The following is a 72,089-nucleotide window of genomic DNA, read 5'->3' as shown; positions in this document are numbered from 1 at the left end:
CTTGTCACGTGGCCACTTTCTTGCTCAGATCCTAGGGAGGGAAGACAAGGCACTTGTTCTGGGAATACAGCTGTTCCCACCTGCATTTGATAAGCTCCAAATTTTCTTTTCTCAGGTGGGGTCATTACAGTTTTTAGAAGTGGCAAGAACTGACTCCCAGTCCTGTTTAATCAGGCCAAAGATCGTCAGAATTGGGGCTGCTAAAGAAATGGCACATTTATCTGTATAGAAAGGCAGTAATTGCCAATTTATCACCAACCGTGACAGGGCGGTGAGCAATTAATTCTGGGGGATTCCCAGTCTGCTGGTATGTGCTTGGCTGTCTCTTTCAAGGCAGCTTTCATCCAGCACACCCCTCCTTTTGGTGAGTAGTAGGCCCCCCATACCTTTTCTTCCAAGACAGCTGATTAAACAGTAGATTTGGTCCCAGTAGATTAGTTAACCACTGGTGGAAATCCAAGTTCTCCTTGCTAGTAGGGCTAGAGGTGCATCAGATGAGAGAACAGAAGTAAAGGACCGTTATGGTTTCTTCCAGATCTGAGATACTATAAATTGATATTTGTGTCCTTCCCTTGCTGTATTTCATTTTATTCTTTCATTTATTCAGTCTAGTATTTCTTGAAAGCCTACTGTGTATAACGCAAGAACAATAATTTTGCTATTCAATTGTGTCTGACCCTTCATGACCCCATCTGAGGTTTGCTTGGCAAAGATACTGGAAAGGCTTGTCATTTCCATCTCCAGTTTATTTTACAGATGAGGAAACTGAGACAACTGAGGTTAAGTGACTTGCCCAGGGTTACCCAGCTAGTAAGTGTCTAGGACCAGATTTAAACTGAATCACCTAGCTGCCTCAAGAAGAACTTTGGCTAGAATTTATATAGCAATTTAAAATCAGAAAAGTTATTTTTAAATAGTATCTTATTGGAGTCTCATGCCAACATTGGCAGATAGGTGCTATTATTATCTCCATTTTACAGATGAGTCAATTGAGACAAACAGAGGTGATTTGCCCATGGTCACTTTCAGCCAGTAATTGAACTCAGGATTTGAACTCAGGTCTTCCTAACTACAGGTGTTGTGTTCTAGATATTGTAAAGCCTTGGGCTTTATCTAACTCTACTCCTTGCCTTCACCACCTGTAGAATGAGTATACTGAAGGTAGTGTAGTATGTTGGAAAATTCACTAGACTGAGTGAGAATGCAGGAGAGTAGGTTTTAGGCATGGTTCTGCTATCCATCACCATACAAGAAAAAAATATTCAGACCTGGAGAAGAGCTGAGTGATCACCCAGAGACTAGATTCTAGTCTTTCCAAAAGCACTTATTCAACAAACATTTAGACCTTCATTTACTGGAAAGGAAACTGAGGCACAGAAGATTATAGTGACTCAAACAAGGTCATAAAGAAGATAAGTGGCAGAGCTGGTATTAAACCTCTTCTGATTCCAAATTCAGTGTTTTCTCCATGATGGCATGGGATTCATTTTGTTTAATATATCAAATGAGGGAATTGGATCAAAGCACAGGATCTCAGAGCTGAGATCCCAAAAGCTGTTAATTTGTTCTGCATATATATCTAAGAATCCATTCTACAATATCTCCATACCCCCAACAAGTGGTCATCCAACCTTGTCTGAAGACCTCTGGATAGGGTAGGGGGACCACCAGATAGATCTTCATCTACTACCTCCTGAGTTAGCTCCTACTTTTGGATATCATTAATTGCTAGGAAATTTTTCCTAAAATCAAGTTAAATCTACAATTCTGTAATGCCTACCTACTCTTCTGAGTTCTAACCATGGAGATCAAATAGAATAAACCTAATTCCTTTTGAATCCATGAAAATTGTGAAGAGATTATTTAGTTCCATGTCAGGAAGAACCTATTAGAGCTGTCCAAGTGGTCCATAAGCAATTAAGTGTCTTTTATATTCTAGGGGGATTGGGGTGGGAGGGTGAGGGAGATACAAAGAAAAATACAAACAATCCCAGAACTGGTGAGTTTTCCTTTGTTGGAGGTCTTCCAGAAGAATCAGAATTCTTTTGATGTATGGGTTCCAATAGATGACCATAGATGCCCCTCCTTACTCTTAAATTCTGTCATTCTATGACTTTTTCTAATATCATCTTTAGACTGATCCTTGTTGGGTCTTCAGTCTTCTTGCCATCTTGAACACTTTTCTCTGAAGGCATTTTAACTTGCCAATATCCTTCCTAAAAGGTGGCACTTAGAAATAAACTTAGTTTTCTATATATGGTCAGAGTAGAATGGGGGGGGAAGGGAATAGCATTTATTAAGTATCTACTACATGCCAACCACTCTGTTAAGCATTTTTCAAACATTATCTCATTTGATTCTCTCTCATATCTCCTCTTGTTTGGATACCCTCCCTCTCCAAGAAGTCTGGGACAGTATTATTAGTTTTTTGAACTGATATGGCAGATTGTTGATTCAGCTGGTTTCTGAAGACCCTTCCAGTTTTCATATTTGGGTTCTCTGATTATCTAAATCTCAGATTCTATTGATAGTATGAGACAAGGAGAAGAAAAGGGAGAAGTTGATGGTCCCAGGACTTGGGTACTGGGTAATCTGAATGACTCTATTTGATTTAGTCTCGAAGTCTCAGCAGGCAAGGCCTGCAGCTGCCTCTCTGCCTCATGTCACGCCTGGTGCAGTAAAGAATAGCAATTATTATCCTCATGTCCCATTCAGTAACTGTTGTCGAGTAAATTGTTGTTAAGATTCATGCTGGTTTCCGGGCCTGGGAGACTGGATTTAGAACCGGAAACCTCAGCAGTTTTGAACCAAGATTTATTATTCCATTATTAGCAATGGCTCTGATCATCACAACAGCCGAGGTGGCCACATTTACTGAACACCAGTTATCCCCTGCATGGGTTTCTTGCTCCCACCTTGTATGTGTTTGAAAACTTATTTATTCCTGTGACACCTGCGTTTCTTGAGGAGGAGGGAAGGGGTAGGGGCTCCAGGAAATGTGGTCCACTCTCCATTATCTGCAGCTATTCAGGAGAGAGTAGAGCATAGATATGGATAATTGGAGGCAGCAGATCAAGAGAGACTCACTGCAGTGCAGTGCTGGAATGCATTATGTTTGAGAAGATTTACCTTTCTAATTAGATCTTTCTTAAGCTTATATTATAATGTTTCCCTGAACATATGATTCTACATGGTTGAAGAAGCAAGCTAGACCTTAAGATGAGACTAGTAAAGGATTTAAAGTTCATCAAGAGTGACCTACAAAGTGGTTAAGACACATAGAAGAGCTGAAAGTGTGCTTAGGTGGTCCAGATGCCTGTGACAGTTCTGCCAATAATAATTTAATCTGCAAAGTGTTTTTCATCTATTTTTTCATTTGAGCTCACAACATCCCTTTGAAGTGGGGACTACAGGTATTATTGACCCCATTTTAAAGATGAAGAAAGCAAGGTTCAGTAGAGAAATGATTTACTCAATGTTACAGAGCTAGCAAGTGTCAGAAATAGTATTTGAAATCTCATCTTTCTGCTTCTAGGGTCAGGGCTACAATGCATTGCTTTACTATCGGTGTAACTTTGGTTACTTTATGTCGATGGGTCTCAGTTTTCTTACTTGTAAAATGAAAGAACTGGACTAAATGATTGCTAAGCAACATTAAAGCTCCTCCTATTGCTATCATTCTGTGATCCTGTGATCAAAAGTAAGAGTTCCAGTATAAAGGGAACAAATACACCATACTCTGCTCTTCCCAGGGTCCCTTTCCAGTTCTTGGACTGGAAAATGTGGATTTTTTTAAGAAGAATCAGTATACTCTAATTTGTAAATTTTGGAAACTTGGAAAAAAGGTTTGAATTTTTCCTCTATTATTTGCTACAAACGACTGAAGTGGTGAAGTCATTCTCTATGAGGCTCAGGTTCCTAAACTGTACAAGGAAACTAATGACTTGCTATGGACCTTTGAGGCTCAGTATAAGGAAAAGGCCTTTTAAACCTTAAAACACCTTATATATGTCAGCCGTTATCATCTATGACTTTCTTTTTATCTAGGTGATAAAAGGTGGAAGACAGTACAATGTCATGCATTTTTGCTAGCTATGATTTCTAGAGCTTTTTGCACTTTTTTGTGGGCTCCATCTTTCTCTCTAATCATATATTGCTTGAACATTAAAGTTAGAAGAAACCTTAGAGATAATTTATTTATAAATCTCAAACCCTTAACTCATCAGCTCCTGGACTGGCTGCTTTGACCCATTCCAAGTGATTGTGCAACCATTTTCTCCATTGTTCACAAGAATGTGTAACTTGATAAACAAGTCTTTGAAAAGAGAAACAAAGATTTGCGTAATAGTACTCCAAATAAAATAGTTATGGAATACCAAAACAAATATGGGATATGTTTTGGAGACCCAGTATGAGTCAATCCCTTCACTTGACAGATGGAGAAACTTATAATCTATGTCTATCATCCATCTCTATATGGTTTTCATCAATCATTTATCTTTACCTATCTCTATATCTCTATACTTATCTCTATACCTAGCCATCTGTTTCTGATCTAAATCATCATTTATTTTTATTTCTATAAAATGGAAACTGTTGGACTAGATAATATCTCAGATCCCTTCCAACTCTAAGATTCTATGAGGTATCCCTCTCCCTTTCCCTCTCTCTATTATCTATCTATTGTCCATTTGCAGATTTGCCTGAGTACTGTTGTTTTCAGATGGGCTCATCAGTCATTCACAAATGATGAAAAAGAAGCAGTCCATTTCAAATCAACTTCAATGTCAATACATATGGAATGAAATCTAATTATTTGTGTAGATGTTATGATAAGCATAATAAACCAATAATCAAAGTCATCTAGTGTCTACTGTTGGAAATGTGATCATATAAGATTAGAATTAGAAGGAAATTTAGAGCAACACTTCAACCAACAAGACCTGCTCAATGCATGGATCCCTTCTGTCACTTCCCCAACAAGGCATTATCTGATCTCTCCTCGAAAACATCTAGTGATGGGGAATTCACAGTCTTACATAGAAGCCCATTCTGTCTTGGACTGATACAATTGTTAGTGTGTCATAATTTTTTTTTTAGGTTTTTTTTTTTTGCAAGGCAAATGGGGTTAAGTGGCTTGCCCAAGGCCACACAGCTAGGTAATTATTAAGTGTCTGAGACCGGATTTGAACCCAGGTGCTCCTGACTCCAAGCCCGGTGCTCTATCCACTAAGCCACCTAGCCACCCCAGTGTGTCATAATTAATGGAGAGCTGATCTCTCTATTTTTCTCTAAAGGTAGACTTGGGTTCAAGACCCTTACATTGTATTTTTAATTTTAATTTTTAAAATTTATGGAATAAAATGAACATTTTTATAACCCAGTATAATAAAAAAATGATTGCACATGAAACTCCAAATGTATTATGTACAACTTACTATTCCTTTTAAATATATATTTTTGACACATATGGCTACATGACTCTGGACAAATCATAATCTCCTAGTGCCCTGCGCCTCTATGATTATAATTACATAGCAGGTCATGAGCTACGTCCTCCTACCCTAACCCTCCTGTTGCCTTTGTTTTCAGTCATTCATCACCAAATGGTCCCTTGACAATGAAAACATTGATCTGAATTTTTAATAAACTGTAAATATACATGCAATTATAATTTTTAAAGAAATTCTTCTATTAATTTAAAAATCTAGCTCCCTGAAACTTCTACCTATTTACTCTAGTTAGGGCCTCCAAGGCTAAGAAAAATGGATATACACACTCTTCTGCATGACAGCCTTTCAAATGTATGAAGATAGCTATCCTGTCTCTTTCCCTTTTCCAGGCTAAAAATCTCAAGTTCCTTCAACAAATACTCATATGTTCAGCTTTAATGAGGTAGAAAGACAAGCTAGGCATAGTATTTCAGAACTGAAAGGGACTGTACAGATCATTAAATCCAAAGTTCTCATTTTCAAATAAGGAAACTGAGGTTTAGAGAGATTAAATACATTAGAGATTTCTTTCTCTCTCTCCAAGGCATGGCATGGGTTTTCAGAGTTGTCATATAGGAGCAAAATTTGTAGGATTTTCTTAAGGTTTTGCCCTTTTTTGAAAATAAACACAGTCATATGATTATTTAGTATTAGGGCAGAACCTGAATCCAAGAACCTGAATCCACCTAGTCCAGCAATGTTTGACTCATGGACAATGAAGTTTATTGATGCTTCTTCAATGGAACACAAGACCTGAGTTCTGGGCAAGGGTCTACTGCTAATTAGTTATGGGACATTGGTAGACTTTTGGGTAACTGTGGGTGCTGTGGATAGAGCACCAGTCTTGGAGTTAGAGGAGAACCCGAGTTCAAATGTGACTCCAGATACTGGACACTTATTATCTGTATAACCTTGGGGAAGTCACTTAACCCTGATTGTCTTACATCTAGAGTTGTCTGTTGATTCATATCTGGCCCCTGGTCCCAGATGACTCCAGGGGAGAGAGTGAGGAGGTGGCAGCATAGCACTTCTTCACTCAAATCCAGTTCACTTGCTTGTCATGGCATCACCTCCCTGATGTCTTGGACTACTTTGAGAACAAAGGACAAACCTCATTGAGATTTTGGACATGTTCACTCTCCTCTCTATTCTTCAATTTCTGTCTCTGCAAAAATAAAAGAGATTGCATTAGGTGGTCTCTAAACTCCTTGCCAGGTTTGCCACCCTTTGATTCTAAGTTAGAGGTAGTAGACCAAATGCTTATCTTTGGTCCTGAAACCTTCTCTCTGTTTGGGTGTGAATCTGCCAGTAGGTAAATGGCCCCATTTCTGCATATGGTCTCTCACATATATTTCCCTATCTCTTTAATTCTAACTGCTCTATTTGTGTGGGAGCCCAATTGAGAACCACAAACACAGAGCATGGTTATTTTCTGTCTGGGAAGTACAGAACTGTGAACACACATAACTAATGGTCTTCTCCTTTGACAAGTAATGTTCTTGTCGTTGGTTCCTCAAGGTTGTGTTGGGACTGCCTGCAGGGCGCTGTATCATTTTTATCGTGGTGCTTTCTCATTTCATACTTGCCTTTTCTCTCTCTTTTTAAAAAAGATTTCCATCCACATTTTTTCCCCAGACCTGATTTATGATCCTGCCCTTTCCTGATTTGTTCGCCTGGTGATAATCCTTCTCTTTTCTGGGTTAGCTGGATGTGCTTTGCTTTTTGTTTCTATAGTCTCACTCTTCTGGAAAAGGAAGTATAAGGAGCAGGGTTTTTAATCCCCCTCTCCCACAACATTCATACCCTTATCTCTACCTAGTGCCTTTTTTTCTCTCTTTGGATCAACTCCTTCTGAACCCTCTCCCTCTGCTGCCTTTTAGTTTTCTATTTAATTTACTTTACATTGCTGTTTATTCCCAGAACCCTGCTATCTTTTCCTATCTGTCTAAGTTGCTGACTTGGTTCAGCTCTTATCCACCTCCTTCAGCATTTATATCCACTGTGCTATTCCTCCCTGACCTCAATGGGTCACAGAGTAAGGGAAGATGTTCAACAAGAAAGTCTTCCACAAGACTAGAAAAATAAAGAAAAGAAATAAAAAAATAAAAAAAGGAAGGAGAGAATGGGAAAGGCAAAGGAAGGGAAAAGGAAAGAGAAAAGAGGGAGAGAAAGAGAGAATGAATAGGAAGAGCAAGAGGAGAGGAAAGAAGGGAGAGACCATAGATTTAGAATTTGAAGGGTCCTTGGAGACCATTAAATTCACCCCTCTCACTTTACAGACAATTTCTGGGGTACATTTAAGTTGAGTAACTTACCCGGTTTCATGCAGCCATTAAGTTATCAGAAAGTATTTGAACCCAGACCTTCCTAACTTCAAGTTTTTGTCACTATGTCATGAAGCCTTCAACACATCTCTTCTAAATAAAAGTTTTAATTGACATCCATAGTAGATATCCTAGATTATCATGTAGTTGGTGAAGAAGACAGGTGGTATCTGTCTTCAGAATCTTCTTTCAGAAATTCATTTGTAGCAACTCCAGAGATATGCACAGACACTCACTACCTGACCACAGTAAATAGGTTTATGTCCTTCTTTTATAGATGTTACAGCATTTACTGATATATAAAAAGAATATAGCCAAGAGAAGCAGGCATCAATCTTAGACAAACAGATGACGATGAAGGGAATTTGGGATAATGGGAATGGATTTGAGTGTAGGAGTAAGGAAGAGGTCACTATGGGAAGGGCTGAAACTCTGCAGCATCATTTGTGTGTTTTCTTTCACATGCATGCATAACATGTGCACAAACATTTATTACAATGGATATTCATATAAATATATGAATACCATTATATGCCTGCAGCTGAGTCTGTTCATGTATGGTCAGGTCTATAGCTCATGTTATCCCTGGAACATATGTATGGTGTTAACACAGGATCCCTAGGAATGTTCTATGTAGCAAAATGATTCTAAAATGCCTTTTAGCTATCTCCAGGATTCCACTTTACAGCCATATAAACTGAGTATATACCTACACAAACAAACATGCACAAAACTACACTGGGGGAGCAGGGAGTTTATATGACTGAAAGAATCTTTATATCTTTATCTATACACATACAGACTTCTCATAGTCAGAGAATAGAAATTCTTTATGTCTCTGAACATGTCGGGGGAGGGGGAGGAAAATGAACTCAGATGCAGAACTCTCACTTTCCACCTTTCTTTCCCCTTTAATGACTCAGAATGGCCTTCCCAGCAGCATCTCACTTTTCCCATCTGTTTTTCTTTTTCTGACTCCAGGATTGGAGTTCAATCCACCACACCTCTTGCTGTCACACTTTTCCCATCTTTAGAAAAGACTAGTATCATATTCAAATAGGAAGTACCAGCATATTGACTTAGAAAACCACAAATCAAGACTATTTGTATTATATAGTGTTTTAAAATTTTTTTGTTAGATATTTCCCAATTACATTTTAGTCTGGTTCAGCCCCACTGGAGGCTGACAGGGTATTTGACACCTCTGACCTAGAGGACCTTACCATCTATAAGGAATCCTCTTTTCTACATAGACTTAGAAAAATATGCTCCATGACAATGGGATAACTAGTTATGGATGTTAAATAATTTTTTAAAAATGAACAAAAATCCATCTTTCTCTTTCTTTCTTTCTTTCCACTTCCCCCTCCCCTCCTGGTAAAAGAAGAGAAACATGGGACCCTTGTAATATGCAAGGAAGGAAGAGCAAAACCAATGGGAATCCCAATGCCAGAATATTCATCATATTCCCAAAATTCATGGTTCAGTTCTCACCCTGAATCCATAATCTTTCTGTTAGAAGATAGGCAGCAAGTTTCCTCATGAATCATCTGGGATAATGTTTGATTGTTGTATTGAATTCCATAGAATTACTGAATATTTTAAAATGAGTCTTTACAACATTGTTGTTAATGAATACATTGTTCTCCTGATTTTGGCCTGATTCAACTCACTTTGCCTTATTACATGTAGGTTTTCCTAAGTTTCTCTGGAATTGTTCCATACATCACTTATTATAGTATTCAATTATATTCATAAACTAGAATTTGTTTAGTCAAACCCTCTCTCTCTACTTCTTTGCCCCCACAAAAGAGCTAAATATATATATATATATATATGTATACATATATATATATATATAACCTATTTTCTCATCAGTTTATATTTTATTGTAGTCATTGAATAACATTATATTTATGGTTGTATTTAACAAGGAATATTTGCATACACATGATAAACTTCTTATTTAAAAAAATATTAGATTTTTTGTGAAAAATCTTAAGCCTATGTTTTGCTCTACTGAGTCAAATGCTTTTTGTAATCAACAATTAACATCTGAATCTTATATTCTCTTTAACTTTTCAGTCAACTGTGTGGCAGATCAATGATGTGTCCCTACTATAGAAAAATGTTTATAAAAATGTACCTGTTTCTATCTCACATCAGGACACTGTGAATGATATTGTGCTTTTTTACATCCAGCCCCAGAACATTATAGGTTTTTTTTTTTTCTCAGAGATTCAGAATTATTTTTTAAAATCAACTTAGAGAATTTGGAACTCAAAGTTTTAAACATGAATGTTAAATGAATGTTTTTACATTTAACAGGGGAAAATGAAATAAATCAACTTAATGAAAATGATAATAACTTTCATTTCTAAAGTTATTTATATTGTCTCATTTGATCCTCACAACATCAATGAAAGGTAAGTACTTCTATTATCCTCATTTTACCAAAGAGGAAACCAAAGCAAACAGAGGTTAAGTGACTTGTCAAGGGTCACACAGTTAGTAAGTATTTGAGGCAGGATTTAAAATCAGATCTTTGTGATTCCAAGCCCAGGACTCCACTCAAAGTACCATTGTCCATTGACTTCTAATACATAAAGGGAAAAACTGAATGGAAAATCACTGTTGTCCAAATATGATGTGTAGTTGACTGTGCCATCTATTGTGTTAATAAATCAGTATATGTATTTGGGGTAATACTACAGCTGAGTAGTGACCTCAGAGTCAGGAAGACTGGGGTCAAATTCTGTCTCTGACAAAATGTCTGCGTGATCCTGACAAGTTACTTGATCTCTCAGTGTTCTAGTGTTTAAGACTGTGAGTTCCTGGGAAGAGGTTTTCCTTTATTGGTAGAGGAGTTCCCTTATTCTAGTGAAATGGGAGGTCCTGTCCCTATCCCTGCAGAATTTTTATTTTCCCCTCCTGAGATTGTCCCTCCCTCTCTTTCCCAGGCTGGAAGTGCAATAGTCACTCATGAGCCAGATCCCACTCACTATGGATCTCATGGGAGCTTTGACCTCTTCCATTTCTGACCTGGTGTGTCAACCTTCTTTAGTCAGCCTCGTAACTTAGCCTACTGAAATTCAGAACTCTATCTACCAGTTTTAGTCTCCCTGGTAGCCTATGTGGGGCCTGAATTGAATAATCAGTCATTCAATATTTATTAAACTTTATTGTGACAATGTGATAAGCACTGTATATAACAATAAGACCACACACACACACACACACACACACACACACACACATGTATGCATGCGCATGCACAGATACATACAAAATTATGTAATATGTATATGAGTGTGGGGATAAAACATATACAAATGTATGTATGTATGTATATATGTACACATACACACACACGCAAATAATATTTGTCCTTCACTTTTTAAGAAGACCACAACATCACGGAAGTAATGCCATGACAAGCAGATGAATTGGATTTGAGTGAGAGGGGGCTGTATTAAATCACCAATTTCACTTTCTTATCCAAAGTCATCTGGGTCCAGTGGCCAGACATGGATCAAGACAACTGGAAATAGCCCTGGATGTGAGACAATAAGGATTAAGTAACCTGCCCAAGGTCACACAGCTAGAAAGAGTCAAGTATCTGAGACTGGATTTGAACTCCTGTCCTTCTAACTCCAAAGTCAATGCTCTAGTGACTGAATTACCTTTCTGGAATAAGACAAGAGATTGGGTTGTATTCCACTGAGAAGTGTCATAATGTTTTTGATGCTCTGATGCTACTTTGAAGCACAAAACCCCTTATTTTCAGTATAAATACTTTATTGTCAATGCTATTTGCTTGTGAATCTTGGATTATTAAATTTTCTGGGATAACCAAAATAAGGATGTCTATCAGTGTTTGACATATAGTAGGCACATAATAAATGCTTGCTGATTGATTAGTGATCATGGGGTAACCAATAGACATGTGTTGGGTGAATCACATGGGAAGAATGACAATTAGAACACTCCACTAGTTCCCATAAATATAAGAGGACATAGGGAAGAGATACCTCTAGTCTGTTGGATGGGATGAATCCTTTGTAAGGGCTCTGTGGAAGAAAGTGACTAAGGATTGCATGGAGAAGGCACAGATGGATTGTGATCCTTCCCAGTGAAGGGAGCACCCACATGGATATCACTTATCTGGTGAAATAAATATTGAAATAATACCACACAACTTTTCCTCTTGGAATGAATGGCAAGGGAATAGACCTTCTTCTGACAATATTCTCTTTTGAAAGATGAGGTATGATAGGTTCCTTCTATGAGGTGCTTCAATCTTTCAGTTAGAGGAGTTGAATAATGATCATAGAATATTGTGTCTTCAGTAGAAAAGAGCCAAGCTCTGCCAGCTTCTTACCCAGATAGTTTTCATTAGCAAGAACTCAGGCAAGACCAGTGACTGATGAGGGAAATCACGACTCTTACTTTTGCAAGTCACTAAGGAACAAAGAGAATCACAGACAGAACTGAGAACATCCTTAGAAGTTATGTGGTCTAACAGTTTCATTTGATTTATTTTTAATGAAAAATTTTTATTGATTGACTTTTGTATCACCTACATTTCATTTCAAAAGAGTTTTAAATGTACATTTAGATTTAATCTATCTTTAAGTATCCTGGAAGGTTTTTTTAAACTTTATTGATAGTTTTTTTAACATTACAAACATTTTCAGATTTAAGAAAACTAACAATAGATTGACTTCATGTGCTAGTGTATACAATAGTTCATATTCATAGCATCCCACCCCCTCTTCTCTTCATAAAAAAGAAATAAATCTATTTTCTCTCCCTCCCACAGCCCATTGTGGGGGAAAAAACAAAACAAAACAAATTTCTTGTAACAAATATGCAGAGTCAAGCAAAAAAATTCCCTTAGAGGCAGAATATAACAATATACATCTCATCCTGTACCGTAAATCTATCAGCTCTCTGTGTGGATGATTTGTTTCATCATTGGTGCCCTAGAATTCTAAGTGGTCATTGTATAGCTCATAGTTGTTATAGTTTTTGAAGGTGTTTGTTTTTAGTTTTGCTACTATGGAATAAATTGTTCTTATGGTTTTTGCTCTCTTTTCATTCTTCCTTAGTCGACCAACTCAATAAGCTCTAGTGGCTCCCTAATATCTCCAGGATCAAATAAAACATGTTTTATTTGACATTCAAAGCCTTCAAAATTCAGCTTTCTTCTGCCTTTCCTGTCTTTTTAGTCCTCCTGCCCTCCTCCTCCCCAACACATTGGTCTGCTGGCTGTTCCAAGAACAAGACAATCCATCTCCCAGCTCCAGGCATTTTCTTTCACTGTTCCCCCAGCATCTCTCTCCTCTTCTTCGACTATTAACCTCCTTGACTTCCTTTGAATACCAGTGAAAATCCCATCCTTTACAGCAATTGGGAAGACATTCAATTGTGTCCAACTCTTCATAACCTCATTTGGGGTTTTCTTGGCAGATATCCTGAAAGTGGTTTGCCATTTCCTTCTCCAACTCATTTTACAGATGAGAGACTGAGGCAAAGAGAAGAGTTAAGTGACTTGCCCAGGGTCACTTAGCTAGTAAGTATCTGAGACCAAATTTAAACTCAAGAAGTTGAGACTTCCTGACTTCTAGTCCAACACTCTATCCACTATACCACCTAACTACCCCCTTCTACAGAAAACCTTCTTTAATGTTTCAATTCCAGTGTTTTCCCCCTCTTTTATTTATTTACTGTTTAGCCTACATATAATTTTGTATATTTTTTGTTTGCATGTTATCACCTTATTAATAACCTTCTTGAGGGCAGGGACTGTCTTTAGCCTCTTTTTTTTTTTTTTTAGTATCCACAGTGCTTAGCACAGTTGATACACTTAATAAATATCGATGTATGAGAGAACTGAGGCCAGAGGGGTGAAGAGACTTATTCCAGGTCACATAGGTAAATAAGGTCCAGAGTCAAGATTTGAACTACTTTGACTCTATATTTAATACTTATTCCATTGCATTATGCTGGAAGAAGCACTCTGAAAGGAGCTGCAAAATTGTAAGTTCTGAGATCATTTTCTTTTGTCTGTTTTCCTTGGATGAAACATTTATTAATGAATTAGTTTTTCTTGTGCTTTCCCTGACTTGAAAAAAAATGAAAAAAAATTATTGTAGACTGCTCCCCCAATTTCTTTCATCCTGATATTTCAACCACCCTATAGCAACATATTATGGGAATAATGCTCCTAGGATGGACAAGACTCTATGACTCCAACAGAACTGTAACTTTGACTCAGCATGTTGGGATCTAGGAAATGGATAGCACTAGAACAAGCAGTACAAAAGAGATCTGTGAGTTCTTTCTTCCTTGGCAGCCACTGTTAAGATGTATACCTCCCCATCTAGGTCTAGGCACCTGTGTCATCTTCTTCACATCTGCTTCCCACCAACCACCATCTCCAGTGTCTTCCTCCTCAATAATTTGTTGATGTTTTATCCAACTACAAAAACTGCTATTAATAGCTCTAGAATGACAGGCTGTTGAAGCTGGAAGGATCCTTAGGGATCATCTACTTTCACTTCCACATTAAGGAAGTGATTTGCTTTGTCACTTAAGTTGAATAATAATAGCATTTAAATATCACTTTAAGATATATAAAGCAATTATCTCATTTCACAATTATTATCCCTATTTATAATTAAAACTGAGGCAAGCAGTATTAAGTGACTTGCCCAAGGTAATACAGCTGGTAAGTATTTAAGATCAAATTTGAACTAGACATTACTGATGCCAGATCAAGTTTTCTACTCATTGTACCACCTGACTTCCTCTTCTCAGTGGAGAGCTACAATTTGAAGAAGTTTTCTAATTCTAAGTGATATACTTCTTCCCTAGGGCTTAGGTGATCACTGGTCACTCATTAACCATTCCCCACCCTTACTCAATGATCTTACAAGACCATTTAACTTCTGTGGGTTTTTTTGGTTCCAGGCAATAATTACAATCAAATGGATGACCATATCCCACTGTAGAAAACTCTTTTGGAAGCTTGGGCAGGACAGGATTTCTTTCCTAAAGAAAGGCTTCATCCCTGTACTGACATCTAGCATTCAGACTTCATTATTACAAGTGGCAGAGGGGTACTTACAACATAGAGCCATGAGTCTGTAGCCTTCAACAGGTGTCCAGGTAAAAGAGAAATGGGGGGAATCTGTTCCTTCAGGAGACCAGATCCAGACCAAAGCATGGTGAGTCTAGGCTCCATTTAGGTCTATGATTCCCCTTTTTTCAGTCAACCTTAGAACTAATAATCTTATTGAAAGATAGTTTTCTTCTGCCTTGGCTTTTGACTTACTATTTTTATTGTTATCTCCTTCATTGTGTGTCTATTTTCATCCTTCATTTTGTGTGTCTATTGGGTGGTCCCAATTCCCTCTAAATCATATGTTGGAAGACTGGTAGATTGGTCTACAGTTACAGAAGGGCTGAAAAACTCAACCTTAATTTTTACCTTTATGTTACTTCTGTAACATGTAACTGTAATTCTTCTGTAATTCATCTAACTCTTTAAAATTTGGGTATAAAAGTTGTGGGCATGGATGATCAATCTCTGAATTGTGTGGGACAGGATTTAATATTGAATCCCATACTTAGCTTTTGGCTTGTTCCCCTGCCCAGGGTTGTGACTTGGAACTTCAGAATTTGACCCCAACCAGGATATTTCCTATGAATGTAATAATATATCTCTTCTCTATCTATAGCCATTTGTTGTTGTTCATTTGTTTCAGTCATGCCCAACTCTTTTTGGCCTCATCTGGGATTTTCTTGGCAGAGCTACTGGAGCAATTTGCCATTTTCGTCTCCAGATTATTTAAAAGATGAGGAAACTGAGGCAAATGGGGTTAAATAAATTGCCCAGGATCATGTAAATGTCTGAACCTGGATTTGAATTCAGGTACTCCTTACTCCAGGTGCAACATTGTATGCATTGTATCACTTAAATGCCCCTCATTATCTATATCTATGCTTATTTACAGATAAGGATGAGAGGAACCTTCAGTTCCCATGCAAACAAGAGCTACTGGCTATAGGACAACTTTTAATTCATCCCAAAGAGAAATGCAAAGAAACATAGCTCACAGGAGGTTTTTTTTGACATCAACTCTCCATTTCCCCCTAATAGGGACCTCTTATCCCTATATGGTCCGTATATATGAGGACCTATCTAGTCTTCCAAGCTCATACTGACAGCCCATGATTGAAACTCTCCCAGAATGTTTTTGATGAATAAGAGACATCATTATTTGATGTGTCTTACTCTCACCAGCAACCTATATTGGTATAATCCCCTAGATTTATAGCATTTTAATAAGATTTGGGGCTCCCTCAAAGGAATTTTGTGTCTTCCCTTTAGTCCTGATAGTCCTCTTCATTCATGGTAATAATGGAGGGCAAGATCCAGGTTTGCTCCTCTACATTGTGGCTCACTTTTTTTATTCCTCCAGTTCCATTGTTTTCCTGGTTCTCTCTAGAAGACTGGATCCAGAAAATAAATCCTTCCTTCTCTTTTCTCGTGCCCCCTCTACACTTACCTTTTTTAATTTTCACAACTGCCCTGTGAGGCTTAAAGGATTCCTATCAACATGATTCCCATTTTATAGATGAGGAAATTGATGCTTAAAGAGAATAAGTTATTAGGATTTAAACTAAAGGATGCCCTGAATCCAAGTTGAGTGATATTTCTGTTATACCACATTTAAATTCATACCCAGATGTTTACTCAGGACCTCAGGCTCCCTGACAGTGACCTAGAGGCTTCTTTTTACATTTTAGCCTCCTGGAGACAGGAACCTAAGGAGAGTAATCTTCAACTACAGTAGATGAAACAGAAACCAGGATCCAGACACAATGGAACAGTCCTGGAAGGTTGACAATTGATCCAACTGGGAGAATTAAAAACCATGAGAGATGGAACCATATTTTCCTTTCTCTTCACCCAGGGTTCCTCCAAACTCTTCACCCTGCACATTCCCTATTGAATTGGGCTTTTAGAGGGCCTGAGGAGATCAGGCAGTACACAAGTGGGATAGTGAGACTGTAAATCTTTGCGGGGGTATTGGCCTTTAGTGGGGTCCCTCAGGACAATTGAATCACATCTCTACAGTTTTATCAGTATGGAAGAAGGCAGTAGTATCTTCCCTTTTCTGGGTTTACATTGGCAAAGATGCTGGGGAGTGGTTTGCCATTTCCTTCCTCGGGTCATTTTATAGATGAGTAACTGAGGCAAGCAGGATTAAGTGACTTTCTCAGAGTCATCAGTAAGAGTCTGAGAATGAATTTAAATTCAGGAAGAAGAGTCTTATACATTGCACCACCTCCTATAAACCTTAAAGTTTATTAATACTAGCTATAATAATAATCATGATTGTTAATTACCCTAGATAATATATTTAGTCCTAAAGAGGCTAGTTCTCATCTTCAGCTATATACTTACTTTTAGACTATTCTGCCCCACCCCTTCCTCCTGCCTCATGTATGACAATGCTCAAAAAATACAGGCAATGTTTTATTTCTGTCTCTACCAAACACAACCAGAATAAATCTGAAACAACAGCTACAAAACAACTCCAGATGCTTTGGGGCTTACTCGCTGGTTCACATAATCAATACCAAAGTTCCCATCTCCACTGGCATGGAAAATTGAGAATGCTCCTTCTATCTCCTCCCCACCCCCATCCATGACACTAAGCACAACTTACTTAGTCTCAAAGTAACAGGTGAGCTGTGAAGGATGAGACAGTTCATCCATCTGTCCTCTGTCTTTCCCTCAGTTTGTGGAAATTTTCCTCCCCTGTGACCTTGAGCCTATTGAGCAGGAAGGCTTAAGAAGGTGGCTGGTATTGCCACCCCCTCTGTGTGAATGATGGATGAAGTTAGGTAGGAAATGAGATTGGTTTCCAGTTCTGATGGATAAAGTCTCTCATGCCACTTGAAATAGTTAGAAAGAAAGAGAAAAAATATTGCCAAGAGCTGCAAGTTTTTTTTCAATCATAAGATTTTATATGGAGCAGGGATAGCCTAGAACATGCCTTGTTTATTCGTGAATGAATAAAAGACAAAATTTTCTAGCATTTCCTTTCCTGGGTCCCTCAGGACAATTGGATACTCTGAGTGCATGTGGATTGGATTCTTGGGGTATATGGAATGAGTAAAATATGGAGATTCAGTAGACTTGTCATGACTCTTCTTGGCTTTCAAGACTGTCTGTAATTTGGGCCTTATCTGTGCCTTCAATCCCTTCCCATACATATGTGTAACTAGAAAAATCCAGATTCAAATATTCTTTGGGTCAAAACCCACAACAACCATAGCACTTGTTACTTTTACCAGCCAGTTGACTCACCCACTTCAAAGCAAAAGACATTCGATAAAATATCTTAAAGAAATAAGAAATGTTCCCCTTAGGCACACATGCTATATGACATTCCCACAAGTTAACATAAGGGAGGGCTCTCATGTTGAAAATATGTGTGACCAGGGAGCATTCATGGAGGTATACACATAAAGAACACATAAGACTGAGCAACTTATTTCTATAGTTGTTCTTCAGTTGTTTCAGTCAAGTCCAATTCTCCATAACCCCATTTGGGGTTTCTGTGGCTAAGATACTAGAGTGGTTTGTCATTTTCTTCACCAGATCATTTTACAGATGAGTAAACTGAGGCAAACAGGGTCTCCCAAGGTCACCCAGCTAATAAATATCTGAAGTTGGTTTTGAACTCGGGCTCAGCACTCAATCTACTATTCTACCTAGCTACCCATATGATGCTGTAGACCTGTTCATATGTCATTTGATAAGACCATATTTTTACTTTCTTCTAGATTTTCTTTGACTCTCTTTGTTTTGCCATCTCTTCTTGACATTTCCCTGGTTTTTAGTATTACTGATTTGTTCTCTGCTACAATCTTTCGGGATTCTACTACCCAGTCTCTTTAAGGATATTAGAGTATAAGTCCTTCGAGAGTGTGATTCTCTTTCACTTTTATCCTCAGTACTTAGCACAGTGTCGGATTCATAATAGTTTTATTAACTGACTGATTGACATCTACTCCTCTCTGTCTTCATGCATTAGGCATTCTGGGTCAACCACAGTCTTGACTTTTGTTTTTCCTTGACCCTAAAGGATAGTGAGACTGACAACTTTGCCCAGCTCTGCCCCACTCATATCCATCACCCTTGTGAGGTCACTGGTCCTCTTCAAAAACAAAGAATGAGCAATAATGAAACAATAAGGTACAGTAGGGTTAGGTATTTACTCTTGTTTTTAAAGGAAAGCTAGTTTTAGTTTTTGAAAGTGAATTGTCTTAAAATGTAGGGGTCTTCTATCACTGGACATTTTCAGTTAGAGGTTGAATGTCCACTTGTTGGGAACATAGCAGATCTAAACTGGTTCTATTTTGCAAGCTACTATCTCTATGCCTTTGCTCATAAAAATTCCCTTACCAAGAATGTTCTTCCTTTTCTTTTCTACTTATAGAACTCCTTCTTATCCTTTAGGATCCCCCTCAAGTCTTGTCTTCATAAGAATCTGATTAATAAATGCTTGTTGATTGATTGGTTCCCTGACTGCTTTCCCATACTGATGCCTCTCTTCTTCAAACCATTACACAACATTTAGCATTAAATTGTTTCTAAATTTTAAGTGTGACACATCAAATGAATATATATTTATTGAAGGCTGACCATGATTAAGGTGCCCTTATGGTGCCAGTTACCTCCTTAGCTAGATGACAAACTCCTTGAGGGGAATAACCTACAACATATTCTGTACTCACTCCACTTCCCCTCATTGCCTAACATAAAGTAAGCGCTTAATATTTACTTATTGTTTGCTGTTTTCTAGTTGGAAAGGAGTAAAAGCAGGATCTCAGCAATCATTAGTCAACTGAATGGCCATTGGGTATGTATCCTAGGAGCAATGAACAGATCAAAGAAAAGGGAGATAACAATCCTGCCCAAATGATGCTTGCAATCTGGCTGAGTACACTGAACACACAAACACACACACACACACACACACACACACACACACACACACACACATAGAGAGTAGTGAAAATATTGAGGACTCTGGAAAACTTCAGAAAAACATAAATGTGCAAACCACCAAGGGCAGATAAATATAGTCCAAATAGGATGTGAACACTGAGGGTATATGGAGCAGAAGTGAGATCAAATGGAGAAAGCTGTATTTTAGTTGGATTTTGAAGCAAGAAAAGGACATGTATCAGCAGAGAGCATTAGAAGAAGTTTATTTAAAAGCAGAGAGTCTTTGTATTGAGTATGATTAAATACATGTGTATTTATGTAAAACCTTGCCTGGTATATTTGTAGGATTTAAACTCTTTAGAAGTAAAAGAAGCCATCATAAAATAGAGGAACTTTTCATCAAGAAGGAGGATCTCAAAGTCACTGAATCAGGAAACCAAATGCCTCCCTTTTGAGAAGGGGAGTCAAGACCCAAGAGAGAATAGAGAGAAGTGTAGATCATTAGGTTGGCAGGCCAAGCATGGTCTTGGCAGAGGGAAATTAGGAGCATCTGGTCCTCACAGAGTTATAGGGTAGTGTTAAGTAGATAATTAACACCTTTCCTCTGAAGAGAAGCCAGAACAGCCTGCAATAGATGGGACCTGAAAAGATTCTGGGACAGTTTCTGAGGTCGGAAAGGTAAGGTCTTCTTAGAGTAGAGTAAAATAAAAAAAATCAAGGAGATCATATAATAGTTAAGTATTGACAAGAATGCATAATTTGTACTTAGAAGTTCGTATTCATTTTAAATTTTACTTTAGTAGGAAATTTGATTGTTTTAAAGAAAAAAGTAATTAATATGTTGCTTACTTAAATGATTTTGAAAGAAAAAAGCATAATAGAGTGGCTCCTAACTTATATGCCTGTTTTGTTGTCTCAAAGACATTTGTATTGCATCTGTGCTGAGGGTTACATAGCATTCTAGAAGTCATGATGACAGATAACAGAAAGTTAATTATGAAGCCTGGACAGGGGCAAAAAAAAAGCATCACTCTGGGTCTTGGGTCATAGTCAAAAAATTTGTAGGTCAATATCAGGAGCTGGGGCCAAAGGATTAATGCAGCATAATTCTCTAGAATAAAAAGAGATGTGCAGCAGTAATTGCTCTGATAGCTGCTTAGAGGTCTTTTGTTTACTCTTTCTGTTTTTTGTTTTTTTTTTTTTTGCAAGGCAAATGGGGTTAAGTGGCTTGCCCAAGGCCACACAGCTAGGTAATTATTAAGTGTGGAAGATAGGATTTGAAACCAGGTACTCCTGACTCCAAGGGCAGTACTTTATCCACTACACCACCTAGCCGCCCCTTGTTTACTCTTTAAAGAAGATCAGCTCCTCTGCCTATGAAGACCCTCTCTAAAATATATCCACCTGAATTTAAAGACTTTTTTTGGTAGTATCTCCAGGTTAAACTCTCACAGTCTCCTTTTACTGGAAGAACTCTGGCCAAATGAATGGAGGAAATTAATGAGTATCAGAGACACTGGGATTGGACCACCCTCCTTTTTAGCATAGACCCTAGGCTCTTCTAGAAACATCATCATTCTCTTAGCATTAGTTTTTTGAAGTACAGGCATAGCACCCAGGAGCAATTAATATTACTTTTTTGGTGGCCCTTGAACTACTTACAAATCAATTTATCTAAAAACAAACATTTAAGTATTAAGCATATACTATGTGCCAGCCATTTTGCTAAGTTATGTGAATAAAAAGAAAAAGCCAAAACAGTCCCTGACCTCAAGAAGCTCACATTCTTTTTTTTTTTGGCAAGGCAATAGGGTTAAGTGACTTGCCCAAGGTAATTATTAAGTGTGTGAGGACACATTTGAACTCATGTCCTCCTGACTACAGGGCCAGGGCTGTATCCACCTAGCTGCCCTGAAGTTTACTTTCTTTAGGGGAGAAAATATGTATAGAAACAGGTATATCCAAGCTTCAAAATAGATTTAAGGAATCCTTTGAAAGGCACTTGAGATTGAGGTCAGAAAAGGTTGCCTGCAGAAGGTAGCATCTGAGCTATGTCTGAAGGAATTTAGGGGTTCTAATAGGTAGAGAAGAGGAAAGAGAGCATTCTAGGCAGGTGAGATAGTCAGTGTAAAGAAACAGAGATGGGAGATACAACTTGTTCAAGGAACAGTGAGTATATCTGCAGAGTTAGTAGAGGGCTTAATTTGTAAGAAGACTGGAAAGATAGGAGAGGATCAAGTTGTGAAGAGTTTTAAGTGCCAAATAAAGAAATTTAAATTTCATCCTGGAGGTATTACAGAGAAACTGGAGATTATTGAGTGAAAGGGTCACATGGTCATTCCTGCACTTGAAGAAAATCACTTTGGTAATATGGTGGAAAATGGATCAGGGTTGGGAGAGACCAAAGGGAAATCAAATACGCTATTGTGGTAGTCTAACTGAGGGGAGAAGAGAATCTGAACTAATGTGATGGTTGTGTAAGTGGAGAGAAGGGCATGTGCATGAGAGATGTAAATTAGAAAAGGCAAAATTTGACAGTTGATTGCAAATATGGGATGAAGGAGAATAAAGAGCTGAGGATGATGCCAAAGTTGTGAACTTTTGTGACTGGGATAGGGTAGAATTCTTGTCAGTAAAAGGGCACTTTGGTATTGAGATGTGTTTAAGGAGAAAGAAAATTGTTTTGTTTGGGGTATATTAAGTTTGAGATACCCATGGGGTATCCAATTTTAAATAGGTAGTGATTTTGGTCTGGAACTCAAGTGAAAGAATAGAGTTAGATACAATGATCTGATAATTATCAGCATACAATGATAATTGATCATGATAATCAACATACAGATGATCATGGAAGTATCTATCAAGAGGGATTTTTTTAGGTATGGGGTAAACGTGGACATGTTTGTAGATAGTAGGCATGGAATCAATAGCTCATAAATTTTAGAGAGAAATTTGGGAAAATGTGGGGTAAACCTGCTGGAAAAGACTAATGAGGATGGAGTCAAGGTTGCATCTCCTCCTTCAGAGGAGACTAGAGTAAATAGTTGAGGATATCAGGATGACCTGAGATGCAAAGAAAGGAAGAAGGAGGAACTCTGCTTTATGGGCATCTAGATGGTGTAGTGGATAGAGCACCAGCCCTGGAGTCAGGAGGAGCTGAATTCAAATCTGATGTTGACACTTAATAATTATCTAGCTGTGCAACCGTGGGCAAGTCACTTAACCATATTGCTTTAAATAAATAATTTTTTTTTAAAAGAAGGGCTTTCATTTTTTTATTGAAGTATGAGGTGAAGTGCTCAGTTTAGAGGATGGGAATATGGAGATCTGTGGAAGGCAAACAAAGTTTGGAATAATCTTGGTAGTGATTAAGATAAAGAAATAATTAGGGATTAATATTGGGATTGACTTGCTCTTGGAAGGGTCCAACTGACATTAGATAAAAAATATTTGTGGTTAGCATGATTTCATGATTTCTTTCATTTCTGTTCAGCAATATGCTAGTAGGAGTGAAAGAGATATATGGTGGCAGTAATCCAGGTTTAGGGATTGGCAAGGTCTAAAATAGCATAACAAGTTATTTGATTATTTTATAGTGAAGTATCTATGTTAGGGAATTAATAGGCATAAGGAACTTGACTCAGAGAGCTTGCTAGACAAATGCAGTGAGAACAAGGGTATCAAGATATTTTCTTCCTATTCTCTTTGTTCCACTATCACTCACTCACCACTCATTAATTCTACAAATAGTACTTTATAACTTTAATAATATTCTTCATAATGGTGAGGTATTAATAAGTGCCTATTATATGTACAATGTATAGACTGGTAGAGATACAGATGTGCCATGTAAGTTATTCAGTTTTAATTTAAGATGCTTTGCTTTCAAATTCATGCCATTTATTGTGGTCTGACATAATAGTTTATAGTGGGGGGGCTCAAACTGTGGTTTCATAGGATGAGACATAATTCTAAAGCTGGAAACAACATAGTTTATTAATTTGACCAACTCATTTTACAGATGAAGAAACTGAGAATCAGAGAGGTTAAGTGATATGCTCAAGGTTACCTGTGTTATATGTAGAATTGGTACTGTGAATGTGAGTGTGGTTAAAAGGAATGCTATACAAAGTTTAGATAAGACATGATTTCTGCCCCCATGAAGTTTAGAGGAGATTAGTTACAAAACCACAAAGGATTCAAGAGCAATTAGGTTTCACAATATTTTTAAATGAGATTAAAATGAGAAGTAGTTTAGTTTAGTAGTAAGACTAAGTAGATTTGGATTTAGGAGACCTGAATTTAAATCTTACCTCAGTCACTTGATGGTTCTTTTAGCCATGATCAAGTCACATCATCTCTCAGTACAATAGTATTCAATAGCACAGTTCTAATCAGTATTAAATTCACTGCTTAGACAGCAACTTTCACAAAATCAATGAATAAGGGAATTTCAGAGTTAGGCAGGATCTCAAAGACCATCTAGTTCAACCCATATCTGACAAAGGATGTCCTCTGAAGTGTTCCTGACTAGAGATCATCTGGATTTTGCTTTAAGATCTGAAGTGAGAGGCATTTCATTCTCCCCAGAGGTGGCTATAATTCTTTTTTTTTTTTTTTTTTTTTTGCAAGGCAATGGGGTTAAGTGGCTTGCCCAAGGCTGCACAGCTAGGTAATTATTAAGTGTCTGAGGTCGGATTTGAATTCAGTACTCCTGACTCCAGGGCCGGTGCTCTATCCACTGCGCCACCTAGCCGTCCCCTATCATTCTTAATAAGGTTTTTTCCCCTTACTGAAAACCTAATATTGCCTCTTTATATTTTTTTCATTTATTGCTATTGGTTTTGCTTTCTGGAACCAAAGAGAATATATCCAATTCATCTTTGAAATGATAATTCTCCAACTACTTCAAAACAGTCATACCTCCCCCATCTTGTACTGGTAAAGTTGATTTTTTTTTGATCCCAAATGGAAGACTTTACAGTTCTCCCTATTAAACTTAATCTTATTAGCTTTGTCCCAGTGGTTAACCTGTCAAGATCATTTTGGATTCTTACTCTTGTCACTGAACATGCTAGCTATAGTTCTCAGGTTTGTGCCATCTGGAAACTTGAAAGCATGCTATTTATGCCTTTATCAAAGTCATTGATAAAAATGTCAAGTATTACATATTCCTCAGACACTCTACTGGAGGCTTCCTTCAGAGCTGACATCAAACCATTGATGACTATTGTTTGGATCTCACCATTGAACTAGCTCAGAATCCATGTCACTGTTCTATTGTCTGGCCCTTATTTCTCCATATTTTCTACAAGAGTAGCATGAGAGATAGATGGTTGCCATTAGATAGAAATATGTGTGTATCTATATAATATATAAAACTATAATGTGTCATTCTATGTGTCTATCAGCTTTTCTCGGAATGCAGATAGAATATTCCTTCATATGTCTTAATTTGGGTATTTATAATAGTCAAAATGACTATTATATTAGTCATGACATTAGTCATGCTCTTAAAGCAATATTGTTGTTCTTTTATATCATATTCTCTGGTTATGGTTATTTTTCTTATATTATTTCTTGCAATTCTATCCTTCACACTCATCATTTCTTATAGTACAGTATTATTCCATCACAATCATATACTATAACTTGTTTAGCTATTCCTCAATTGATGGGCATCCCTGCAATTTCTAGTTCTTTGCCACCACAAAGAAAACTGCTATAAATATTTTAGAACATATAAGCTCTTTTCCTCTTCCCCTAATTATCTTTGGAAATAGATTTATGAGTGGAATTGTAAGAGCAAAGATTATAGGCAGTTAATTTTGAGGGCATAATTCTAGATTGCTCTCCAAAATTGTTGGATCAATTCATAATTCCAACAGCAATGATTTAGTATCCCATTTTTTCCACATCCCCTCCAAAATTTGTTGCTTTCCCCTTCAATCATTTCTATTTTGTTTTTTTTTTTAATTTTTGCAAGGCAATGAGTTTAAATGACTTGCCCAAGGTCACACAGGTAGGTAATTATCAAATGGCTGAGGCTGGATTTGAACTCAGGTCCTATCCACTGTGCCACCTAGCTGCCCCTGATTTCAGTATTCTTGAATGCAGTTCATCTAGGTTAAGTGATGAGGGGCAGCAAAGTACCCTCTTATTATTTCCTTAGTCATCTTAGGTATAAATTTCCCATTGGCCAATTTTGTATTGTCCCAAGTTTTAAGTTTCTTCTTGGAAGAGGAAAAAGAATCATCCCAAAAGGAGCAGAACTGAGCAGTTTGGTCTCCTTTCTATTATCAACATGATTAAAAAGTCCTTCTGTTATCCTTAGCTTTCCTTCCAGTTTTCCAAGTTGTAGTATAGCTCCTTTTTAGGGCCATGTAAGTGAGGGTATGCACCCTCTCTTAATTGTCCTTGCTTCCATATTTTGCACAAGTCTTTATAGAATCCAGGTTGATTGGTAAGTTTTCTGAGCAACCACACTAAGCTCTTTGGACAATTACTCATTTTCCTCCTCACCAAAAATTTTAAAAATTGTGTGAAGAAAATGCTTTGCAAATCAAATGCTGCTCAAGTGTGATTTATTATTATTTGGATAAATACATTGGAAATAAAAAATGTTCAAAGAACTATGGCATTTCTGAATGTTTAAGTGGGTCATGATTGACAAGGGAGACATCAGTTCAGGTTTCAAGGATGGTGAAATCTAGGCAGGAGATGGAGTTCTGCACTTGGACTCAGGAATATTTGAATTCAAATCTGATCTCACAGGCTTACTAGCTGTGTGACTTTAAGTAAATCACTTAATTTTTATTTGCCTCACTTTCCTTAGATGTAAAATGGATATAACAATAGTACTTACCTTCCAGGGTTGTTGTGTGGATCAAATGACATAATAATTGTAAAACATTTAGCACAGTATCTGTCTCATAAGCACTTTCTAAATGTTGGCTATTGCTAGTAGTACCTACCTTCTGTTTGTCACTTTCTTCCTCTATAAATTGAAGATAAATCTGGTACTTGCTTTCTGGAGTTGCTATGAGGAACAAATAAGATATTTGCAAAGTACTTAGAAAAAACGTAAAATGCTGCATAAGTGCTAATTATCATCCTCATCCTCATCCTCATCATCCTCATCATCTTCATTATTTGCAAACCTAGTGCTCAGGCTTAAATCTTGACCTTGGAATTTAATCATGATAGTCTATAATATTTGTTAAAACTGAGCTACTAGAGTTATAATTCAGTGGACATGAGGAACTTCTAAATTTGTAAATAAGGTATTTTATGCCATGTGATATCTTTACAAGATGAATCTAAAATGGAGTAAAGAAAGAAAACAATATGATTGACTGAGAGGATCAGTCACCCTATTGGCCTCTGTATAAAAAAACAAAAGCAAAAGACAGTCATTTCATTGGTGATCTTAGTCTAGAGTCCAGGCCAGTGGTGGACTATGGTAGTCTTGGTATTAAAGAGCCAAAACCTCTAAGAGGGCATTTTAATTAGAAGGAATGGGAAAGTTTCTCCTTCTCTCTCTTCCCCAACTCTTTTACCCATGTCATCAGAAATTGGACTAATAACAAATAATGCATCAAATTTAGAACAGGAGAGACTCATCAGTTATATTCTGAAGACAAACACGAATATATTTTAAAGATGTAAAGATGTAAAGTCACCTTCGGGAAGAAGCAGCTTTGAGAAACTTGCATGAGAAAATCAGCCAACTATAGAAAATGAGACTGATATGGGATCAAGAAAGAATCCCCATTTTGTGGATTTGTGAGGTACTCCACTGCTACATGTGTTCCCTAAAAGTTTGCATCCCAACATTTGCATTTAAAGTGTACAATCATTTCCTTCCATGTTTGGGGAGACAGTGGACCCTAGTTAGGGAGAATGAATGTTGTGTACCAGCTGTTCTTATTATTTCTCTTTAGTAAATAACCTTTTTGAAAAGCTGACTACTGACTAATAATCAATGAGAGGCACACTGGTGGGAGGTAATGAATGATTGTTCTAGAAAACTTGATCCCCTCTGGGAAACCCCTAAAATTCTAAGAGACAGTGCAACGAGCCATTCACTGGGGAACCAACCTGCCAGTGCCACTGGGAGTTGGAGAAATAGTCCCATAAGAGATTGTTAGAATTGAAAGAAAACCTTGGTAGAATCAAGGGTTGTTGAAGGTTTTTATTATTTTACAGGATATCGAAAATTGCTGATATTAGTTGCTTGAATCAGAATAACATAAATAGTATCTATTAAGGAGTCATCTTGATTAACCTACTAATTTATAGAAAATGAACCTTAGACAATATCATTTTTAATTGGATCACATTATCACTTCAATATTTGTGCTTGAAGAAGACTGTGGCATTAGGGAGGTGATGCCATGGCAAGCAAATAAATTGGATATATAGAGCTAGAACTCATACTGATTAAATCATAGATTGATTAAAGTACCTACAGTCCATACAAAACTCTAACTGGGAAAGAAGGCATACCACCTAACTCTTTTAAACTTTGTTAGTTGGCATAATGGATAGTATACTGGACTTGGAATCAGGAAAACCTGAATTCCCATCCAGCCTCAGATGCATACTATCTGTGTGACTCTGGGGAAGTCACTTAATCTGTCTGCCTCAGTTTTTTCATCTGTAAATTCAAGATAAAAATAACACCTACCTTTTAGGGTTATTATGAGGATACAATGAGATAAAGCAGTAAGCAAAACTAAAGACACATACATACATACATACATACAGAGAGTTTTATATATATATATGCATGTTTTTATGTATATATACATTTTATGTATATATATATATATGTATATATGTATATATATATATATATATATATATGAATTCTATTCTTGTCACCCTGTTTACATACAACCACAAGTGACATAGGTTCCACTGGATCACACACTTACCCTACATTCTCTTCCCAGATTCAGTAGAATTTCAATGTTTTCTGCTTTACTCACTTGCTTAGAAAGATCTGTGATCTTGTCAGTGTCCCCCTGCAATCAATCAATCAACCAACCAACAAGCATTAATTAGGTGTCCACTATGTGCTATACACTGTAGTAAGCTGGGACTACAGAGAAAACAATGGAATCACCCATGCCTTTAGGAGTTTACATTCCATAGTGATTTCAACAGTGATGTAAAATTTTAAAAAAATCAATAAAACATCAAAAATGTTTCACACAGAAAAGGAAAGAAATATCAACAACAAGTGCTAGCATTTCTACAGAACTTGAAAGTTTGCAAAGTACTTTATATATGTTATCTCATTTGATCCTTTCAACAATGTGAGATAGGTTTTTTAAAATGAGATTATTATCACATTTTACAGCTGAAGAAACTGAGGCAAGAAAATATTAAGTTACTTGTCCAGTAATTATCTCAGTTTGGATTTGAACTAAGGTCTTACTTGCTCTAAGCACTCTATACACTGTTACTTAGAACAAGTGATTTTTATCCATGTTGTTCCATTAATTCTACCTAGACTAGAATAGTATATTTAATATTCAGGGTCTTTCTCTGGTACTTTTTATATTGCATCTATAGTAGAATTGATCAAGTTGAATTGACCAAGAATCCAATTTCTCAATCCATGATTGTCATCTCTTCCTATGTCATTTATACATTCCCTTGATGCTCTCTATACACCTTTGTATAAGTCATTTTAGGTAACATGTATCTCTCTCCATTTCACTTTGAAGTACTGGCAAATTTGATTCTTTTGAGATCTTTGAATTCTATTATTTAAAGCAATACAACATCACTAGGAGAATATTTGTGTTTAAAAAAGATGGACTTTTGTAGCAGAGTGGATCATTGCATTTGATCACTTCTTGATATATTTTAATGATAATTTCAGTCTTGGGAAGGGGGATACCCATTTTCTTTTTTTAGGGTTTTTTTTGAAAGATAATGGGGTTAAGTGGGGGATACCCATTTTCAATTTGGTTCTGAATAACAGGGAGAAACTATCGCTACAGAAGAAATGACAGCAACCTCGGAGAACTTCATCTCAACATTTGTGATAAAGAAGCAAACTGAATTTTATTTAATATACTTTGGGTGTGGGAAGATCACATTGCAAAGAGTTCAAATAAAGAATAGATGAGACCCCACAGCTAAAATTCTACAGAAAATTCATGGATCCAGAAGGTCTGGGAAACTTTCAAGTGACATTTTGGATATACAAATTATTTGAATGAGGAAAAAATGAGAAAAGTCCAAAGAGGAGGATGTTGGTGTTTTGAGGGGCCATCAACAACTCTGGATAAAGAAAAAAGCATAGGACATTGAAGATTACAACTAAGTGAATATATTTATGTACAAAATAATTATGTAAAGTTTTTGTAAAGTTCAAAATGAACTAAGACCATTGATGATTTCTCAAGACAAAAATGGCATTAAAAAGATCTGTTAGGGTAGATAAAAGAAAGTTCAAGGAAGGAATAGGATCAATACTGGAGTAAGTTGGAGTCTAAAAATAAGTGGCTGAGATACAATAGAACTACTTGGCTCATATTTGTTTTTGTTTATAGGGGAGTTCTTTCTACTGTTTCTCTGAAGATTTATCTTTTGCCCTTGGCTAGTTTAGCTTTTTCGTATTTACTTGAATTAAAGTGTAGAAGTTATGCTTATCAAAGTTTGCACTTTAGATAACTGAGCAAACATCCAAAAAGATATTTCCAGGTTAGATGATGTATCAAATCTAATAAGATTAAAATCTAATAGGGACAAATATAAAGTTCTATACTTTGGGTTAGAAACATCAGCTACACAAGTACAAGATAGGAAAGGAGTAGCTTCAAATCAGTTTGCACAAGAAATATCTATGAGTTTTTAGACACAGATTATGTCTAATATTGTTGCCTCAGTTTGATTTAGATAACATGCATTTAGTGATTTAGGCAGATAAATATGAATTGAAGCAAATGGCCTCATATTAAACTGTTTTAAATGAGGATTATAGTATAGAACTCTGCCTTGATGGGAATACTATCATTGTCGTTCTCTTCAAGGACATTGTTAAACTACTATATATATATATGCAGTCTGGAGGCCTCTAAATATTAGGATTTGTTGTTGAAATTGAGTGTTTAGCTTAGAGAAGATGAAGACAGGCATTGTAGATGTCTTCAAGTATTTTGATCAGTTAATAAACATTTATTAAACACATACTATATGTTGAGGATAAAAAAGAGAGAGAGGCAAAAGATAGTTTCTCTCCTCAAGGAATTTATAATCTAATGATAAAGAATTCATGCAAACAAATGTATATATACATATATGTATATATATATATACATATATATATATATATGTTTGAAAAAATGTCACATGAAAGTAGATTTGTTCAGCACAGAAGGCAGAGCTAAGAACTAGAGCCAGAAGTGTTAGAGATGGGCTCAGTGTCAGGAAAAATTTCCTAAAAATTAGAACTGACCGAAAGTGCAATGGGTTGTTTGGGGAGCTAGTGTCTTCTCCCTTATTGGAGGTCTTTAAGCATATACTGGATGACTAATTTGTGGAGATGTTGGAAAGGGTTTTGTTTTTTAATACTGGTTCCAGTTGGATCAGATATGTCTTTGTGGTCCCTTAGAATAATGAGAATCCATGATTTTGATTCTGTGACATATACAAAGCAATAATGGAAACTTCTATCAGGAACTTTTAGATCTGCATTCATCCACATTTTCTCCCAAAAGATCTATCTTTTGGGAGGTGATGTTGATTGATGTTTATTGCTTAGTCTGGTCCTGCAGTTTTTGTTAACTTCATTAGGATTATTTGTTTGTTTATTCATTTATTTCATGTGTTTCTTTCAATCTGGTCCAGATAAACTACACCCCAAGATACTGAAAGATAGATAAGCATAAGCATTAATTAAATACTTATTGTATGTTATTACTGTACTAAATTCTGAGGATACAACTATAAATAAAAAGAAAAGTTGTCCCTGTCCTTAAGGAATTTATGTTTCAGTGGAGGGAAGCAACACACCAGTGAGAGCTGAAGAAGAAGCTCAAGAAGAGGGTGCTGAGGGCTAAGTAGGAAGGAGTATAGGGGAGAGAAGATACTTATAAAAGGCATGGTGCCAAAGTCCCAAGAGACAGAAGCTCAGCCAGGATGGGAATAAGAGTTGGTCAGCCTGGATCCCTCATCAAAATAGAAGTCCCAGGGTGAACTCACCAATGGGAGAAAGGATTCAGCATGATGGAAGGTTGTTCTATGTATCCAAAAAGATAAAAGGTACTGAGAGACATTCCGGAGTGAGAGGGCAGTTGAAGTATGGTTACAAAATTCCAACTAAAGTCTTACCTTCTATAGGAAACCTCTAACCCGATTTAATTTCAATGCCTCCCCTCTATTATTTCCTATTTATCTTGCATATAGCTTGCTTTGTATATATGTATATATTCATTTGCACATTGTTACCTAATTAAAGTATAAGCTCCTTGAGGCCAGGGATTCTTTTGTTTCTTTTTGCCTCTCCAGCAGTTAGAATAGTCTCTAAAACATAGTAGTTATTTAATAAATGTGTATTGATTGAAAGAAAGAAAGGGGAATGAGTAAAAGAACATGCAAGTGTGATTTTTGAACATCTCAGTGATGATTGAAATAAATGGGAATATGACATTTGGATAAAGGGAAGTGTTCCCTAGGAGTAGAGATGGACAAAAGTCTTTATTTTCAGGAGTGGGAACAGATAGAATCTTTAAGTCTCAGGATGGTGACCTTGATGTTGGTTCCTGGCAAAATTCTCTATTAGTTTCTGAAAATTTGGGAAAGGAAGAAATAATCACTATAAGTCAGCAGTTCATTAAGAATTCACACTAATGGAATATTATTGTACTCTAAGAAATAATGGATATGAGAAATTCAGAGATTCATGGAAAGACTTGAATGAATTCGTAAGTAAGCAGAACCATGAAAACAATATATCCAAGGCCTACTGTAATATAAGACAAGGAGAATAATAGACTGAATTTGAATGCTGGGAAGTTATTATTGCCAATCTGAGCCTAGAGAAGAGAAAGGCAAATGTACCATTTTGCTTTTTTTTTTAAAGAAATGGGGAACTAAAGATGTAGAAGATAGGTCACTCTGTCTGACAGGCATCTGTTTTATTTTTATTACAAGGTAAAGCTCTTGGTGGAGGAATATTCAGGGATGATTGTGCTATAAGAAAAAGAAGACATTGATAAAATTTTAAAATACACATAATTAACTTTAAAAAAAGGAGAAGAAGTGAGTAACAAATATTTATTTATTAAGTTCCAGTTGCTTTTCAGGAAAGGCATAGTTATTTTGATTACAGAGCTGGAGCTGAGAATGGACTCTATGTATGTGTGTGTGTGTGTGTGTGTGTGTGTGTGTGTGTGTGTGTGTCTGTCTGTCTGTCTGTCTGTCTGTGTCTGTGTCTGTGTGTCTGTGTGTGTGTGAAATTGCCTCTCTTCTCCATATATAAACCTAGTCACCAGAATTGCTGCCCCTCCTATCTCAACTACCTTTGATGTGACCCTGCCAGGCTACACAAGTCAGGGTTTCACAAGCTAATTCCCCCTCCACAATAGCAATAGTAAAAACTTTCCATTTCTAAAAATATCATTTTGTGAGGTGGGAAGTGGATCATTAGTGTGGGGAAAAAAATTGCAATCCCTATTTTACATTTGGAGAAAATTAGTCTTAAAACATTTTTGTCACTTGCCTAGGATCACCCAGCAGGTCTCCAAAAGAATAAAGAATAGATCACAGGGGAGTTGATTCTAGGGAAGTCTACCTTTCCCCTAAACAAACAGGGAAAGATAACATTGGGGAGGAGAGAAAGATCAACAATGATAAATCTCTCTATTCTGGGTCAAATTTAAGCAAGTTTTAAATAATGCAGTTGGCATTGGAGGCATTGGAGTCTCCAGAGGAAATTAATAATAGATGAGCCCATCTCTTCCCTATCCCATCCTCCCATCTCAGGAACTGCAGGAAACTTGTTCTGCTGAGAGAGAAAGACTATACGGCTTTGGGATCAGCATATTGGAGGTGATGAACATGATGGGAAGGGTATCCCTGGGGAGGGAGGTGGGGTTGTGGCTAACAAGGGCCAGGGTGAGGGAAAGGGTATGGGGAGCAGTTGATAGGAGACTAGGATGGCATCATAGAACAGAGCCATCATGTCACAACCACTGGCTGTTGATCCCATCTCTAATCAGCCATTCACTTTATCATATGCTTTTTAGCCATGGGTCTAAAAGAAAACAGATTATGAGCAAAGGAATGGACATTTATCTTGCCCTTTCTAGGGAATGTGAACCCCCTGAGGGCAGGCACCATGTCCTATATAATTCTATCATATATAGGGTGCTGCACATTCTGAAGTGAACAGCTAGGACATCATCTCTCCCAGGGCTGGAGCCACAATCCTATAGCTCGCAGAGGCTTCAGGCCACTGTCACTGATATTCTAGTCAGAATAAGTTCTGAACGAGATGGATGACACAGGATGGGCTTTGGGAAGTTGTTCTCAAGGCTGTTAAAGCTCTTGTCTTGCAGAGTCCTTAAAGCAGACTCCCCTCCCTGCTTATCTCTTCAAAAAAGGAGAATAAAGACTCTTGCTCCATTTGAGAAGAATTGGAAAGAGGAGTGTGGAGCTGAGTGCTCAGTGGATTTTCCTCTGTGCTCAGACAAGACTCCTGGGACATGTTCTCTGGACTCGGTGGCAGGGAAGCAACCCATAAATTCCAAGTGCTGCTGTAAAGGAAGGGACCCCTCCATCCAGAGGCACCCAGAGGAATTGGAGCTGTTGGCTAATTGGGTTAATTGAGGAGCACTTGAGGGAGAGAATGTCCTTCAGGCATAACACTTGGAGGGCATATTGCTTTCCTCTACCTTGGGAATTTTGTGAGAGAAGCTTAGGGCAGCAGGAAGGCAAAAGTTCCATTCTTGGGAACACAAAATTCTTTATAGTAAAGAATTACTCTGCTCCACTTCTAAAGTCTTATGCTCAGCTGATTGGAGAGGAGGCTGGTGCTGATACTGTCAATGTGAAAGTTGATGGGAGTGTGGTGCTAACAAGGAAACCTTAATAAGCTATAGGCAAGGTAGTAGAGTAGAACAGATATTAACTTTGGATCCAGTGGACCTGGTATCACATCCTACTGGTGTGATCCTGGGCATATCACCTCCAGATTTTAGCTTCCCTATCTGTCAAATAAGAAAATGGTTGAACAATTGACATCTGAAGTTCTTTTAATTCTAGAACTATCATCCAACCAACATTTAGATAGCTTCTGTCATTGTAAGCACAACTGATTCAGACCATCCTTTTCAGAAGTACTAGGGACTAGGCGTAGGGTCTAAAGTTGATGACTAAAGGGGAGTATCCCTGCTGAGATGATCCATGGGGTTGGGGGGGGTGTTCCCTTTCATTGGCTGTGCTCCCTCTTTTACAGTATTGAACCCAATCCTGTTTTAATGATCTGGAGAAAGGGAGATCATTACCTATCTGCCTTCTCTCAGTCCTCCTTCAGAGTGATGCTAAGCCAGGAAGTAAAGTTTCTAGGTCAAGTCAACAAGTTTTATTAAATAAATTCCTATTAGGCATTTGGGTTACATTTCTTCCCTTTCTCTTTTGACAGAAAAAGTGTTCAAAGTACAAATTTTTCTAATGATCCATTGGCATGCCCTCTGAGTGTTAGCACACATTTGAATGTGAGAATTTGTTTCTATATTCCTCAGTCAAAAACATGCCTATCAAATTCATAGCTCTGGGCTGAAGGTTTTTAGGGAGACCTGGAGCATCCAGGAGAAGACAGACCATACCTACAGTCATGAAATAACAAGATGATTTAGCTAGGAGAGACATCTAACACTAGCAGCATGGAGTAGTGGAAAAAGCATAGAACTGATCATATAGAAGCTTGGGTTCTAGTCACTGCTGTGATATTCATTGTTCTCATATGCTCATTTTGTTGGGGGGTAGTCTTCACATGCTTGGAGTAGGCATCTGCCTAATTCACCAAGGGATTTGAGGCTTGTGGGTTACCCTCAACTGGTTTAGCCTGTCTGCAAAGATGATTTTACTGGGATATGGCCTCTGTGTATGCCACAGCTTATTCAGAACTATAAATTAGAGTTGGCTAAAGGTAAAGATGTTTTTTCCTTCTTTCTTGAAGACCATGAAATTAGGTAGGTGATACCATGACATTCATTTGAACTGGATTTGTGTGAAGTAATGTTGTGCTGTCACTAACCTACTTTCTTCTTTAGAGCCATCTGAGTCCAGTGGTCAGATACGAATCAGAATAAATGGAGATGGTCCTAGATAGGAAGCAATCAGGGAGAAATGACTTGCCCAAAGTCACACAGCTGTTAATTATCAAGTGTTTGAGGCTTGAACTAAGGTCCTTTTGACTCTAGGACTGGGGCTTTATTTTCTGTACCTCCTAGCTGGGTGAAGGTGGACATCAAAGACAGATGAGTAGTCCTGAAAAGAGCTTAGCACACCCTCACATCGGAGATGCTAGTTCTCTCTGAACACCCCAAAGACCTCTGTTGTGAGAAGTGCTTAGAGCTTAGTCAGACATTAAAGATGCCACTGTCATCCACTGAATCCTGGACCATTGCCAGTCATCTTGACTTTCATCCTGCCACTGAACTTTGATGCCTCTGGAAGAGAGAGGCTAACAACTCAGCTCTGCTTCACTTAAATCCAATTCACTCACAAATCAAGATATCACCCTGTGATGTCATTGGTCTTTTTCAAAAAACAAAGGATGAACAACAACAACTTATTCATTGTGGAACCTTTGGCAAATCATTCCATCTCTCTGGACCTCAGTATCTTAATTAGTAAAATGAGGATGTTGGACTAGATTAGCAGACCCCAAAGATATGCCATAGATTCAATGTCATGTTATTGCAAAGAAAAGAAAATTTAGAAATATTTTTGCTTAATTTATATTTAACTTACCCAGAATTCATGTTATGGTTAGTATAATTACAAAATAAACAAGATGTGGCTATTACATAAATAGCAGAGAGGAGGTTTGGAACATTTCCCATAGAGCTCAGTCCTTCTGATAAGATGTGCTCTGGCTTCTTGCTAAAACTCATGTGTGCCTAGAGGTGACTGGTTAGTCCCTTGTCTCCCTGATAGAGTCAGCTCTTTCTGGATCAGTGGGAAGTCTGTCAATCCAATTTTCTGAATATCCATGGACAAACTAGATTCATAACACATTGGCACTTGAACTAGCAAAGAACTCAACAAACATGAAGGGAAACTGCACATATACAAGTCTCCTAAGAAGTGTTGTTGATGTATTTGTATAGGTTGCAATGATTCCTCCTGGTGAAGAATACTGGGGCATGAGCAAAAACAGAGCTTGAGAACAATTGGATTAGATGATCCCAAAGGTTCCCTTTAGTTCTGACATTCCCATAGACCCCCATGGGTCCTTGGATAGATTTCAGGAGTCTACAGACTTGAATAGGAAATGCACATGTACACACATATGCACGTACACACACACACACACACACACACACACAACCTGTATTTATGGCTGCTATTCTGAGTTCATGATACTAATACTAGCAGTATGGAATAGTGAATATGTATAATTACTTCCTAATCAACTTCTTCCTATTTACAAAAAAAGGAATATTCTCTTTCTTCAGAATCCCCAGCAACTCCAAGAACTAATTTTCCCTTCCAGAGATAATTCTTTTTTCCCCTTTATGCCTGAGGACAGTAGGAATATAGGAAAAGATACAAATTGTTGGGTTACCTGTTCTAACAAAGCTAACTGCAGCAGGATCTAGGGGGTGACCAGGGAAAAGGGAAAGTGAAGGGCCCCAAGGGTAGGGAAAGTGAAGAAGAGCAGCAGATAGACTCCAAATGGGAAACAGCTGTGCACTAAGAACAGCAGCGGGGAGCTATTTATTGATATGAATTATCCCATGGGCTATATAAGATAATGTGTGATGCTGGTAATTAGTGGAAGAGGTGTGGTTGGGAGTTGGCCTCTGGGTGTTTTTATTTTTTATATAAAATTTTTACTGCTCTTTTGTTTTTACATTGTCGACATTTCCTGATGTATTCTCCACTTCTTCCCCACAGCCATCTTTTACAACTTAGAATAAGAAGGGGGAAAGCAGCTTAGCAAAATCAATCAACAAACATATTGAGAAAAATCTGATATTCTTTCTTTGACCCTAAGGCACCTCCTATATTTAAGTGTCTGTGAAGGAGCATGGAAAATGAGAAGTGGATGGTCTGTTCCATCTAATGGAAGGAAAGCTCCTTGAGGGTAGGAATGTTTTTTTTTATGGATTTGCAGTATCAGAGCACTAGAACAGTGCTTAGTTGATATTAAGCACTTAATAAATGCCAGTCAAATTGAACTAATGTTTGACCACTAATTAAATGAGAAACTAACTGTAAAACACTTATCACAGTACTTGACCCATAGGTGCTTCTCTTCCGCCCTTACTGTGAGAATCTGAAGAAATTTATGGGAAAAAAGTGATAAAATTAAAAATAAATCTCTTGCAAGAGAAGATTTGCTCTATAGATATAGCGAGAACAGAAATACTTCTGTTCCCCCTTCATCTGAGGAAACACTCTCCCCTACATTGCCTCCTTTCCTGGGGAGAGTGGGCTCAGACTTAAACTATCTGATATCTCCATCAAGTTCACTTTCAAATATGGCAGAATTGATGGATGGTGAACCCGGATCTCTACTATTGTTAGACTGGGCTGTTTGGTCACCTAGGACTTTGTGAGTTACCATCTGACTTTTTCACAGGAACCTTTCTTTATCCTAATAGCTGGATGAAATTTCCTTCTATTCCAAAGAGTAACTTCCAGCACGGATTCTACTCTTAGATTTTTGCTTGCTTGCTCTTTTGTTCTTTCAATGCTTAGAAGGTTATAGTCATTTCCAATCTTCACTTAAAAACAAAAAAAAAGAGAAATAATAATGACAGAAATAACAATAGAATTGTAAATTCTTGGCTTCATGCTTCCCCTCCTCTGCTGTGCTCCAGGGTCTCGATACCTATTCTGATCAATACCAGCATTTAGCAGACTGTCATAATAGGTCCCTGGCAGATGTAGATACTTGATTAATTCAGTTCTGAATCCCAGGGGTCTCTTCAGAGAAAAAGACATTGTTGGTGAGAAGCCAATGGACCCAGATTCTGCTTGAGTGTAATTAATGACAAGTGAAGTGCTTGTGAGCATATCCCAGGCTGATGTGAGGGACAGTGGTTGTTGACTAGATGACTACTGGGGACACAACATCTTTCTAGGCTCAGAAGCATTAGGCCAGACAGGTCTCTGTCCTGGAGGCATCATGTGCCCAAGTCCAAAGAGACCCCAACAGTATTTACTCCATTCTGGTTTTATGCAACTTCTGATCACTTACAAGGATTCTGCCATCAATGTCCCAATACTGGGCAGCTAAATCTACTTATTTCTACAGTGAAATAAGTAGATTAATTCTGCACTGAAGGTGGGAGCAAAAGGTGAAATGGAAGTGTAAGGTCAACCTTCATTTGTCCTGAGAGAGGAAACCTTGTGATTAGGGGGCTTAAACTCTGACCTTTTTGAAAGTACTTTATACACACACACACACACACACACACACACACACACACAGACACAGACACACAGACACACACACAGACACACAGACACACAGACACACACACACACACACACACACACACACACACACACACACACACAGCAACTAGGTGGTGTAGTGAATAGAGAACCAGGCCTGAAGTCAGGAAGACTCATTTTTCTGAGTTCAAGTCTGCCTTCAGGCAATTCATAGCTGTGTGACCCTGGGCAAGTCACTTCTTCATGTTTGCCTCAGTTTTCTTATCTGTAAAATGAGCTGGAAAAGGAAATGGCAAATCACTCCAGTATTTCTGCCAAGAAAACCCCAAATGAAGTCACAAAGAATCAGATGCAATAGGAAAAAATGACTGAAAATCAAGAGCCAAAACACACATTTTTAAAAAAAATTTGTTCAACTTTGTTCTTTTTGTTACCCCCAGTAGAATATAGACTTTTTGAAGGCAGGGATTGTTATAGCTTTTGTCTTTGTATCTCTAGAAATTAGTACATCTGGCACACAACAAGTTCGTAAAAATGCTATTTTATCCATCCATTCATTTATTAATTTGTTCATTCATTTAGTGAAGATGGGGACTGTTTTGGCTTTACTTTTTCCCCATAGTGCCTAGCACATTATTTGGTAAACAGTCGGTACTTAATAAATGTTTGTTGAATTGAACTGATAGAACCAATCAGCTAAGATCAGGACAAATTTTATGGTCAGAGAAATAGATTGGAGAATATGGGAGTTTTTGGGGTTTTCCCCCCAAGACTTTTGGGTTAAGTGACTTACCCAAGGTCTTACAACTAGTAAGTATCAAGTGTCTGAGACTGAATTTCAATGCAGTGTTCTATCCACTGTACCACCTAGCAACTCCAGAGACTTTGATTTGAGGGCTCTTGGAAGGGCTGCTCTGCTCTGAAATGTTCAACACACCCAGATACCCCAATAGCCAAAAATTCTACAATTAGAAGTTCCTTCCTTTGGGTTAAGCTTCACTCTTTCTCTGAGGTCCTCTTTTCAAATGGAAATATCTCTGAAAGAAATGCCACATAGATGCTTGAAATGAGTCATTCAGATCCTTTTGTTTTGTGACCAAAGGGACCTGGGATGTTGGACTAGAACTAAGCCTGTGGGGAAAAGCAGAGGAAGAGTAATTGAGTCTTTCAAGAGAAAATCCACCAACTTTAAAATAGAGTCTAGAGCTGATTCTGGAAGTCCAGAATTGGGGACATCTTGTCTCCAGAGTGTGGGACTGAATGTTGTTCCAATGGGCCTCTCAGGCCTAGAAGAGGGGAAAGGCAATCCTCTCCAGACTCTCCTGGAATGAAGTTTTCCTTAATGTGATCATTTAATATGTTTTCCTTTTTCTTTAAGTTTTCCTCATCTCTAGTTAAATATGAGAGGGACCCTAGGGAGGAGTTTGCTCAGTCTCTGGTGTAGGGCTATAAAGGGAAAAAAAGGGAAGGGAGGGAAGAGCTTTCCAGGCTCAATTTTCAGACCTGGCTACTGGCATTTTATATGGTTGTAATACTGGCTACCATGTCTGTTAGTGCCTGGAAAGTCAGGCAACTTAAATTTTACCTTTCCCGTTGGATTCTTCTGTTCCCTTGACAGGGTTTGGGCATGTCTAGGTTCTCATCAACTATGGTATTCCCTCAAGAATAGGGATTCCCATTACTTATTAGAGAAATGAAAATTAAAGCATCTCTGAGACACCACCTCATACCTCTCAGACTGGCCAATATGACCAGAAAAGACAATGATCAATATTGGAAGGTATGCGGGAAATCTGGGACACTAATGCATTGTTGGTGGAGCTGTGAACTCATCCAGCTTTTCTGGAGAGCAATTTGGGATTATGCCCAAAGGACAACAAAAATGTACATACCCTTTGACCCAGCGATACCAGTACTGGATCTATACCCCTGAAGAGATTATGAAAAAGTATAAAAACATCACTTGTACAAAAATATAGCAGCCCTGTTTGTAGTGGCAAAAAATGGAAATTAAGTGAATGTCCTTCAATTGGGAATGGCTTAACAAACTGTGATATATACATACATACATACACATATATATATATATGTATATATATGTCATATGTCATGGAATGCTGTTGTTCTATTAGAAACCAGGAGGGATGGAATTCAGGGAAGCCTGGAAGGATTTGCATGAACTAATGTTGAGTGAGATGAGCAGAACCAGAAAAGCACTGTATACCCTAACAGCAACATGGGGGTGATGATCAGCCTTGATGGAGTTGCTCATCCCTTCAGTGCAACAACCAGGGACAGTTTTGGGCTATCTGCAATGGAGAATACCATCTGTATCCAGAGAAAGAATTATGGGTTTTGAACAAAGACCAAAGACTATTACTGTCAAATTAGAAAAAAAGTTATATTATGTAATTTTACTGTTTCATACTTTATTTTTCTTCCTTAATGACATGATTTCTCTATCATCACATTCAGCTGAGATCAATGTATAACATGGAACCAATGTAAAGACTAACAGAATGTCTTCTGTGGGGGGTGGGTGTGGAAGCCAGAATGGGGGAAAATTTGTAAAACTCAAAATAAATAAAATCTTTCTTAAAAATAAAAAAAAAAGAATAGAAGGATTCCCTTATACACCAGTTCCATTTAACCACTGATAGTCAGGCTTGCTTTTCCAATGAAATATTTAATCCAAAGCTAGAAAACAAACATACAAACAACTTTTATCTCAGGTCCCATAGAACACAGTCTCATTTCTAAATCTAACCTCTCCCACCTTGGGCATGAATCCTAGTCATCTGGCTTCTCAGAGCTTACCTGCTAGGCTAGTTGCCTTCAACATCTCCCCTGTAATTCTTATATCAAGGTCACTATGGTTTAATCTCCCAGGTCTGGAGTTCCAGTTGGGACACCCACTAGAATCTGAAACTGAGAGCAAATGAAACAGAACAAGGCAAACACCCCTAGTCATAAGTGTCTAAAAGGAGGGAGGGGGTCAGTGCAAGTATTTTCCTTCTCCCTCTTTCACTGCATAGAATCTGTGAGCTTCATCCTTGGTACAGAACAGAGGAAAAAAAGAATAGAAAGAAGCAGCAGGGGGGAAAAATCAACCATTCTAGACTCAACAGCTTTAAAGAACAATTTTTAATTTTTTTCAATTATTTAGTCTATCAAAGGCTCACCCATATGTTGGAGAAGTTGGGAGCCTCCATATTAGGCAATCTGGGCTTGCCTATAGCAATCCCCATTTAGGGGATTCTCTGTGTTCTCCCCTCTGATCATGCTTCAATAGCTCTATTACATGGTCTTCTATGAGGCCTCATAGGTTATGGTATCCTGCTCTGCCACAGGCTTCAAAATACCTAAGAGTTGTATTTGTTCAGTGACTGAATGAACTTTTCCTCTATTTTATTGTTAATATCAAAATTATATCATTATCAATTAAAATCAATTTATTTTTAATAATAACTAGAAATTTATAATTACAATTATAAGATGCTTCACATTTATTGTCATTGTATCTTCACAATAACTATGTGGTGATTAGAAATACAACGATTTGTCCAAAGTTATATTCCAACTCAGAGTGGTAACTTGGGTCTTAGTCTCTCAGCCTAGTGCTCTTTTTGTTTTTCTCTCTCATACCCTTCAGTCCTCCCCACTCTCTGATCTTTTACTCTTTCCTTTCTGGAGATTTGGGAACTGAGTATAGAAACTTTCTTCACCACTTATGATAAAGAAGACAACTCACCCCAGAGACAGTCACTGGAATCTGAATATAGACTGAAATACATTTTTTTCTTTCTCACTGTTCTTGAGGTTTCTCATCTTTGGGGGCAGGGGATTTATATTTACTCTTACAACAAAATTATTGTAATAATATAAAATAAATAAACCAAAAAAAGAGGGGGGGGGGGGAATAAACTTCCTCCACCAAGGCAGATCTTGCCAAGTGCTGCTGGAGGTGGGAGGTAGGGAAATGGGGAATGAGAGGTTAATTGATGTGCCAGTGACCACATGTCTCAAATATGGATAGAAGTTAGGTCCAGTACTAGGACCTGAAACTTCGTTTTCCTGACTCTTAAAGTTGACCATCTGTTCATTAGGCAACACCATTCCCTTTTCTACACCTAATAATATCTTGGGACCAGAGTATCTGACTGTCTGAGTCATTTATCCCCTTTTTTCCCTAGCTCAGATTAATCTTATTTAGGCCCTGACCTATTTCCCCAATCTTCTTTTCCTAACTCTCCATTACCTACCTGCCCTTCTTGGTTGTGAGCTTTTAGAACTGGGAGCTTCAAGGTTTGTAAGAAGCCAAAGGGCTGAGCTGAGAGTGAATGACACTTGCAGGCTCTGCTTCTGGCTTTCGAAGGATGAATGGGTCTTTGATATTGGCCTCACAGGTAATGAACGGCCAGGGCCATTGTGTGAATTGCTCCCTTATCTCAGTCTGGCAAGGGTTCCGTTTTTCTCTTCTTGAAAAATGGGCAGCTAGCCCATCTGGAAGCTGTGACCACTTTTTCACATGAGTCTCCCTTCATCGGGATTGATGGATGGAATTTCCTTCTCTTCCAGAGAGCAACTTTATGCAGCGTGCTCCTTTCTCCTGAGACATCCCCCTCTTCATTTTCTCTGAATTTTCCACAGAAGGGGTACAAGGATACTCATTCTAAAGATGATAGAAAAAGAGAGAGTAAGGTGGCATGAGCTATGGGTAGAAGTTAGGAGCCCAGCCCAAGATGATGTGGAGTAGTACTTTTGCTGGCCTTATGGTATGGAGGGTGTATTTGGGTGATGGAAAGAATACAGGTCTTGAAGTCAGGAAGATCTAGGTTCAAATGCTGCTTCTGGCATATTAGCTATGTAAATGAGGGGGGGAAGTAAGTCACTTAAACCTTGTAGCGCTTTAGACTCAGATTATGTTATAGATGAGTTGTTCATTTGAATAGGTGGATAAACTGTCCCCTCTAGGCATGCCCAACATCCATGAAATTACGGGTCTGGATTTCCATCCCCACCTCTCAAATTAAGGTGGGACAATAACTCCACTCTGTGTCTCTCAATCTGCTCATAGTCATACGAATACAGTTCCATTCCTATAAGACTGATATTCAGTTTTCTGATTCTTTATCTTGATTTTATCTATGAAAAATTTTATAGTCTTTGGAACATCACTAAAACTTTTATGACTTCAGGTTTTTTTCAATCTGTTAAATGAAAAATGAATTACTTGATTAGGAAGGTTACAACAAAAATGGTTAACAAGGAGATTAAGTTCATGATAAATGATACCAAGAGGGTAGCTAGCTTGCCCTCAATTAAATCAGGTTACCTTCTACTGTTAACACCTTAAGTATTATAATAAAATAACTTTCAAGTGTGATTTTTGAGTTGCTTACTCATTTTTATTAAGTATTTATTAAGCACCTACCATATCACATGTACTCTGTTAAGTACTGCAGATATATAAAAAAGGCAAAACTATAGTAATTGCATTCAAGGAGATCATGGTAAAATGAGGGTGACAACATACAAACAACCATGTAAGATATACACATGTGTAAGCACATGCACACATATATATTATATATAAACATATATACATATAAGTTAAATTGGAAGTAGTCTCAGGGGAAGGTACTAAGATACAAGGAAGACTGGATTCTAGTAGAAAGTTAGACTTGAGGGAAAGTAGGAGATAAAGATAAGGAAAAAGAGAATTCAGATATAGGGGGCAGCCAGTAAAAATGCTTTGATTGGGGAGATGAAGTGTCTTGTTCAAGAAATACCAAGGATGTCAGTGTCACCAGATCAAAAAGTAGATGGTAGATATAAGGTATAAGAAGACTGAAAAGATAGAAGGGACCAGGTTATAAAATCCATTAAAAGCCAAACAGAATTTATTTTTAACCTGGAAATGATAGGGAGTCACTGGAGCTTATTGAATAGGGAGGTGATATGGTCAGACCTGTATTTTAGGAAGATCAATCTGAGAGCTGAATGGAGGATGAAATAGAATGGGAAGAGACATATCAAAGAGACCCAGGCTATTGCAATAGTCCATATAAAGTAGTGGCAGTTTCAGAGGGGAAAAAGCAGGCACATGCAAGAGATGTTATAAAAGCAAAATGGTCAAGGCTTGACAACTGGACATGTGGGATGAGAGAGAGTGAGAAGTTAAGACTAACACCTAGGTTGTGAATCTAGGTGACTGGGAGGCTAGTGGTACCCTTAACAGTAATAGAGAAGTTTAGATAAGAAGAGAGTTTGGGGGGCAAACACAATAAATTTAGTTTTAGATATAGTGAGTTTAAGATGTTTATAGGACTTCCAGTCTGAGATATTCCTTAGGAAGTTGGAGATGCCAATCTGAAGGTCAAAAGACAACTTGGGACTGGACAAATACTATTTAAAACCAGGAAAGCTGATAAATTCATCTAGTGGAATAATATAGATGCAAAAGAAAAGAGGACCTAGGACACCTACAGTTAATGGTCATGACATGGATGAAGATCCATCAAAAGAGACAAAGGAGCAGTCAGACAGGTAAGAGGAGAATCAGGAGAGAGCAGAGTTGTTAAAACCTAGAGAGGAAGAAGTATCAACAAGACAATAGTATCAAAGCCTGCAGAGAAGTCAAGAAAGGTAAGGACTGAGAAAAACCAATGGATTTGGTGATTAAGAAATCATTGGTAACTATTGAGAGCAGTTTAAAGTGAATGATGAGGACTAAAACCAGATTATAGAGAGCTTAAAAGAGAGTGAGAGGAACAAAAGCAGAGGCATCTATTGCAAACTAGTTTTTCAAAGATTTTAGTCATAAAAAGGAAGAAAGATATGAGACAATAGCTACTGGGGTTGGACAGATTAAGTGGGAATCTTTTGAGGGTAGGGTAGATATGCATATGATTGTACGTAGTAGGGAAGTAGTAATTAGACATAAAGTTTGAAGTGAGAGAATAATGATGATGGGGGTGTTATCTGCTGGAGAAGACATTGGGATATAGAGAGGTTTATTTTGGCAAGGAGAAAGACTATCTTTTCATTTGAAACTGGTAAAGTAGGAGATAGTGGAGAAGGCATTAGATTAATGCAAGATGATGAATAGGGAGAAAAAAAGAGTTCTCTGCAAATTGCCTCATTATTTTCAGTGAAACAATCACAAAAGTTTTAGTTGAAAAGTTAGGGGAGGGGGAGACATAGGAAAGTTTGAGGAAGGATGAAAAGGTTTTGAGAAAAGAAAGCAAGGATTTGTTAAATAACTTCTATGTGTCAAATATTACATATGTCATCTCATTTGACCCTCACATCATTCTTGGGATGTCAGTAGTATTGTTATTCTCTTTTTACAACTGAGGAAACTGGGACAAAGATTAACTTGCTCAGGGTCACACAGTATCTGAGATCAGATTTGACTTCAGGTCTTCCTAATTCCAGGCCCAATGCTTTATCCATTGGGTTACCTAGTTTCTTTAAGTTAAGTGTTTTGAGGGAAATGAATAAGGAGGTATAAAAGAATTGCCTTGCTACAGTAAAGCACAATTAGGATTATATGAAAATCTTCTAGTAGAATTGAGATTTTTTTTTCAGTTTCATTTAACAGCATATGAGTAGGAAGGAAGGTAGGAGATGGCAGGAATAATTCAAAGATGAGACTGGGCATAGAAATATTAATGACATTGTAAGAGGACAGGTTTTTATGAGAAGACAGTGTAGAGTTGACATGGTTCACTGAGGAGTTAAGATGGGGAAGGGAAGAGAGTCTAACTAGTTCAGAAAGAACTGAGAGGGGGAAAGGATGAAGTTTCCTGTTGGATGAAGAAAAAAAATTCAGTTTTACAAGGCAAAAAAAGAGATATAGTGATAATAGATTTTGATAAGATAAAGGAATTTCAATTAACAAACATGGATATGTGATATGATGGTAGCATCAAGAATATCAGCAATTCTATGAAGCTGTGTGAAGGTGAATGAGCAGGTCTTGGGAAATGAGCAAGTAGAGGTAAGTATCAATTTGTATGTTGAGGAAGTATCAATTTGCATGTTAAAATACCCTAATATAAGGGTAGGAGTGGCAAAGGAGACAAAGACTATGATCCACACTGAATTCATTGAGGAAAGGAGAGTATGATGGAAGTCAGTAGACTATAGCATCCTGATAGACTGTGGCAAACAGAAGATCTCTCTTAGGACTGGAGATAAATCAATTATAGAAAGGAGAAGAGGTGAATACTTTAAAATACACACAGCTTTCTGGTAAAATTTTAGAATAGCTTATTAAAGGGATGATATATTAGTACTTTAAAAGTTGTGATTATTTTGGTCCAGCATGAGTTCTTTAAGTGTGAATGATGATGGACAAACTTTAAAAAATCAGTTAACTTATAGATTAGGAAAATATCTCACTCACATAGTATATCTGAATTTCAGCAAAACATTTTGACAAAATTTCTCATAATATTTTGATGGAAAATATGGAGATATTACTAGATAAGAGTGTTAAATTGGATGACTAAAATGATCCAATGAAAGCTATTTAATTTTGGAGGGGAATCTCTAGTAATGTGCTGGCTAGAATGTTTTGTTCTTGTCTTGATTATAATCAACATTTTAAATGAATTTCTTAGATGTTATGCTTATCAAGTTTGCTGATAACAACAAACTGGAAATGATAGTTAATGGGTGAATGACAGAATTGGGATATGAAAAAATCTTGGCAGACCAAACTGAAGCAAATAAGATGGAATTGACTAGACATATATGTTTAGCTCTACATGTGGTTAAAATACAATCTATGGTCCAAATACAGGAATGGGAGATGTGGTTAGAAAGTAGTTCATGCAAAAAAAGTCTAAGTGGCTCATAGATAATCTTAATATGTCAGCAGTGGGATGAGAGAGTCCAAAAGGCTAGTATGATCCCAGGCTATACCAATAGATTTATGGTGACAGTCCTTTCTCAAACCACATCTATCTAGGGGTTGTGTCCCATTCTGTTAATAGATTAACATGTTGGGGTCTTTCCAAAAGGAGGTGAATTGGACAGTGGGGAGAGTCTATATACCATGCCACAAGGGGGTTGTTTAGAGAACCTAAGGCTCTTTAGTCTAGAGAGGAGAGACTTCTAGGGTACAAAGCAGCTGCCTTCAAACCTCAAGGGTTCTCATGCAGGATAAAGATAAGAACTATTCTGTTTGGTCCTGGAAAGCAGAGCTAGGATTAATGGGTGGACAGAATAAGGAGGCAGATTTCAACTCAATAGTAGGAAAAAACCTTCTAGTAATTAGAAATGTCCAAAAGAGGAATGGGCTAGTGCCAAAGGATAATAGAATTTAGAGCAAGAAGAGGATATAGAGCTCAGTTAGTCTAACCTTCTTATTTTACAAACAAGGCAACTGAGGCCCAGAGAATTTGTGTCCTGTCCAAGAACCCACAAATATTAAGCATAATAAGCAGAGTTGGGATTTGCCACACAGGCCAAATCTAGGTATGCTGTTTCTATATTACACTTCTTTTCTGAAAGTAGTAAAGTAAATTTATGTTAATTGAAAGTCTTCATATAAGCTTTGTATAACCACTTGCTATATGAAGAGGAGTCATGCCTTATGCAAGAATTGGACTAGATAATCACTAAAGTTTTTTCCAAGGACATATGAATACCAGGATCTCTGTAGCTCAACATTGTAATGAGGAGTCCTGAGGTGAATGACTGAAGTATGTTATTAATGAGCTTAACTAGAACATATATAACTAGAAAGTCAAGTGGGTCAGTCATGTAGTGCTAGGTAGGGATAGCAGAGGGACAACCCAAGCATAATGCTTATGCAATATAATCACATTTCACCCTAATTTTTGAGGAAGGCCTCTAGGACATCAGGAAGAATATTTATGGCAAGTTGTGGAAAAGAAGTACAGAGGGAAAGAAGTAAGAAGGTATGGAAACATGATCTGTACTGGTGAAGGGAGTTTCCATGCCCATGAAGTTATGGAGCATTCAAGAAAAAATTCAATAAGCCTTAGTTTTAACTTAAAATTGAAGAATGATAACTCAAAGTACCAATGGTTTATTATAGACACTACTCCTTATTGTTGGGAGAGAGATCATGTGAATGGGGAACTGTAGATCCTTATACTATCAGTCTGCAAAACAACCCTAATCGCTTGACCTTCTTTTTCTCCTAGTATTTCTTTCTCTGTGCTAGTTTGGGACTGGTTCACGCTGGAGGCACCCTCATGGGCTTCACTTTTGGTGGACTGGATCACAGGTCTCATTCCATTCTTTATGTAATCAACCTAGCTATTGAAACAGCCATCTTTGGGGTAGCTGGTGGTGCAGTGGATAGAGCATTGGCCCTGGAGTCAGGAGGATCTGAGTTCAAATGTGGCCTCAGACACTTAATAATTGCCTAGCTATGTGCCCTTGGGCAAATCATTTAATCCCATTGTCTTAATAAATAAAATTTAAAAAAGAAAACAGCTATCTTTCTAAATAGGAACTGGGTAAATAAAGATTATATCTTGGAACTTCAGTCCAAAGCTATTTAATAAAACTTGTGGATACTATTAATGAGGATTTATTCATTTATTTTAGATTTGTATACTTTACTTTCATTTCGAATATATATCACTTTCCCCTCATTCACCCAGAGAGACTACCCTTGTAACTAAAATGCTCAAATGCATGTGGACTGTCTTTTGCCTTTTTTTTTTTTTTTTTTTTTTGGTATTGCTAGCTCTTAGAACAGTACCTAACCATGGTGGAATGGAGTAGGCAGGAGATCTGTCCAACGAGCTGGAGGTCTTTTATTTCTCCTGTCATTGTGAGGGTGCTGATAGGTGTTGTCCACCTGTAATTCCTATCCTTGCTAGATACATAATAGAATGTTCTTCTAAAAAGATGAGGCTTTGAACTCTCTTTGTAGTGACAAAGAATTGGAAGTTGATGAGACGTCCATCAATTGGGGAATGGCTGAACAAATTGTGACATATGAATAGTGATGGAGTACTAATGTTCTTTAAGAAATTGTGAACAGACTTCAGAAAAGCCTGTAAAGACTTGCATGAACTGATGTTGAGTGACATGAACAGAACAGGAGAACATTGTACACATTGACAGCAACATTTGTGATGATCAAATATGATAGACAGCTCTCCTCGACAATACAAAAATCAAAGACAATTGTAATGGAAACTGTAATGGACTTGTAATGGAAAATACCATCCGCATTCAGAGGAAAAAACTATAGAGTCTGAATACAGACCAAAACATGTTGTTTTCTATTTTTAAAATTTGTTTTATCCTTCAAACATTTATTAAATAGTTACTATGTCACAGGGACTGAGTTAAACTCTGGGAATTCAAAGAGAGGCAAAAAATAATTTCTGCTCTGGAGAGCTCATGATTTAATGGCAGGGGGAAGATAATACATAAATAACTCTATACAAACAAACTAAGAACAAGATAAATAGGAAATAATCCATGAAGATTTTGGGGTAGTTAATGTTTCCAAATTTGTAGCATATCAATCTAGAGAATAGTAGAATAAGAAATTAAGATTCCTGGGAATTCTCTTTTATTTTTGAAATCATAATTCTAAATTTCATTTTATTTATGTTTTATAAAATAATTATTGATAATATCAGTGGGTCTGATTCTAGAGGTTTTCTATTTAAAAGGATATAATAATAAAAAATACAATTTATTTTTATTATGAACAAATTTATTATAATGATTTAAAACCTATTTGGCAACAATTTGACTAATCTTGTTCTTCCCTGAAATAATTCCTACATTTTTCATACTCATCAAATCATTATATGATTATCTAAAAATTAATATTTAGCATAATAGTATTTACAATGAATTATAGTCTATAGCACATATTCAAACACTGGAAAACACTAGCAAACTTTATTGGAAAGTATTTGCATATTATAAAGTTGATATCTCCTAGCATAGTTACCAATACTACATAGAATCACATGTTGAAATTGCCAATTTACAGACTTATTTTGCTTCCAAAACTTGTTATTTCTTGGAACACCACTCATGGGAATTGTATTAAGAATATTATTTGCATAAAGTTATTAATACTTATTTTTATTTGCAAGAATAACTCACTGTTAGCAGAAGACAAGGCCATGAACACACACTGATAGCATGGCAACAATTACAAGCAAGACTAATTAAATCGTGACTATTTCTCTCCTGTCCTCATTCCTAGAAATGTTGATCTTAACCTTTCAACTCTGCATGTCAGCATTTCCTGCTCATGCTTTTAACTGGATATCTGTGGATTTCTTCATCCAATAATGTCTCTTTGCTGATTGTTAACTTTTAATTCTCCAAAGAGAATTCTCATAATTTTCTTTGGGATTTAGAAAAACATCAATTTCCAGAGAAATTCTGGGAAGGAATCCATACTTGGAAACACTAGCACTATTTAAAAAGCTTTTAAAAATAATTTCCTACAGGCAATCAAGTCTGTTCTTCTGTTCAACTCTTGGGACTTAACTTGACCCTCCATACTCTTTACTAAGATATCTAATGTATAAGGTCTATAGGCTGTCCATTTCAAAGCATTTTATAATCTGGGTAATAGACCCTCTTCATCCATTTTTTTCTGTGTGTATGGTTTAGCCAAAATATTTTGAGTGCTTATAGATATCTTCTAGGAAGAAGGCTTTGCAATGTTCTGAGGTTTGATGTAACCAATACAATATCACCAATAAACAGGAGCATCTGGAATACTTTACTACTCACAAAGATGTATTTTCTCAAAGGCAATTTCTTTTTCCTTTGGATTCTGTACTGAATCTCTTCCATCATGGTAGATAACATATTTTCCTATTGACTCCCAGGATATTCTTACCTGTTTCTCAAGGGATTTAGTATCTGGCTTATAGTCTCCCTTTCCATCCCAATTCATGCTTTTAGACCAAAAAAATACCATACATGTATACTTGCATATAATCAATATATAACATTAATGTTAATTTGATTTTAAATATTTTCTTCTCCCAATACCTTGATCGCCTCAACTTCCATCATCTATTCTTCCTCTATGACATATAGGAATGTCTTTCTTTGAAAGACCTTTATTTTATCATTAATTGTAAGCATTACAATTCAAAGATAAAATTTTTTAAAAAATTTCTTTATCCTACCATAACCTCCTTTCATCCCATCTCTCCCTATGTTTTACCCATCTTGTGTATGCACCAATTTACAGTTATGTATGCTAATGAGCACCGATGATACACTTAGAAGACTAACATTCATCAATGCATGCAATCAAAATTGATTGACTATTCAACAATAAAAACATCAACCCCTCTAGGAAGAAACCACCTACCTGATTCCTAAAGCTCCTAGCAAATGTATCTCCTATCGGTATTCAAAACAAAGTACCCTCTCTCCCCAGCTGGAGGCTGTATGTTTCCCTTCCAAGTGGCATTCTGACAAGACTCCATCAATCAGCACTTCTCTCAATTGAACATATGATCCTTGGATTTCCATGTGTGTGAAAGCAAGAGTCTCTCCTAGGCTGGTTGATGGTTGGGGGCTTCCTGTGAATTTTTAGGATTCTGTTTAAGAATATTTACAAATTATACTTAAGTTCTGATTGGTGACTGATTGCTTAAGCTTATGCTGAAAGGATCAATCAAAGGTTTAGTTTCCTAAAATCATTAGCAAATATTTATCAGTTGTTTACCAGATTTCAAACTCATATATTATTAGTGGTTGTTTACCAAATTTGAGTCATGCTTACATTAGTAATTTGGGGGACACATCTAATTTCTAGTCAGTCAATAGTTGATTTATTTTTATCTTTTTGCTGTATTAACTTTTTCTATAGCAGACAATTTACATAAAATCCCTCTTTAATTTAATGTGGCAACTTACCATGAAAAACTACTTAAAGAAGAGCTTTGGTCAAGAATGAAAGAAAGAGTCAATCAAAAAAGACACTGCTGGGTTTTTTTTTGAACCCAATACATTCACCAATTTTATCAAAAAACAAAAACAAACATCTGCAAGGGAATATTTTCTCAGTTTTGACATGTGGTAGGGCCTTTCCTATCTTCATGCAAATTCAGGAATTGCATTCTGTCAAGTATCTGTCATGCTAGAGAATGAAAATACAGCTTCATGTGATTTGTAGTCCCCTGAATGAAGACACTAAAGTCTTGAAATCCCAAGTCATCATTGCTCTAATTAATGCCAAGGGTGCAAAATTTGTGGCAGTGTTGCTTTTCCACTTCATAAGTAGACACTTGGGTGATAATAATAATGTTTTGTTCTTCATTTTTGAAGAAGAACATGGCATCAGGGAGATGATGCCATGACAAGCACATGAATTGGATCTGAGTGAGGGGATACTGTGCTAAGTCATCTGCCTCACTTTCTCCTTCAGAATCATCTGAGTCCAGTGGCCAGACATGGATCAGCACTACTGGAGATGATCCCAGACAAGAGGCAAACAGGATTAAGTGACTTGCCCAATTATTTTGGTATAGAGTATCTAGAACACTGGCTGTCTAATCCATGTTGTAGAAGTGCTTCATGGTAGAGATGTGCTGGATGCTCTGGTTTGGAATGTCTAATTTAGAGATGAAGGTGAAGGAGTCATACTTCAACAACATTGGACAGTAGTCATGGCCAGAAGCCGCTGTATTATTCTCAGAGACAAACAACACCCTCAGGAGTGAGAAAGTTATGTTTTCAGTGGTGAAATTATCATGTTTTTGGAGGCAATGGCAACTGATTTAACCTCATGGACTCAACCTCCAAATTTTGGCATCAGATTGACCAAAAGCTATATTGGAACCCCTTGAAGCACTGGTTGGCTTTTCATCAACTTCTTTAATGTAGACAGAAAAAACTCTGCATTTGAAATTACAAAATCCAGTAGCCAGCAAAACATTGTTGGGGTGCCAATCCAAACTAAGGACAGTAAAATGAATTGACTTTTTTATGTGTTTGCTCAACCAAAAGTCATTTTGAGACTCAAAGTAGTACATGGGAATCAGTCAAGCTCTGCTACCTACAGCAAATTTATTTTCTAGAGGAGAACATTTAACAAAGGTGACTGCATGATTAATCCACAGGATCACCTGGGTTGAATTCCAGATGCCATCTTTTTGACTTCAGATATAGGCATTATACTCTGTACCACATGTTATAATTCGATCACTCTTGGGAGCCCAGTCAATACCTCTGATGTGTCCATTGTGTTCCTTCAATTCATGGTCTTTCACTCATGATGACAGGGGCAGGATGGAGTTCAGGAAGGAGCAGCTCAATCAATCACTTTTTAAATATATGTTATATGTTAGGCACTATAATAGTGTTGGTGATCCAATTATAAAAATGATACTCCCCACCCTCAAGGAATTTATAATCTAATAAAGGAAGACAGAATGCAAAAGAAAACTGAAAAGAATGCAGATGGGTGGGGGAAAAACCCCTATATGCCAAGCTATATCACCAAATGCTAATCTTATTGCAGAAACACAATTTGTGAACAAGATGGAGACAAACAAAATTCATATCCTATTGAGAAATTTCTCCCTAGTATGCTTTCTAAATCTGTTTCTTTAATCTCTTTTAGGTATTGCCCTAAGCTATTATATCTATATTAAACTCACTTTCCTCCTTTCCCAATCTCAACATTATAATTAATCTATTCAATTCTACACTGCTCTTTGCTCTGAAATTATTTGTCCCACCTTCTCCCTTAATCTCTTATTGTTTATTCCTTGCCAAATCCCAGCTATCATATTATAATCATCATCTATCTCCACTGCAGCTATCAGTTGCTGATAAACACAGTTGGAAGAAGTCACAAAACTGAACTGTTTGATAAAAATTTCTGTTATTTACTCTCTTGTTGCTTAGTTTAGCTGTTTAGTCTAGTTGTTTCATTATATCTGAATCTTAGTGACCCTGTATAGAGTTTTCTTGGCAAAGATACTGGAATGATTTGCTTTTTTTAGTAGATTGAGGCAAGTAGAGGTTACATGACTTGCTCAGGGTCACAAGTAGTGAGAAGCTGAGACTAGATTCGAACTCAGGTCTTCCTGACTCCAGGAGCAACCCTCTATTCACTTAACTGCTAGCTGCCTCCTATCTAATTTTGGCTGAGTCCTTATATCCCTATTTGATTCTTTTTTGCATTTCCCATCCTCCTGATCTCCACTTACTGCCTACTAAATATTATGTTTTCTAGTTTCCTCAAGTTGAAAACAAAATTCATTACATTTTCTTCCAAGCACATCCCCCTTCCAAATTTCCTTAGTTTATTGAGGACACCACTATCCTTCCAGTCAACAATATGTACAACATTAAAATTTCCCTTGACTTCATACTCTCCCTTCTCTTATAGAGACAATCAATCAGTGATCAAATTTTGCTATTTATACCTCCACAATATATCTCTAACCCATTCCCTTATCTCTACTCATATGGACATCAGCGTATTTAAGGTTCTCATCACCTCTACCTTAGAATTTACTAATTAGTCTCCTTCCTCCTTCTCTAAACTATTCCTCACATAACCAACAAAGTGAGTTTCTTAAAATTCAAGTCTATCCATTATTCCTTATTCAAAAAACCCCAAAGCCTCAATATATAAAGGTGGAACAGCAGAGAGAATGTTAAGCCTGAAGTCAGGAAGATGAGCTTAAATTTGATCTCATATATCTACTAGCTATGTGACTGTTGCCAAGATGCCTAACTTTTTTCTGCCTCAGTTTCCTCAATTGTAAAATAGCAATGATACTACCTACTTTGCAAGGTTACTGTGAGGATGGAAAGAAGTATTTGTAAAGCTCTTAGCATAGTGCTTAGCACATAGTAGTCACATAATAAATTTTTTTCTTCCTTTCTTACTTCCCTTTATATAATCCAAGCTGACTTTTTTAGTTTTTCAAACATGGCACATCTATCATATATTTCAGGGCCTTTTTGTTGTCTGAGCTTCATGCATGAAATGTGTGCCCATTTCACCTCCACCTCTTAGAATTCTTTGTTTTCTTCAAAACTTCACTCAAGGTATACCCTCTAAATAAATCCTTTCCTGATTCTTCCCCCCTTTCTTTTTTTCTCTGCTCTCTCTCTGTCTCTCTCCCCCTCTTCCTCACTTTCTCCCACTCACTCTTTCTCCCTCTTTCTTTCTCTTTCCCCCTTTCTCTTTTTACCTCTCTCTCTCATTTTCTTCCTCTTTTTCTCCTTCCTTCCTTCCTTCCTTCCTTCCTTCCTTCCTTCCTTCCTTCCTTCCTTCCTTCCTTCCTTCTTTCCTTCCTTACTTCCTTTCTTTCTTTCTTTCTTTCTTTCTTTCTTTCTTTCTTTCTTTCTTTCTTTCTTTCTTTCTTTCTTTCTTTCTTTCTCTCTTCTCTTCCTCTCTCCTTCCCTCTCTCTCCCTCCCTCCCTCCCTTCCCTCCCCTGTCTGACTCTCTTTCTCTATATCTCTCCTCTCCCTCTTTGTCTGTCTGTCTCTCTTGATATGGATGTAGCTATATATAGGTATTTTTATATCCATATTGTATTACCTAGTTGAATATAAGGTCTTTGAGAGAATGGACTGTTTATTTTTATCTTTGTATAGCTAGCACCTGGCATAGTGCCAGAGACATAGTATTTACCTAATCAATACTTAAGTATTGATGGATTGTGCCCTACTAATACCCTCATCAAGAATGCCCTAAATTTCTATCCCAACTCCCAACTTTTGTAACAAAGAATAAAAAAGACAAAAAAATCAGTTCAGCAAAGTTAACATGTTAACTAAGATTGTTCCATAGTCATATTCCTCTATCTATAACAATAGCAAGAATTTATTTAGTGTTTTAAATTTTGCAAAGTACTTTATTCATATTATCTCACTGGATCCTCACAAAGAGAAATATGAGTTAAGTACTATTGTTATCGGTAGTTTATATATAAAGAAAGTGAGGCAGATAGAGGTTAATAAGTTCTACTAGTCACACAGCTAGTAAGAATCTGAGTTCAGATTTGAAAGCAGGTATTCCTTGACTTCAGATTCATCTCTCTACCCACTGCACTAACTCATTCTCTCAATTCTTTACCCCCAGCAACTCCTGTGTACCTAAATTACAAAGAAGAGAGGACAACAAATATTCAGTAGGCATCAGGTATTGTAAGACACGAAGACAAAAGTGACACAAGTCACAAGCCTTGAAGGATCTTACATCATTGTATTCTTCTCACATTTGGATATTCTCTGATTGATGCCATCCATGTAGGACCTTTAGATTAAATGAAACACCATATATTAAATTCTAGTCTATTGGTGGGCTTTGGAGGGATCAGGATTCTTTTTCTCAATTTTGCCCTGAAATATTTGGGGACTCTTTATTTTTTCTACCCTGTCCCGTGGGACAGGGATTGAACCTGTGATTTCATAGAGATAGATCTAGATCTAGTCACTCTCTTAAGCTTTAGTCTTATATTACTAAGCATTCAATGGACATTTCAACATGGATGTTTCAAAGATATCTCAAAATGAACATGCCCAAATTGAATTTATCATCTTTCTTCCTAAATCTTCTCATCTCCCACACTTTTGTTGCAGTCAGGTTTGGGACCTTCTCTGGTCTATTTGTATCTTCAAAACACCTCTCACATGGACTTGCTCATTCCATCAGTGCAACAATAAGGGACAATTTGTGGCTGTCTGTGATGGAGAATACCATCTGTATCCAGACAAAAAACTGGAGTTTGGACTTCCGGCCAAGATGGCGGAGAGAAGACAGGCACAGTTCTAAAGTCTCCTGATCTCTTCCCCATCTATCACATGAAACGAACCTCTTAAAAGAAATATGACCCACAAAACCCAGAAAGAAAAAAGCCAGGTGAAAGAACATCGACCTCAGGATTTGTCTCCCACAGCAGCTTTGGCGGAATTCGGCATCTGAGTCTGGGCTCAGAGGGAGGATCAGCCCTGGATCAGCCAGATTAACAGCTGAATTGGAACCGGCAGTCTGAGGGCCAGAGAGCCAGACCTGCTGGATCAGTGGTGGGGCTGGACTAAAAGAGCTTGGGTCCAGGGGGAAGCAGAGGCGCTGGTGTTGGTGCTGTCCCCCTGGAGCTTGGGGACCAGGCTGGGGGGAGAGTTCTGGTGCAGGAGAGCTGCGGACACCATCCCTAGGCTCCTTGGGTCTGAGAAACTCTGAGTCCACACTGCCATTGCACAGAGGCCTCTTCCCAAACAAACAAATGCAAACTACTTCTGCCTCAGGCCCAGGTGTGTGAGCAGAAGAACCAGCCCAGCTGAAGAATGACCTCAGGCCAGGGCAAAGCCCACCATTGATTGAAGGCAAAAGAATTCAATAGCTCAAACTCCTCCCTTCAGGCAAAGGGAGAAGGCCTCTCAACCAAGGTCACAGACACTCCAGAGAGGACAACCAGCACCTCCTACTGGCCAGCCAGAGAACCTGCACTCAGTGAGTAAAGACTTTAGTGATCCCAAGCCCAGGTGAACCAGCTCCCCACCAACTCAAGGTCTTAGCATAATGAAGAAGGGTCAGCAAAAAGGTGGATCCATAGAAAAATTCCTGGAAGGGAAAGACCCCAACTCAGAGAGACCTGGAACCTCTGAGGAGAATACAATCTGGTCTCCAGCACAGAAAGTCTTCCTTGAAGAAAGAAGGAAGGAGCTTAAAAATTTGGGAGAGACAATTAATACCTTGCAACAAGAAAAAAAAACCTTAGAAAGTACAATTGGACAAACACAAAAGGAGAATAAATCTCTCAGATCATCAATTAGACAATTACAAAATGAGAATAATTCTCTCAGATCCTCAAATGAGCAAATGCAAAAAGAAATTAATTCTCTCAAAACCTCAATTGGTCAAATGGAAAGCTCTTTCAAAAGTAGAATTGACCAATTGGAAAAAGAGTTGTAAAAGGTTAATGAAGAAAACTCCTTCCCCCCCAAAATAATGGAGTCTACAGAAACTAATGACTCCATGATACAGCAAGAGTCAGTTAAACAAATTCAAAAAATAGAAAAAATAGAAGCAAATGTAAAATACCTCATCAACAAAACCACTGACCTTGAGAATAGATCAAGGAGGGGCAACCTGAAAATTATAAGACTTCCTGAAAACATTGAAGAGAAAAAAAGCCTGGACTTAATATTACAGGATCTAGTGATAGAAAACTGCCCTGATATCATGGAATCGGAGGGCAAAGTAGTTATTGAAAGAGTACATCAATCTCCACCAGAAAAAGATCCTAAAATGAAAACACCAAGGAATGTTGTGGCCAAACTCCAGAACTATCAGATAAAAGAGAAAATCCTGCAAGTAGCCAGAAAGAAACAATTTAAATATCAAGGAGCCACAGTAAGGATCACGCAGGACCTGCCTGCATCAACTTTAAGGAAATGAAGGGCCTGGAACGAGATATTTCGAAGAGCACAGGAGCTTGGAATGCAGCCAAGAATGTACTTTCCTGCAAAGCTGAGCCTTTTCTTCCAGGGAAAAAGATGGACATTTAATGAAATGGAAGAATTCCAAAATTTGTGATGAAAAGACCAGAGCTAAACAGAAAATTTGGACAACAAACAGGAGGTTCAAGAGACACATGAAAAGGTAAAAAAAAAGGGGGGGGCAGTAAAAGGAAAAAAAAACTGCTATCCAGTAAGTTGAAACTGGCTATATCCCAGCATGGGGGAAAAAGATTCTCATAAACCTTGAGAAATGTAACTCTAACAGAGAGAATACACCTAGCCAGAAATGATGGGCATTCATGACCTATCCATGAGACTACGATCTAATGGGATGTAACTGGCTTTAACCCCACTGGGGAGAAAGACTCTAATAACTCTCAGGAATTTTGACTCTATTCAATAGAATATACAGAACTAGAAGGGACAGGCACTTATAATTTTCTATGACTTAGATAGAATGATCTAAAAAAAACACTACCTCCCTGAAAAGGGGGACAGGAAAGAGACGGGAGGAGGGAGGGGATTGAATGGGGTAAATCTCATTACACTAAGAGGTACAGAAAACCTATGGTACTAGTGGAGAAGAAGGGAGCAGAGGAGAAACACCTGAATCTTCTTCTCATCAGACTTGGCTTAAAGTCAACCTACACATACTCAGCTAACTTATAAAACATCTAACCTTTCAAGTATCAAAAAGGGCAAAAAGGGGAGGGGAGGATGGAGAAAGGGAAGGGGAGTGGGGGAAATAAGGGGAAATAACAAAAGGAAGGGAAGATTAAAGGGAAAAAGGGAAAGGGAAAGGGAAAAGAAAGGGGAGGGTGTGTTATAGGAGGGCAAACACACTGAAGGGGGGTGGTTTTCAGAAACAAAAGACTGGGGAATATGGATAAAAGGGGGAAAAATACAAACAGAGGGAAGATAGCACAGAGGGCAATAATGAATTAGTAATCATAACCTTGAATGTGAATGGGATGAACTCTTCCTTAAAACATAAGCAAATAGCAGAGTGGATTAAAAACCAGAATCCTACAAAATGCTGCTTACAAGAAACTCATTTGATGCAGAGAGATACATATAGAGTAAAGGTAAAAGGTTGGAGCAAAATATTTTTTGCTTCAACTGAAGTAAAAAAAGCAGGGGTAGCAATCCTTATCTCAGACAAAGCAGCAGCAAAAATAGATAGCATTAAAAGAGATAAAGAAGGAAACTTTATCCTCCTAAAAGGTACCATAGACAATAAAGTCATTTCAATATTGAATATATATGTACCCAGTAGGACAGCACTCAAATTCTTAGAGGAGAAGCTGAAAGAACTACAGGAAGACATAGACAGCAAAACTCTACCAGTGGAAGACCTCAACCTCCCACTATCAGATCTAGATAAATTGAATCATAAAACAAACAAGAAAGAAATTAGAGAGGTAAACAGATTGTTAGAAACATTATATATGGTAGACTTATGGAGGAAATTGAATGGGGATAGAAAGGAATATACCTTTTTTTCTCTGTAGTACATGGAACTTATACAAAAGTTGACCATGTACTAAGACATAAAAACCTAATGATCAACTACAGAAAGGCAGAAATAGTGAATACATCTTTCTCAGATCACAATGCGATAAAAGTCACATGCAATACTGGGCCAAGGAGATATAGACCCAGAACAAATTGGAAACTGAATAACCTCATTTAAAAAAATGAGTGGACCAAAAAACAAATTATAGAAAGAATTAATCATTTTATCCTAGATAATGATAATAATGAAACAACATACCAAAACCTATGGGATTCATTCAAAGCGACTCTCAGGGGATATATTATAGCTCTAAATGCTTATATGAATAAATAGGAGAAAGATGAAATCAATGAACTAAACATGCAACTAAAAAAATTAGAGAAAGAACAAATCAAAAATCCCCAATCAAATACCAAATTCGAAATTCTAAAAATTAAAGGAGAAATTAATAAAATTGAAAGCAAAAAAACTATTGAATTAATTAGTAAACCCAAAAGTTGGTATTATGAAAAAAACAATAAAATTGATAAACCTCTGGTCAATTTGATTAAAAAAAGAAGAAAACCAAATTGCTAGTATCATAAATGAAAAAGGTGAACTCACCACCAATGAAGAGGAAATTAAAGTAATAATTCAAAATTATTTTGCCCAACTCTATGTGAATAAATTTGATAATCTAAGTGAAATGGATGAATATTTACAAAAATATAAGTTGCCCAGGTTAAATGAAGAAGAGATTAAATACCTAAACAACCCTATCTCAGAAAAAGAAATTCAACAAGCCATTACTGAACTCCCTAAAAAAAAAATCTCCAGGGCCTGATGGATTCACAAGTGAATTCTACCAAACATTTAAGGAACAATTGGTTCCACTCCTATATAAACTCTTTGGAAAAATAGGGAAAGATGCAACTCTGCCTAATTCTTTCTATGAAACCAATATGGTACTTTTGCCTAAACCAGGAAGAGTTAAAACAGAGAAAGAAAATTATAGACCTATTTCCCTGATGAATATACATGCAAAAATCCTAAATAAAATCTTAGCAAAATGATTACAACAAGTCATAACTAGGATAATACATTATAATCAAGTAGGATTTATTCCATGAATGCAGGGTTGGTTCAATATTAGGAAAACTGTTAGTATACTCAATTATATCAACAACAAACCTATCAGAAATCATATGATCATATCAATAGATGCTGAAAAAGCTTTTGACAAAATACAGCATCCATTCCTATTAAAAACACTAGAGAGTGTAGGAATAAATGGACTGTTCCTTAAAATAATTAGTAGTATCTATCTTAAACCATCAACAAGCATTATATTTAATGGGGAGAGGCTAGAGGCATTCCCAATAAGATCAGGGGTTAAACAAGGGTGCCCATTATCACCACTACTATTCAATATTGTATTAGAAATGTAAACATCAGCAATTAGAGAAGAAAAAGAAATTGAAGGAATTAGAATTGGGAAGGAAGAGACAAAACTCTCACTCTTTGCAGATGACATGATAGTATACCTAGATAATCCCAAGAAATCATCTAAAAAACTACTGGAAACAATTAGCAATCTTACCAAAGTTGCAGGTTATAAAATAAACCCTCATAAATCCTCAACTTTTCTATATATGTCTAGCAAGAAACAGCAGGAAGAGCTAGAAAGAGAAATCCCATTCAAAGTAACCTCAGACAATGTAAAATATTTGGGAGTCTATTTGCCAAGACAGACTCAGAATCTTTTTGAAAACAATTATAAAACACTTCTCACACAAATTAAATTAGATTTAAAGAACTGGGCAAATATCAACTGCTCATGGATAGTTAGAGCTAATATGATTAAAATGACAATTCTACCAAAACTAAACTGTTTAGTACCCTACCAATCAAAATTCCAAAAAAATTACTTTAATGAGTTAGAAAAAATTGTAAGTATATTCATATGGAGAAATAAAAAGTCAAGAATTGCGAGGAGCTTAATGAAAAAAAGTGCAAAAGAAGGTGGCTTAGCACTACCCGATCTAAAATTATATTATAAAGCAGCAGTCACCAAAACTGTTTGGTATTGGCTAAGAAATAGAGTGGTGGACCAGTGGAATAGACTAGGTGTAAAAGCAGGAGATGACTATAGTAATCTGCTGTTTGATAAACCAAAGAGTCTGGCCATTGGGATAAAAACTCCTCTTTGATAAAAATTGCTGGGAAAATTGGAAGTTAGTATGGAAGAAACTTAGATTAGACCAACACTTCACACCCTTTACCAAGATAAGTTCCAAATGGTTACAGGACATAGACATAAAAAACAATACTATAAGCAAATTAGAAGATCAAGGACTTGTCTACCTGTCAGATCTATGGAAAGGGGAACAGTTTATGACTAAGGAAGAATTGGAGAACATCACCAAAAACCAATTAGATGATTTTAATTACATTAAATTAAAAAGCTTTTGCACAGATAAAACCAATGTAACCAAGATCAAAAGAAATGTAGTAAATTGGGAAACGATCTTTACAACTAATAATTCTGACAAAGGACTCATTTCTAAAATATACAGAGAACTGAGTCATATTTTTAAAACAAAAAGCCATTCCCCAATTGACAAATGGTCAAAGGATATGCAAAGGCAATTTACAGATGAGGAGATGAAAGTAATCCATAGCCATATGAACAAATACTCTAAATCATTAATTATTAGAGAAATGCAAATTAAAGCTTCTCTGAGGTACCACCTCACACCTCTCAGATTGGTCAGTATGACCAGGAAGGATAATGATCATTGTTGGAAGGGTTTTGGGAAATCTGGGACACTATTACACTGTTGATGGAGCTGTGAACTCATCCAACCCTTCTGGAGAGCTATTTGGAACTATGCCCAAAGGGCAACAAAAATGTGCATACCCTTTGACCCAGCAATACCACTACTGGGTCTATACCCTGAAGAGATGAGGAAAAAGGGTAAAAACATTACTTGTACAAAAATATTTATAGCAGCCCAGTTTGTGGTGGCAAAGAATTGGAAATCCAGTAAATATCCTTCAATTGGGGAATGGCTTAGCAAACTGTGGTATATGTATGTCATGGAACACTATTGTTCTATTAGAAACCAGGAGGGACAGGATTTCAGGGCAGAATGGAGGAATTTGCATGAACTGATGCTGAGTGAGATGAGCAGAAACAGAAAAACACTGTACACCCTAACAGCAACATGGGAGTGATGTTCAACCTTGAAGGACTCACTCATTCCATCAGTGCAACAATCAGGAACAATTTTGGGCTGTCTGCAAAGGAGAGTACCATCTGTATCCAGATAAGGAGCTGTGGAGTTTGAACAAAGTGCAAGGACTATTCCCTTTAATTTAGGAAAAAAAACAGTTAGCTTATTGTCTGATCTTGTTACCTCTTGGACTTCTCTTCTCTTTAAAGATATGATTTCACTCTCATCACACCCAATTTGGATCAAGGTACAACATGGAAACAAAGTAAAGACTGACAGAGTGCTTTCTGGTGTGGGGGGGAAGCAAGATTGGGGGAAAATTGTAAAACTCAAATAATATCTTTAATAAAAATAAATTTAAAAAACAAAAAAAACAAAGAAAGAAAAAAACTGGAGTTTGAACAAAGACCAAGGACTGTTATCTTTAATTTAGGCAAAAAACTGATATCAAAACATACCTCTCACATACAACTTCTCCTCATTTATGTAGCTAATTCAGACCCTCTTCACCACGTGACTAGATTTTTTTATTTTAAATTTTATTTATTTTATTTTAAATTTATGAAATAAAACATTTTCATAACATAGAATAAAAAAGATGATTGTACATAGAACTTTGAATCCATTATGTACAATTTGCTATTTCTTTCAAATACATAATAAAGTTATCACGTGGATTTCTTTTCCCCCCCTTTTATTTCTCTCCTCCCTTCCCCTTATCCCCACTCCTACCCTTGAGATGGCTACCATTAGACCCAGATAGATAGGTGTGTGTCTGTCTGTGTGTGTGTGTGTGTGTTTCTCTCTATATTTCTTTTTATCACTTCTTTCTTTGGATGAAGATAGCATCTTACTTCATATGTTCTTGATATTTAGTTGGGGTATTTATAATAATTAAAATGACTTCATCATTTAAAGTTGTTCTTAACACAATATTGCTGTTATGCAAGGAGTATACAATGCTCTCTGTGTTCTGTTCATTTTGCTCTTCATTATTTTGTACAAGTCTATTCATATTTTTCTAAAATCAACACATTCATTATTTCTTGTAGCACAGTAGTATACCATCACAATCAAATATTACAACTTGTTCAGCCATTTCTCCAGTTGATGAGTTATTTCAACATTTCAATCCATCCTACACATTACTATCCAAGTCACTGTAGATTTGCTCATGTCACTCATCTACTCAACCACTCTAGTGGTTGGCTCTAGGTTAAAATATGACCTCTATTTACCTTTTAAAATCCTATATAGAACCTGACTCTAACCCATCTTTTCAGCTCCATTGGACATCACTTTCTATCCTACATACTGTGGTTAAGGTAATTAAATGGTAAAGGGAGTGACTGGAAGTCAGGAAGATCTGATTTCAAAATCTGACTCAGTTACTAACTCTATAACTTCTCTCAATTCCAGTTTCTTCATCTGCAAATTTGGAATAATAATAGTAATTACTTTCCAGGGTTTTTGTGTAGTTCAAATGGATGAATATATGTAAAGCACTCTGCAAATGTTAAAGTGCTTTATAAATATTGGCTATTATTATTCACTCAGACTAACTTCTCTTTGTCCTTCACATACAATATTCTATCTCTATTTCTTTGCTTTTGTACTGTCGCCCATGTCTAGAATGCAATCCCTCCTTACTTCATAGAGTCCTTCTCTTTCTTTGGTCCTTAGCTCAAGTACCATCATCTTCTGTGTATTCTAGTATTCTGTGTATTCTTATTTTTCTAGTATGATTAGTTTTTCTCACTAAACTCTGAATTTGCAATTGTAAGAACCCTGTTTCCCTTGAAAAAAATGTTCCCCTCAAAGACTTCTTGCATTGAATTGAATTATTTGCTAACAAGTGTTTACAACTTACAAAGTTTTAAGATATAAAAGTGATATGTTATATGCAGTTGTTGGTACTGAAAAGAAAATGATGCTAAGAAACATGGATTTATTAGGAGTCACTTTGAAATTAAAGGGAGAGGGGATAGAAGCATAAAAAGAGTCATAGGATTTAGAACTGGGAGAGACCTTAGAGATTATCTAACCAAATCTTCTCATTTTACATGTAAAGTTCCTGAAATATATAAAATTTAAATAACATGTTTAAGGTCAAACAATTATAGGTAAAAGGGAGGGGATTCAAACCCAGGTCTTTGGACTCCAAATCTATTAATGTTTCTATTATATTGAGTTGACTTAGCTTAGCATAGAAAGAGATTAAGAAAAAGAAAATAAAGAAAAAGAAAAATATTAAAAGAGAGGTTAAAATAAATGATGATAGTATAGTGGATGAGAATTTGGGTGGAGAAAGTAAAGCAAAAAGGAGGAATTTACTGGGCAACAGGGGTTCAGTAAGCATAAGGAAACCAGTGAGGAGATGGGATGATTGATGTAGATCCTCAAGCTACATGGGGCAGCCAGACAATGATTACATTAACTGAGCAGAGGTGAGACATCTAGAAAGGGCATAGAAGTGGGGAACAGCTGCTAAGACAATTTGTCCAGGCATATGGGTAGTAGTGGTGGTGCTGGTGGTGTCCTGAATTAAAGATGCTTGATATATACTGTACAAAATTCTGAGAAGCTATTAAAATGAAGTTAGTATAACTGTGAGTGGAAGTTTTGATAGACAACTGAGGACTAGACCTAGGACCCATAGAGAAAGGATCTGCTTGTTTCTGCAGGGACTGAGGAAATTAGAAGGAACAGCTCTAGTCTTCTTATTGTCATAAGGGTGCCTTGGTATGTTCTAGGAAGGACCCCTCATTCATCGAATGTAGGGTTTCTTATTCATTTTTCTTAGGTAGTTTAGTAAGTCTTTGGAAATATTTTTAAATAATTGAATGAAATGCTAAATTACAGTGAGAGGTTAGTGAAAATAAAGATGTAATTTTTTCTTCCCATTCAAGTTCATAGATCATTGAAATCTACTCATAGCTCCCCACCCCCATCCTTGGCAGTCTATGGACTCCAGTTAATGACCTTTATCTATTGTGTCCTGCAAACATAAGAAATTCCATAGAAAAGGTCAAATTTTTTTTTGAACTTGCTCTGTCCGGGGGCCTTATTGCCCATTAATTCTAAATTGTATACTAATACATTAATACTAAATATTAATACTAACACATTAATACTAAATGGTATTAATACTAAATATGAAATTGACAATGAAGTTCATGATTTGTGCATGATCCATACCCTTGACCTTTAAATGGAAGCTATACATATGAATTTCAGGGGCTGGTATTCTGGAATGAAAGAGATGGAAGAGAGACCTATTGGAAAAAAAAAACAAGCAAACAAACAGATGATTTCTTGAAGGAAGATCTGTACTACCATGAAACTCCAAGGACAGCAAAAGATGCAGACAGTGGTAAAGCTAGGAACATCAGTAGGCAGCACTGGAATGGTATCACTAAAGGGATAGAGGAGTTCATATTCTGAGAAAAGGATCTGGTTCAAGCACTTCAGAACCCAGAAAGAACAATAAAGTATAAAACTATCAAAGAAGAAGAATTAGAAGGATAAGAAGGAAGAAAAGGAAGAGGAGTGGGAGGAGTAGAAAGAAGAAAAAGAAGAAGAAAAGAAAGAAGAAGGCAGAAAAGAAGAAGAAAAGAAGAAAGAAGAAAAGAAGGAAAAGAAGAGAGATGGAAGAATAGAAAAAAAGAAGAAAGAAAAGAAGAAGAAAGAAGGAACAGTAACAACAGACCTTGTTTTTCATTAGTTGAGTTATAGGCACTGCACTGACTCAACCAGTGGGGAAAAGTTGATTTTCTAGAAACCTGGATATTTAACTTTTTATTATGGTATATAGAATGGTGCTAAAATTTTGTAGTACATATATAAATTTCTGAGAAAGGTAGAACTCAACACAGGAGAAGATTACTTGACTCTCTTAACTCGAGTGCTTCCTACTTAATAGGATGCCCTATCTAGGGATAGTACTATAAATTAGTTGGTCTATATAGTTTCCTGGGAAATGAAAGCCCACCAAAGGCAAAGAGGACTATGTACCTCTCCAGCAACTCTTAAGTTCTCTTTTTATTGTCAGAGGGCCCTGCTTAGGATGGCTTAATAAATCTAGACATCCCTGGAGAAAACAGAGAAGGTGGTTGGGATATATGAAATTTTCATAGGCTCAGGCATTTCAGTCTTGATATTTATTCTGTTGGATTGAGAAACCTGTCCTTATTCATTTGAACACTTGTCTCAGAGCTGAGGGTTTTTTTTCCTTTAATGGAGATCTAAAAAAGTAACCAAATTTTGATATTCTTTGAGGACATCCTAGAAGGGGACCATATGGGACAATTTTGATGCTTTTTCTACCTCCCAAAACAGCTCATTTCATTTTGGGATTTTTAAAACTGTTTGAAAGTTTTCCTCCTTATAGAATAAGCTCCATGAAGACAGATATTGTTTTATTTTTACCTTTGTATCCTTCTCACCTAACACAATGTCTGTCACATGGTAAGTGTTTAATATCTATCTATATCTATATAGATATAGATAAATAATATGACTTAGTATAATAAGCTTAAATCTGTCTCTTTTTACTTTCTATGAGTTACTCCTATATTTACTCTCTGGGGGAAAAGTAGAGTCTATTCCAGTTTCCATTTATAATAAAATGCTTAATGATAGCTATTGTATCTTCCTGAATTAATGTCTTCTCTAAACCCTAGTTCCTTCTACTGAGTCTTATATAAGATGATCTTGTAGAACTTTATGATCCTGATAACCCTTCTTTGCATGCTTTCCAGTTTATCAATGTCCTGCTTAAAGTGTAGTGTCCAAAACTGAAAACAGTATCCTAGATGTTGTCTGACTAGGATAGATTATGTGTGAATGACCAAAGTCATAGTCCTCTCTTAAAATTTCCTAAGACAATAGTCACTTTCTTAGCTACCATACCACACTATTAACTATTACTGAGCTTGCAGTTCACTGAATTTCTAGAACCTTGTCAGACAAATTGATTTCTAGACATGCAGTCCCAATTATGAACTTTTGAAGTTGACTTTTTGAACCCATTTGTAAAACATTTCCATTGATTTCTATCACATTTCATCATATTAGATTGAGTTCAGTGTATTAGCCTGTCGAGATTTTTTAGGATATTGACTTCAGTCAATATTAATCAGTATTCTAGTGTGATAGCTATTATTCCCAGATTTATATCACTTGCAAATATGATAAGCATACATTCTATTAGTGCACACAGTCATTGATAAAATGTTATGCAGCATAGTACTAAGCCCAGATCTCCAGGATACTTCACTAGTGATTCTGCAATTTGGCATCAAAACCAAAACTATTCTTTGAAACTAATCATTTCAGTTGTTGAGCTGTGTCACATCAGGTTTGGGGTATTTTTGGCTTACTTTTACCAGTCAGCTAGAGGACATATTAGTACCAAATAAAAGACACTTAATAAAATGCCTATGTGGAATACATTCTGACACAAGTTAACATAAAACTAGGATTAAAGGTCCATAAGAAGAGAACATTTGGCCAGAAAACATGAGTAAAAATACATACTATAATATGATGATGAGGAGGAGGAGGAAGAGGATGCTGATGTCTGTCCTTCATTCTGAAGAAGAGCATGACATTTGGGAGGTGATGCCATGACATGCATGTAAACTGGATTTTAGGGAGGGGTTTCTATGCCTTGCCACTTTCTCTTCCAGAGCCGTCTGGGTCCAGATATGAATCAGGGCAACTGGAGATGGACCTGAATATGAGACAATCAGGATTGTGACTTGCCTAAGGTCACAAAGCTAGTAAGTGTCAAATACCTGAGGCTGAATTTGAATTCAAATCCTCCTGAATTCAGGGCTGGTGCTCTATCCACTGTACCACATGGCCAAGGAGTAAGAATTTTAAAAAAGGCTATTTATACCTTTTCCATTATAGAATTGTTGATATTCAGACTTTCTGCTGGCTTTTTATTCTCTATTCTCCTCTGGGCATCTCTGAGTATCACTTCTCTGCCACCACTGAATTGGAGAGGTCTGATTAGTTTTAAAGTTTTTCTTAGTGGTTTTATGAACACCAATTGCTTTCTGCTATCGCCCACTGGACTTCAGGATCTCAAGGACATCTAACCCTCTCTAGTACTGAGATTCAGGGGTTAAAAAAACTTGGCAAGAACAAATTAATGCTCTCTTAGAACACATGAGGCCAGGAGACACCATGCCCAGATAAACCACCAACAAAAATCAGTGTTCTAGTATACATTCTTGTTTTGTGTTATACCTCCCAAAGACACATACACACACACATGCACACACACACACACACATATACACATACATGTGTATATGTGTTTATCTCTATCTCTGTGTATGTGTATATACATATATGTATTTATATTTAGTATGTACTAGCATTTATGTATTTAGTATATATATATACATATGTATTTATGTATTTAGTATATCTACTAGCAACAAAAATTTCTGGCCTTCTTACACTCCTAATAGTACTATTGTTTAGTCTACATCTCTCCCATTTTTCTACTATAATATCATGGGAAACATTGTACAATTAGGGTAGGTTTTCTTGAGTCTCCTTTTCTATCTTCTCATAAAACTCAGTAGAAGTCTCTGAACTTTTGGAGTGGGACTTTTACCACTATTCTTGACTTGCCAATTATCAGTCAGAAAGTGAGAGAGATTCTCTGTTAATTCCATAGAAATTCTTGGTGAGTATCTATAAAATAATAGTATTGGACTCCAAGTCTCTTTTTCAGTTATAATTATATAATTCCATGATCCCATAACATCTTGATTCTCCTCTGTCTTGAAAACATATTGAAGGATTCCATGTGCTTGAGAGTAACCATAATAACATGCTTAGATGCAATGAAAGAGACTGTGTATTGAAATCTTTTATGAATTGAACATAAATTAATTATGACCCCTTCTGTTGCAGGGAATCGTCATATATAATTAATATTTGCTGCATCAGAGATGAGGGATCTGGAGTGATGAAGAAGGAAAGGAAATTGACTGCTCAGAGTGAAAAAGTAAGAAATAACTCTCTTTCTTAAGATTTTTCTTTGAAGAAATAAAATTGTGATCTTCAGAGACTCTAGTTCTGGTCCCTGCATAGCTCCAGCCAGATAAGAAGATAGATCCCTATCATAAATTGGGATGTTCTTGTGAAGAGAAGAAAGATGAGGCCAGTTCTCTACTTCCTTTTGCCCATAATACTGTAAGATCATTTTTTTTCTGTATGTTCTATGCATATTGTATTGTTTCTGCCATCCATTGAAACCTTGCTTTGATGCCTCATCATTGTTGGAGATAATTTAGTTTCTCAAAAATTATTCCAGTGTATTGTAACCTCTTGTAGTTCCTAGCAAAATA

The 72,089-nt window shown here is 37.0% G+C and overlaps 1 long non-coding RNA gene and 1 pseudogene across 1 annotated transcript; both read right to left on the bottom strand.

The window, feature by feature from the left end:
• Positions 1 to 26,833: 26,833 nt before the first annotated feature.
• Positions 26,834 to 70,392, bottom strand: LOC141487721 (uncharacterized). The gene is made up of 3 exons (XR_012468497.1): positions 70,255 to 70,392; positions 43,769 to 44,178; positions 26,834 to 26,889 (listed from the first exon to the last, which is right to left on the bottom strand). It is a non-coding gene; the product is annotated as an uncharacterized LOC141487721 (long non-coding RNA).
• LOC141510216 (actin-related protein 2/3 complex subunit 1A-A-like) lies at positions 54,050 to 57,771 on the bottom strand (annotated as a pseudogene).
• Positions 70,393 to 72,089: the final 1,697 nt, after the last annotated feature.

Source organism: Macrotis lagotis, chromosome 1 (genome assembly GCF_037893015.1).
Source record: "Macrotis lagotis isolate mMagLag1 chromosome 1, bilby.v1.9.chrom.fasta, whole genome shotgun sequence".
Lineage (NCBI taxonomy): Eukaryota > Metazoa > Chordata > Mammalia > Peramelemorphia > Peramelidae > Macrotis > Macrotis lagotis.
Note: the sequence above shows the minus strand (reverse complement) of the source record. Positions and strands in the feature narration are given on the sequence as shown.